Here is a 71,326-nt window from a genome sequence, read left to right as displayed (position 1 = left end):
CCGGCAACGGCGCCAGAAATTCTACTTGCTACTTCTTGAGCTTGCGTTGGTTTTTCCCTTGAAGAGGAAAGGGTGATGCAGCAAAGTGGAAATAAATATTTCCCTCAGTTTGAGAACCAAGGTATCAATCTAGTAGGAGTATCAAGATGAGGCACCAATGAACCTGCGCAAAAACAAACAAACTTGCACCCAACGCGATAAAGGGGTTGTCAATCCCTTCACGATTATTTGCAAGGTGAGATCTGAAGGTGATAAAAGGTAAAACGTGCAACAAAGTATTTTTGCTATTTTTGTAGATCTGAATATATGATGTGTAAAATAGACCCCGGGGCCATTGTGTTCACTAGAGGCTTCTCTCATGATAGCAAGTATTACGGTGGGTGAACGAATTACTGTCGAGCAATTGATAGAATCGCGCAAAGTCATGACGATATCTAAGGCAATGATCATACATATAGGCATCACGTCCGAGACAAGTAGACCGATACTTTCTGCATCTACTACTATTACTCCACACATCGACCGCTATCCAGCATGCATCTAGTGTATTGAGTTCATAACAAATAGAGTAACGCCTTAAGCAAGATGACATGATGTAGAGGGATTCGTCAATCATGGAAATCGCTCCGGGACCCAAGAAAGTGAGTAATAATCCATGAAACGGGCCAGAATCGGCCAAAATTGCAAGTGTTGATGACCAACACGTAAACAGACCTCGAGGTTCGTCAATCGTGGAAATATCTCTGGTACCCAAAAACTGAGTAGTAGTCCAAGAAACGGGCCAGAATCGGCCCAAACTGCGATTGTTGATGACCGACAGGTAAGCGCACCTTGGGGTTCAACAACCATGGAAATCTCTCTAGGACTCCAAAACGGTGACTAATAGTCCATGAAACGGGCCAGAATCGGCCAAAATTGTGAGTGTTGATGACGGACACGTAAATACACCCTCGGGTTCGTCAATCGTGGAAATCGCCTCGGGACACCAAACGGTGAGTAATAGTCCACGAAACGGTTCAGAACCGGCCAAAACTGCGAGTGTTGATGACCGACACGTAAGGGCAGCTTGGGGTTCAACAACTATGGAAATCGCTTCGGGACCCCAAAACGGTGAGTAGTAGTCCACGAAACGGGTCAGAATTAGCCAAAACTATGAGTGTTGACGACGGACAGGTAAACGCACCTCAGGGATCGTCAATCGTGGAAATCACTCTAGGACCCCAAAACGATGTGTAATAGTGCACGAAACGGACCAAAATCGGCAAAAATTGTGAGTGTTGATGACCGACACGTAAAAGCACCCTAGGGTTCGTCAATCGTGGAAAACCCTTCAGTATCCCAAAACTGAGTAATAATCCAAGAAACGGGCCAGAATCGGCCCAAACTGCGAGTCTTGACGACTAACACGTAAGCACACCTTGGGGTTCGACAACCATGAAAATCTCTTTGGGACCCCAAAACGGTGAGTAATCGTCCATGAAAGAGCCTAGAAGCGGACAAACCTAGGATATTGATGAACGATACATAAACACACCCCGGGGTTCGTCAATCATGAAAATCCCTCAAGGGCCCCAAATTAGTGAGTAATAGTCTATGAAACAGGCCACAATCGGCCAAAACTGCGAGTGTTGATGACCGATACATAAACGCACCACGGTGTTCCTCAATCGTGTAAATCACTCCGGGACCCCAAAACTGAGTAATAGTCCAAGAAAAGGACCAGAATCGGCCAAAACTGCAATTGTTGATGACTGACACCTAATCGCACCTTGAGGTTTGCTGCAGCAACAAAATTCCTTCCTTGGCGCTAGGAATTCTTCTTGTTACTTCTCTGGTTTGCGTCGGTTTTTCCCTTGAAGAGGAAAGGGTGATGCAGCACAGGAGCAGTAAGTATTTCCCTCAGTTTGAGAACCAAGGTATCAATCCAGAAGGAGGGCCTCGTCAAGTCCAGAGTAACTGTGCAAACACAAACAAGCTTGCACCCAACGCTTCAAAGGGGTTGTCAATCCCTTCAAGATTGTTTGCAAAGTGAGATCTGAAGGCGGAAAGTGCGACGAAGTAAAAAGTGTAAGGCTGAAAATATGGTGTGGAGTAGACCTTGGGGGCCATAGTACTGTTCACTAGAGGCTTCTCTCATAATAGCAAATATCACGGTGGGTGAACAAATTACTGTCGAGCAATCGATAGAACCGCGCAAAGTCATGACGATATCTAAGGCAATGATCATACATATAGGCATCACGTCCGAGACAAGTAGACCGATACTTTCTGCATCTACTACTATTACTCCACACATCGACCGTTATCCAGCATGCATCTAGTGTATTGAGTTCATGCCGAACAGAGTAACGCCTTAAGCAAGATGACATGATGTAGAGGGATAATCTCAAACCAATGATGAAAACCCCATCTTTTTACCCTTGATGGTAACAACACGATGCGTGCCTCGCTGCCCCTTCTGTCACTGGGTGAGGTCACTGCACGGAATGAACCCAAAACCAAGCACTTCTCCCATTTCAAGAATCATAGATCTAGTTGTCCAAACAAAACCCACAAGTCGAAGAAAATTACAAGGATATGAAATCATGCATAAGAGAGATCACAAGAAACTCAAAAAAGATTCATAGCTAATCTGATCATAAATCCACAATTCCTCGGATCTCAACAAACACACCGCAAAATAAGATTACATCGGATAGATCTCCATGAAGATCATGGAGAACTTTGTATTGAACATCCAAGAGAGAGAAGAAGCCATCTAGTTACTAGCTATGGACCCATAGGTCTATGGTGAACTACTCACACAACATCGGAGAGGTCATGGTGTTGATGGAGAAGCCCTCCGTGTCCGAATCCCACCTCCGGCAAGGCACCAGAACGTGCCCCAGATGGGATCTTGCGAAGACAGAAGCTTGCGGAAGCGGAAAAGTGATTTCGATGATCTCCTAATTTTTTTGGAATTTTTAGGGAATTTATAGGCGCAACCCCTAGGTCAGGGGGCGCTCAGGGGGCCCACAAGCCTGGGTGGCGCGGCCTACCCCCCTGGCTGCGGGGTGGGGGCTTGTGGGGCCCCTAGGGCTCCCTTGCCTTGGCTCCCAAGCTTCCCGATCTTCTTCCGTTCCGGAAAAAATCTTTTCGGGGATTTTCTGCCGTTTGAACTCCGTTTCAAAATCTCCTCTGAAAGGGGTCAAAAACATGGAAAAAACAGGAACTCGCACTTGGCACTGAGTTAATAAGGTAGTCCCAAAAAATTATAAAAGGAATGCAAAACATCCAAAGTTTGACAAGATAATAGCATGACACCATCAAAAATTATAGATACGTTGGAGACGTATCAAGCATCCCCAAGCTTAACTCCTGCTCGTCCTCGAGTAGGGAAGTGATAAACAATAAATTTTTGATGTGGAATGCTACCTAGCATAGTTGTCCTTTGCAACTTCTTTCACGTGACATGAATGTTCAGATCCGTAATATTCAAAAAAATAGTTTGCTATTGACATGAAAACAATAATACTTCAAGCAAACTAGCAAGGTAATCATGAACTTTAAAAATAACAAGGCCAAAGAAAGTTATCCCTACAAAATCATATAGTCTGGCTATGCTCCATCATCCTCACACAACTAATGTAAATCATGCACAACCCCGGTATTGGCCAAGTAATTGTTTTCGCACTCTTACTTTCTCAAACTTTTTATAACTATCACACAATACATGAGCGCGAGCCATGGATATAGCACTATAGGTGTAATAGAGTGTGGTGGTGGTTGTGAGACAAAAAGGAGGAGATGGTCACATTGACTCGGTGTATCAATAGGCTATGGTGATGCCCATTAATAGATATCAATGTGAATGAGTAGGGATTGTCATACAAAAGATGCACTAGAGCTATAAGTATCTGAAAGCTCAAAAGGAGAACTAGTGGGTGTGCATCCAACTTGCTTGCTCATGAAGACCTAGGGCAATTTTGGGGAAGCCCATCATTGAAATATACAAGCCAAGTTATATAATGAAGATTCCCACTAGCATATGGTGGTGACGAAGCAAGAAGCTCTCAATCATGAACAACATGGTGCTATCATGAAGCACGAGTGTGGAAAAAGATAGTAGCATTGTCCCTTCTCTCTTCTTCTCTCTTTTTTTCATTTGGGCTCTTTGGCCTCTCTTTTTTTTCCTTCTTTTATTTTTGGGATCTTTGGCCTCTCTTTTTTATCTTTTTTTTTATTTCCTTACATTGGACAATGCTCTAATAATGATGGTCATCACACTTTTATTTACTCACAGCTCAAAGATCACAATGATGATGACTCCATAGGAAATGCCTCCGACAGTATACCGGGATGTGCAACGATCTAGCATGGCGTATGACGTTTGAAACATCTCGCTAGCTATCTTACGATCATGCAATGGCAATATGAGAGTGATGGCACAAGTCATGAGACGGAACGGTGGGAGTTGCATGGCAATATATCTCGGAATGGCTATGAAAATGCCATAGTAGCTAGATATGGTGGCTGTTTTGAGGAAGGAATTTGGTGGGTTTGTGCACCGGCGAGACTTGCGCGGCACTAGAGAGGCTAGCAATGGCGGAAGGTGAAAGTGCATCTATACCATGGGCTCACATTAGTCATGAAGAACTCACATACTTGTTGCGAAAGTTTTTATTAGTAATTGAAACAAAGTGCTAAAAGCATACTCCGAGGGGAAGGGTTGGTAGGTGTTAACCATCGCGCGATCCCGACCTCAACACAAAGGATGACAATCAATAGATCAATTATGCTCCGACTTCCTAACATAGCGGTTCACCATACGTGATGCTACGGGAATCACTAACTTCAACACAAGTATCTCTAGATTCACAACACCCTACTAACATAGCTCTCAATATTACCGAATCCACGTCTCAAAACTAATTGAGAGGAATCAAAACTTCTATTTCTACTCAATGCACATGAAGATGGAGGTTTTTGCATCCTCTTTGGGTATCTATCACTTTTGGGACTACTTTCATAGCATAAGCCAACTACCAAATCACGCACCGCCGTGCTCTAAAATATATAAGTGAAGCACATAGAGCAAAAGTATCTATCTCAAAAGATATAAGTGAAGCACTATGAGCATTCTAGCAAAATCACGATGAGTGCATGTCTCTCTCACAAAAAGGTGTGAAGCGAGGATGATTGTGACACAACAAAAAGAAAAGACTCCTACGATACAAGACGCTCCAAGCAAAACACATATCATATGGTGAATAAAAATATAGCTCCAAGTAATGTTACCAATGGATTGAAGACGAAAGAGGGGATGCCTTCCCGGGGCATCCCCAAGCTTAGGCTTTTTGGTGTCCTTGAATTTGGCTTGGGATGCCTTGGGCCTCCCCAAGCTTGAGCTCTTTTCACTCCTTATCTCATCGTCCATGAGAACATCACCCAAAACTTGAAAACTTCACAACACAAAACTTAAACAGAAACTCGTGATAACGTTAGTACAAGAAAACAAACTACCACTTCTTTTGGTACTGTAGCAAACTTTAATTCCATCTATATTGGTGTTGGGATACTGTATTCTCACTTTTCCATGGCTATTACCCCACGATACTAACCATAGTTTCATCAAAACAAGCAACCAACTCGACAAAAAACAGAATCTGTCAAAAACAGATCAGTTTGTAGCAATCTGTATACTTTGTATACTTCTGGTACCTCAAAAAATCTGAAACGTTATGACGGCCTGGAAAAAAGGCATATCAACGAGCATAAAAAAGAATCAACTCAAACGCTCTTTCTGAATAAAAATTAAAAATCATCTTGTGAGCGAAAAGTTTCTGTCTTTTTTCAGCAGGATCAAACAACCATTACCAAGACTAGTCATAAAGGTTTTGCTTGGCTCAAACACAAAAAGAAACACAAAAAACACAATCATAACAGAATTGTGATGGTGTGGATGCAACAAAACAGAAAGAAAAAAGATAAATTCATTGGGTTGCCTCCCAACAAGCGCTATTGTTTAACGCCCTTAGCTAGGCATAAAAGCGATAGAATCACGTATCGTCGTCTTTGGTGCTCAAACCATAAGTGGCCCTCGTCTTGGATTCATAAGGCAATCTTATTTTCTTTCTAGGAAAGTGTTCCATGCCCTTCCTTAAAGGAAATTGAAATCTAATATTCCCGTCCTTCGTATCGATGATAGCATCGATAGTCCTTAGGAAAGGTCTACCAAGAATAATAGGGCAAGTAGGATTGCAATCAATGTCAAGCACAATGAAATCCACGGGTACATAGTTCCCATTTGCAACAGTAAGAACATCATTGATCCTTCCCATGGGTTTCTTGACAGTAGAATCAGCAAGATGCAAATTAAGAGAACACTCTTCAATCTCATTAAAACCCAGAACATCACATAAAGACTTTGGAATCGCAGAAACACTAGCACCCAAATCACACAAAGCATTGCACTCATAGTTTTTGATTTTGATTTTGATGGTAGGTTCCCACTCATCATGAAGCTTTCTAGGGATAGAGACTTCCAATTCAAGTTTCTCTTCAAGAGATTTTATCATAGCTTCGACGATATGATCGGTAAAGGCCTTGTTTTGGCTATAAGCGTGTGGAGAGTTTAACATGGATTGCATCAAAGAGATGCATTCAATCAAGGAGCAACTATCATAATTGAATTCCTTGAAATCCACGGTAGTAATTTCATTACTACTCAAAGTTTTAACATCTTCTACTCCACTTTCAATGCTTTTAGCATCAAGATAGATGGACTCTGAATCATTGGGGCACTTTTCAACCAAAGTGGATTCATATGCATCCCCATAATCATTAGCTTTGACACAAGAAAACAAAGATTCAATGGGAGTCACACCAAGCACTTTAAGATCTTCGTGATTCTCATCACGAGAACACACCTTTTTAAGCCATTCATGCCTAGCATGAATTTTGGCGGTTCTTTCTTGGCTCTCAATCATGGAAACACGCATAGCTTTCAAAGTTACATCCATGCTGATTTTGGTAGGAGCACATCTAAATTTCAAGGCATCAACATCACTAGACATTCTATCAACGCTCTTAGCTAAATCGTCAATTTTGAGTAGCTTTTCCTCTATGGACGCATTGAACATCTTTTGAGAGTTGATGAACTCTTTGATATTACTCTCTAGATCAGAGGGTAATCTATTGTAATTTCCATGGGTATTGTTGTAGGAGTTGCCAAAGTTATTAGAGGAGTTACCAGGAAAAGGCCTAGGAACATAGTTTCCTCTAAAAGCATTGTTGTTGCCAAAGTTATTCCTACCAACAAAATTAACGTCCAAGCTAGCGTTGCAACTCTCAATCAAAGAAGACAAAGGCATATCATTAGGATCCAAAGGAGAACTTCTACTAGCAACCAAATTCATTAACTCGTCCATCTTAGCACTCAACGAGTTAATTTCTTCTATAGCGTGTACCGTCTTACTAGTAGGTGACCTTTCAGTGTGCCACTGAGAGTAGTTCGCCATGATGTTGTCTAAGAGCTTTGTGGCTTCTCCTAACGTGATTTCCATGAACGTTCCACCTGAGGCAGAGTCTAAGATATTTCTAAAAGCGAAATTCAAACCAACGTAAAAGATTTGAATAATCATCCAAAGGCTCAAGCCATGAGCGGCACAATTTCTAATCATTAATTTTATTCTCTCCCAAGCTTGTGCAACATGTTCATGATCAAGTTGCTTGAAATTCATGATATCATTACGGAGAGAGATGATCTTAGCCGGCAGAAAATACTTGGATATATAAGCATCTTTGCACTTATCCCAAGAATCGATACTATTTTTGGGCAAAGAAGAAAACCAAGTTTTTGCGCGATCTCGCAACGAGAAAGGAAAAGGCTTCAATTTAATCACATCATTATCCACATCTTTTTTCTTTTGCATATCGCAAAGCTCAATGAAGGTATTGAGATGGCATGCGGCATCTTCACTAGGAAGGCCAGAGAATTGCTCTTTCATAACAAGATTCAGCAAAGCGGCATTGATTTCGTATGACTCCGCACTAGTGGCGGTAGCAATCGAAGTACTAATAAAATTATTATTATTAGTATTCGAGAAGTCACAAAGTTTGGTGTTTTCGTTCATGGTGACTTCAGCAAGCAAGCAAGCACACGAACAAACAAAGAGTAGGCGAGAAAAAGGGCGAACGAAAAGGCAAACGAAAAAAGGCAAACGAAAAAGGCAAATTGGTGAAGTGGGGGAGAGGAAAACGAGAGGCAACTAGCAAACAAAGTAAATGCAAGAGATGAGTTTGCGACACCTACTTGGATGAGTTCTTGACTTGATCTTCCTCCCTGGCAATGGCGCCAGAAATTCTTCTGCTGCGGCAACAAAAGTCCTTCCTTGGCGCTAGGAATTCTTCTTGTTACTTCTCTGGTTTGCGTCGGTTTTTCCCTTGAAGAGGAAAGGGTGATGCAGCACAGGAGCAGTAACTATTTCCCTTAGTTTGAGAACCAAGGTATCGATCCAGAAGGAGGGACTCGTCAAGTCCAGAGTACCTGCGCAAACACAAACAAGCTTGCATCCAATGCTTCGAAGGGGTTGCCAATCCCTTCAAGATTGTTTGCAAAGTGATATCTAAAGGCGGAAAGTGCGACGAAGTAAAAAAGTGTAAGGCTGAAAATATGGTGTGGAGTAGACCCTAGGGGCCATAGTGTTCACTAGAGGCTTCTCTCATAATAGAAAATATCACGGTGGATGAACAAATTACTGTCGAGCAATTGATAGAACCGCGCAAAGTCATGACGATATCTAAGGCAATGATCATACATATAGGCATCACATCCGAGACAAGTAGACCGATACTTTCTGCATCTACTACTATTACTCCACACATCGACCGCTATCCAGCATGCATCTAGTGTATTGAGTTCATGACGAACAGAGTAACGCCTTAAGCAAGATGACATGATGTAGAGGGATAATCTCAAACCAATGATGAAAACCCCATCTTTTTACCCTTGATGGCAACAACACGATGTGTGCCTCGCTACCCCTTGTGTCACTGGGTGAGGTCACCGCACGGTATGAACCCAAAACCAAGCACTTCTCCCATTGCAAGAATCATAGATCTAGTTGGCCAAACAAAACCCACAACTCGAAGAGAATTACAAGGATATGAAATCATGCATAAGAGAGATCAGAAGAAACTCAAATAAGATTCATAGATAATATGATCATAAATCCACAATTCATCGGATCTCGACAAACACACCGCAAAAGAAGATTACATCGGATAGATCTCCATGAAGATCATGGAGAACTTTGTATTGAAGATCCAAGAGAGAGAAGAAGCCATCTAGTTACTAGCTATGGACCCGTAGGTCTATGGTGAACAACTCACGCATCGTCGGAGAGGTCATGGTGTTGATGGAGAAGCCCTCCGAGTCCATATCACCCCTCCGGCAGGGCACCAGAACGTGCCCCAGATGGGATCTTGCGGAAACAGAAGCTTGTGGCAGCGGAAAAGTGATTTCGATGATCTCCTGATTGTTTTGGGATTTTTAGGGAATTTATAGGCGCAACCCCTAGGTCAGTGGGCGCTCAGGGGCCCACAAGCCTGAGTGCTGCGGCCTACCCCCCCCCCCCCCCCGGCCGCGGGGTGCGGGCTTGTGGGGCCCCTGGGGCTCCCCTGCCTTGGCTCCCAAGCTTCCCGATCTTCTTCGGACTCGCCAGCTATTGCCGTCGATTCGTCGAGAACTTCTCCAAGATTGCGAAGCCCTTAACCAACCTACTTCACAAAGGTGTTAAATATGAATGGACTGATAAATGCCAGGAAAGTTTCCAAGCGCTCAAGGACAAACTGACGTCCGCTCCAGTACTTGCTCCTCCAGATACGAAAAGGGATTTCGTCATATACTGTGATGCTTCTCATCTAGGAATAGGTTGTGTCCTAATGCAGGATCGCAAGGTGATCGCTTATGCTTCACGTCAACTGCGTGCTCATGAAGAGAACTACCCAGTTCATGATCTCGAGCTTGCCGCAGTCATTCATGCATTGAAGGAATGGCGACAATACCTTGTCGGTAATCGCTGTGAAATCTACACCGACCATCAAAGTTTGAAGTACTTGTTCACTCAACCGGAGCTGAACCTGCGTCAACAAAGATGGATGGAGCGTATAGCAGATTTTGACTGTAGTATATCATATACCCCTGGCAAGGCTAACGTAATGGCTGATGCCTTAAGTCGCAAGTCATACTGCAACCACCTCCAGGTTCATCAGGTTCACGATCGTCTGCAAGAGGAATTCCGTAAGCTGAACCTCCACATTGTTCCTCAGGGTTACCTTGTTCCCCCTCCTGAAGAGTATCAAAAGATGAACCTTCGTGTTGTTAATCAGGGTTCCCTCAGTAACCTAGTGGTTGAACCAGATCTTGTGAGCTCCATAAAGAATATACAAAACTTTGACGATGATGTCGACAGGATTAAGAGCTATATTGCAAAGGGTAAACCCTCCTTTTTCACTGTTGATGAAGGTGGCGCCTTGTATTTCAAGGGTCGCCTATTCGTCCCGAATAAGAAGGAAAATCTCAGGATGACTGGGAAGGTGATGGAAGAAGCTCATGACACACCATTGTCTATTCACCCGGGTAGTACCAAGATGTACCAAGACATCCGACAAAGATTCTGGTGGCCCAATATGAAACAAGACATTGCACGCTATGTGGCAGAATGTGATATATGCCGGCGTATCAAAGCAGAACACCAAAAGCCTGCTGGAACTCTGCAACCTATCTCTATTCCCGAGTGGAAATGGGACCATGTTGAAATGGACTTTGTCACTGGTTTTCCCAGGTCTCAGAAAGGTAATGATGCTATTCTTGTCGTCATTGATCGACTGTCCAAAGTTGCACATTTCCTGGCCGTCAAAGAGACGATTAATGCTAGTCAGCTGGCAGATCTTTATATGTCAAGAGTTGTTTCACTTCACGGTATTCCGTTGGTAATCAGTTCGGACCGTGGCAGCTTGTTCACTTCAAAATTCTGGGAAAGTTTTCAGAAGGCTATGGGGACTCATCTGTCCTTCAGCACTGCATTTCATCCTCAATCCCAGGGACAAGTTGAACGAGTCAACCAAATTCTCGAGGACATGCTTCGAGCTTGTGTCATTTCTTTCGGTAAGAAATGGGAGGAATCTCTCCCGTATGCCGAGTTCTCTTACAACAATAGCTATCAAGCTAGTCTGAAGATGGCCCCTTTCGAAGTATTGTATGGGCGAAGGTGTCGAACTCCTCTGAATTGGTCAGAAACTGGGGAACGATCACTCTTCGGTCCGGATATAATTCAACATGCCGAAGATCAAGTCCGCATTATTCATGAGAATCTGAAGGCTGCTCAGTCTCGTCAGAACAGCCAGTATGACCGTCATCATCAAGATATGGTCTATCAACCTGGCGAAAAGGCTTATCTTCGTGTCACACCAATGAGAGGTGCACACCGTTTCGGAATCAAGGGCAAGTTAGCTCCTCGTTATATTGGTCCTTTCACTGTTCTCGAAAGGCGTGGAAGAGTGGCTTATCAATTGGAACTGCCGGCGAACCTTTCTCAGGTTCACGATGTCTTCCATGTTTTCTCAGCTCCGTCGCTGCTTCAAGGACCCTATTCGAGGAGTGCATCACGATATGCTTGAGCTACAACAAGACCTCTCTTATAAAGAGCATCCGGTCCGCATTCTCGACCAAGTTGAACGTAAGACTCGTCGCAAGGTCACCAAGTTCCTTAAGGTGCAGTGGTCAAATCATTCTGAAGATGAAGCCACTTGGGAACGCGAGGATCATCTTCGTGATGAATACCCCGGGCTTTTTCCCTCTACCTCTTAATTCTCGGGACGAGAATTCTTGTTAGTAGGGGAGAATTGTGACATCCTCGACTTTTGCAACAGTAATTATTGTAATTAAGCTACAGTGATCAACCGCTAATGATGCCACGTCATCGAATTTCCATCTCAGACCCGCGTTGATTCAAGCCTATCCGGATTCAAAATTTGAAAAAAAAAACAAAAGAAAAGTACTTTATAAGTTCATTATAAATATTAAAAGGATATGTATATGAAAGAGAGAATTAAAAGTATGTATAATAAATTGTAAAAGAAAGTATAATAAAAGAAAGTATTTAAAAATAAAAATCAGTTAGTAAAATAAATAGGAAAGAAAGAAAAAGAAATAAAAACAAATGATGTATTAGATGCGTATGTATGTATGTATGTATGTATGAGATGTGATGTATGTATTTGCGTATATGGATATTTAGAGGAATACGGTATTTGCACGGTTAGGTATCTATAAATAAAAAGATGAGTAAATAGCCTTAGGTCACTTACCGGTGGGGCCAATGCACCCGCTGTCTATGACAGGGAGGCCCCACGCGATAGTTAATATAAATAATAAAAATAATGTTTTATTAAATAAAAAAATAGATATATTAGTTAAAATAATTAATTAACCTAATGAGAGAATGCCACGTAGGTCCCCCACAAAATTTAATCTGATTAACTAATATTTAATTTTAAATAAAATTGTGCCTATGACGTTCGGGACCCGCTGGTCAGTTGACCGGTCAAATGTTGATGTCAGCCTGACATCGCGATGATGTCATAATGGGATTTTATTAAATCATTTAAATCTGTTTTTAATTCCTAAATAATTAATAAAACTTTGAAAATTAATATTAAATAATCCGTAAGTCAGATCAAAATAATTTCAACATGAAAGTTGAACAGCAAAGCGAGACGAACCCGGATACACGGCCCGTTCGTCTGTCACGCGTCCCTAGCATAGTAAACATGGAACTTTTCCATCGTTTCCAGTATAACCGGTAGTAGCCCGAGACCCGGAAAATATCGTCAGATATTCTTCCGACCCGTCTATGACGGATGTTGCTGCGTTAGCTCATGTCTAGCCTGCATATTTCCATGTCATGCTTTGTGTTGCATCGGTGCTATTATTTATTGTTTCTTCCCCCTCTTCTTACCGGTAGACCCCGAGACTGACGCTGCTGCCGGGTACATCTACGACCCTGCCGATCAGTCCTTTGCCGCAGAGCAGCAAGGCAAGCAAATTCCCCTTGATCATTCCTATATCGCCTATGTCTTTCTTCCTACTGCTTGCATTAGTATTTTGCTACTGTTGTAGTTAGCTCCTATATCTGATGCATAGCCTGTTTTTGATGAACTGCTACTTTCAGTCCTGTACTTTTAACCTGCTCAGTATAGGTGGAGCAGTCATCCCCTCTGACCCCGTAGTTCAGTTGCCCCGCTTGATTTCAAATCTCGATCTCTGATCGACGAGCCAGACCCGACACAGCATGTTCACCCCCCTTCGTTGTACGACGCTACAGGGATACTGTCGGGTACCAAGGGTGACACCTCGCTAAGTACTCCTGATGATATCTCTGTAGTATAGCTAGTCGGTCGTGGTTATCGAGGGTGATTCCTCTTTCACCATTCCCGATGACGTCTCTGTCGTGCCACCCCGCGAGTGTGGGACCCCCGAGGGTGATTCCTCTAAGCCCACCTTGACGGGCACATCGTTCGGGATCCAACGAGGGTGATTCCTCGGATTCCCCTGATGTTACAACCACACAGTTACTCGACCATGTTACTGGGTTCATTGGTGATTAGTTGTAAGCCGGGTGGATTCCCGTGAGACTGTGTTGTTGGCCTTTTTAAAATGCTAATGGATTTGGGTATTTGATCTGGGTTGGTCGGAGACCTTTTCGCACTAACCGGCTACGCGGGAAGAATTATGGGTACTCGACGTCGCGGTATCAGCCGAAGCTTTTCAGATGCCAGCAGTGTAGCGGCGCGCGCCCGAGTGGTCCCGAGATGCATCGCGCTTGTGATTAAGGGATGCTAGGACTGACGTCGGCCGCCCACGCCACGTGCAGGAGCGTGAAGGGGAACTGGGCCCATGAACCCTTTGTGCTTAGGATTTAGACCGGCGGGCTGGCCTCTCTGATTAGTCTTAGGTGGGGCTGCGACGTGTCGATATTCCGAGGCCGGGCCGGACCCAGAAAAGTATGTCCGGCCAGAGTGTTATCGAGCGTGACGGGACATGTGGTGCACCCCTGCAGGGATGAAAATTAACTATTCGGATAGCCGTGTCCACGGTTACAGGACGACTTGGAGTTGTGCCTCGATCTTATACAACTACAATTGTTACTTAACTGGAATTAGTTTGCCTCGGGATTGCTTCCTCGCAGGGAGTCGAGGGAGGATCTTTAGGCGTGACCTCACTTTAATATTGCTGCAACAATATGACTATTAATGTGTTACCCCCTGTTCTACTCTCGTCTATTGCTGCAAGACCCTGAAGATGCTAGTCTTCGATAGGACTAGGCCTTCTCTCTCTATTCTCGCATTGCTGCAGTCAGTCCACATATACACCACCCCCCTTCTTTGATACTGAGGCATAATTAGAATAGTTCTGATGTAAGACTTGCGAGTACTTTGGATGAGTACTCACCGCTGCTTTGCTCCCCCCTTGTCCCCTTGATCCGTTTGCTGCGACTAGATGATGAAGCCCAGGAGATGGAGGTCCCCGCCGCCGACGACTGCTACCCCGATGGTGCCTACTACTACGTGGAGGCCGCTGATGATCAGGAGTAGTTAGGAGGTTCCCAGGCAGGAGGCCTCGCCTCGTTCGATCGTTGTATCTTTTGTGCTAGCCTTCTCTAAGGCACCCCATGTTTTATGTCTGTACTCAGATATTTGTTGCTTCCGCTGACTCGTGTGTTTATCGAGCTTTCGTATTCTAGCCCTCGAGGCCCCTGGCTTGTAATATGAAGCTGATGTTATTTTATTTGTGTCTAGAGTTGTGTTGTGATATCTCCCTGTGAGTCCTTGGGTTTGATCGTACGCATTTGTGTGTATGATTAGCGTACGATTAAGACGAGGGCGTCACATGTTTGGACTCCGTTTCAAAATCTCCTCTAAAAGGGTCAAAAACATGGAAAAAACAGAAACTCGCACATGGCACTGAGTTAATAAGTTAGTCCCAAAAAAAAATATAAAAGGCATGCAAAACATCCAAAGTTTGACAAGATAATAGCATGAAACCATCAAAAGTTATAGATACGTTGGAGACGTATCAAGGTTCAACAACCATGGAAATCGCTTTGGAATCCCAAAACGGTGAGTAATAGTCCACGAAACAAGCTAGAATCGGCCATAATTGTGAGTGTTGACGACGAACACGTAAATGCACCCAGGGCTCGCTAACCGTGGAAATCGTTTGCGTATGATTAATGGTGTATTAGTGTCTTATTTTTTGGTTAGAGAGGAAGAATTAGGACATGTCAATGGATTGGGCCAAATAGACAATATATCATCCATTTTTTAGGCATACATTACAGATTTTTTTTATTATTTTACAGAAAAATATGATGATCAAGCCCAATATTTTCTTAATTGGCATACGTACATGTGCAAGTATACACTGTAACCAAAACCAAAAGAAAGAAAAGAAAGATGTAACAAAAGAGAAGAATGAAGAAGATGTTATATGGTCTCCTCCTACTTTTTCCCAGCCATATTTAATTACAATGAACAAATAATAATGTACAATAATAAAATGTAAAAAAATAAGCATACAACTTGTGTCATGCAATAATGAATCCTATTACATATATTACACTGACATATTTAAGTATATTTATTTATACTGAACAAAAACCATAATTTTGTAAACAAATAATACTTCATCAAACTTGTCAAATTGCATGCAGTACATATGGCAGGGGGGCTTTTATTTTTTCACTAGTAGTCTGCATCCCACACAGAGAAAGCACTAGAGGACTTCATCCAGTTGGTAGTAATTTCAGGGTAGTGCCGGTTGATCACATCTCGGAGGCCTTCAGTTGTTTTGACCCATTGCATCCCCTTCTTGGTGTATGTTTTCTCATTGAAATTGCTTGTAAGAAATCGATCTGCTTCGAGCCTCCTGTTTATAGAGATGTGTTAAATTAATATTCATATCTCAACTGAGTAGTTATCATCTCAAATTTGGTACTTTGTCTAGCATTCAATATCAGTTAAAACTAAATATCACCTTGATGCCATTAAAATGAAAATGTTGAATGCTGTTTCGCTTATGGCAAATCCCTTGATTTTTTTCTCTGCGAGAAGACCAACAAGAAGATCCAATTTCTCTACATCATCTCCATATATTTCTCTTATGGCTTCAATTGCATCATTGTCACTTGTCAGATCCTCCCAACATTTTATTGGAATCAGAAATAGTCTCCTCCTGAACTCATTGTACCTCGGTACACTTCTCTCCCTGTCTCGGTATACTTTAATTTGGAGGAAAATAAATGACATTAGTCTAAGTGTAATCATTATCAAAGGCATTAGACACAGTAATCCTCTTTATTTAACTTGAAGGGTACATTTCTTGCTTAACATTGTTGTTTATACTAGTATGCAGCAATGTCCTAGTTTTTTAAATAAATGGTAGTTGTGATTGATTAGAGAGTGGTGCTAAGGTTACAAGATACAAACATGATATATGTCTTGGTAAGAGAATCTTGTATTTTCAATCTGGTTAGTACAATAATAGTTTGGGAATTCTTGAAAATTGAGAAGTATGTCGTGATAAATTTCAACATAGTAGTTTAAGGTTACAAAATACTTGTTCTAGTACTTAACTTGTTGCCAGTATGAGTTATTTTAAATATTTTTATGCATTGGATTATTCTTGGTGGAGCCTTGTACCAATTTGACATGGTGCAAAATCATGATTCTCTACAGATAGTGGTATAAATTGGGTCCAAATTTCATACCTTCTAGGGCAGCAAGGTCGATTCTATCAGATCGATTGGTACCATCCAAATTTTGTGGTATAAGGTCCCTGAAGAAACTTGGGTAGTTCCATAGTTCAAGTGCACCACAAGCTTGATATCCCATTGATAATGTTTGTTTTTCAAATCCTATTTTTGATAGCTGATCTTCCCCCTTCAAACCAACCAACTCTCCAATATCGATGCTACATTTTGACACAAGAAAGAAATGGTGTCGGTGCTTATGTCAATTATACTAAAAATATGCTAACCAAGCAGAAAACTTATTGTGGTCAAGATTATACATTCTACTTTTTATTGTATAGTTAAGAAGCTAAAAAACATAATAAATCTAGTTGTTTGTGTCGAGTTCAGTGTCTAAAGTCAGGTTCAGTAATCCATGATGTAAGAGTCGATATCTAATAGGAGAATGTCTTAACTTTTTTTCCTCATTTCTTTATAATCTGTATCACTCTTTTTCTGTCTGATCTAATGAAAGTTGTTAGTTTGCATTCCATCTTCTACATAAAAACTAAGAGGAATGGATGCCAAACATAAATTGTGTACTCACTCTTCCAGGTACGGTGGGGAATTATCTGCAGCGGGTTGCCCCGTCGGATCCCTAAGCTTGAGAGTGCTTGGTATTAAGGGATGCATTCTGTAAACACTCGTAAACTCTTCAGTCAAAGAATAAGGTACGCCATGGTTGATCGGCTTCTTCAATCCCACAAGCCCACCTAATGCCGTTCCTCCTATGTGACCAAATGTATCTTTTATTTTCTTACCCAGTAATCCATACCTTCACAAAAGAATCAGAATATCAGGTAAATTGTACACATTCTCACTAATTTAATTAATTTGAATTTTTAGATGTAAATAAAATTTCCACTTGGAAAAGTAATACCATCATCAATGGTTAATTTTTTGCTTTCGGCAAATATGATAAAATGAGATAAATATATCCTCACCAATTTGCGCGCATTCCAGCTCTCAAGGTTTTAGTCTTGAGAAGCTCGACAGTCCAATCAATAGTGTGAATCTTTGCAATGACAGCGGAAGTGACCAATTTGGCATACCGATATAATTCTTCATCTGATAGGTTGGGATGTTCTTCCTGAAATTTAAAAAAAATTGTAATTTTTTCTTCATATTTTTAGCATAAAGAAAACAAATTAATATCTTTGTAAATAACAGCTTTATCGGTACGATGGCAAGAAGTCAAGAACAGCAAATTCCTCCAAAAAACTAAACAAATAGATGATAGTGATGCTTCTCTTACCTTTATTGCATCACAAACTGCATTGTGTTCCTTAACAAAAAGAGCTTGTAAGATCGAAATCCCAACCCAACCGTTACGAACGTCGCCCGATAATGGCACACCATTCTCCTCATGCAAAAGAAGACCGTCATCTCCGATCACTAGTTTTCCATCAGCATAAGTCCTTATCTTTTTTTCCTGTTTCTCATTATTACCATATACTGCACTCCCATCCCTTGGTACATACAAACATAGAAATTGCAAAACATTACGACATTTTATGTGCAAATGTGCATTGATTTATATATATTCATCGATCGTCTCTATTTTTTATGTTCATTCTTTGTGCTTAAGAGAAATTTCTGATAAAGATCTTAACTTGAGAAAATCTTAAGCATTACTCACCACCAAGCTGTGCGGATATTGTGGTAACCAGTCTTTATTCCATCAGAATTCGTAGGCTGTTCTTTTGTGGCGTAGAACTTGAACGATTTGAGGGGGCACTCATTGGCCACTTCTTTTGGAGCTGTGATTTCAATCTGGAAGAAACCAAGAAAATTGAATTATATATCAACTAATAATTAGAGGTGGCAGAACCTGACCCAGCCCAAGAAACCTGCTCGACTCGACTCGAATCCGACCCGACATTTTCCAAAAAGTCAAACTGACCTAACCTGAACCAACCCGACCAGATCCAAAACTGACCCGCTCCAAGATCAAATAGCATCCATCCAACTCAAATCAACATACGATCAAAAAAAGTTGATATTGAAATTGCTCCGACCTGACCCGTCCATCACCCAACCCGACCCGACTCGACCCGAGATATTCTAGAAGGCCAAACTAACCCAACAAGTCCAACTCGAACCCGAACTCGACCCGCCTGCCCAATTTACCACATGTAAGTACAATATATATTTCAAATTTTCAATGGAAGATGAATTTCTATTTTTAAGACTTCAACAAATTAAGGCTATCAAATTAAGGAATTAAATCAAGCATGCACCTGTTTGGTATCCTCCATATGATCCATCCAGTCATGAACCATGAATTGTATCCATGCAGCTGCTAGTATATTGAACTGTTTCCCGGTGTCCTTGTATTCTCTCCTAGCTAACAGCTTTGTCGCCACAACAAATGGATCTGGGCTCATCAACTACATTGATAAATAACAGTTAATTATTTTATGCATAATCTCATGATTCAAAAGTAACCTCCAATTTCCGTCTGTTAACAGTATGATATAATTAAAAGAAAATGGTTGTATTTTTAAATTAACAAGCACACATTAGTTCTTATTTTTAATACTGACAAAACTCGCATATTTTTTTGTGTGTTTTATTAGTTTGAAGTCAAAGTGTCAAACTAAATATTAAATAAGAAATAAAAATAAAACACTTTTTTGGTGATCTTTACTCCTTTAATTGGCTTCTTAGACTTTAATTTCAGGTTTATTCTTCATTAACTAAATTCAATATGTATAGTATCTAATTTTATAGTGAACAAAATAATAGGGATGCAAATTGAAATAAGCAGAAAAGAAGAGCACATGCATATATATACAACAAGAATTACCAAAATAAAAGGGAAATAAGTGCTCAACTAATTTACATTAAGTTATTAACTTGTATTGTAAGAACTTAATTAGAAATTTGGAATTTTGTAAGAAAATTACTAGATTTTTTGTAAATAGTGTATAATTAAGTACCTCATCCTGTTGATCAACTGGCTTCATGTTTCTCCCAAAAAAGGTGTATTGGCTACCAGCCTCGGCATTATGGGGGTCGTTGTACTTGCCATCTCCGGTGCGGTACGGGAACTCCTTGGGGTCAAACGGAGCACCATGAGAACTCCCAACAGCTAGCAGGTTGTATTTTTCCAGGAGTGTCCGGCGGGTGTTCAGGTAGAGTAAACCGATCGGAACAGGCATTTTGTGCCACAAGTTTCTCTTGTCAAATGCATGAATGAACTATATGAAATTAAGAAAAATTAATACATTGGAAACTTAATTAGGTATGCATATGTAAATTAAATACTTCAACTAATGAGGAATATCAATTGAATAGTTAATAAGGTGGTACACAAGCATGATAAAGCTTATGTATATATGCGTGCTTCTAATGGCCATATTTATGAACATGATTTGTTAGTTACCACCATATGCATGGAAATATAATACATATTGGCACGCATACTCATTTGAAAATATACTTTGTTATAACTGATTTCCCTAATTAAATCGTGCATCAAACTTAATTTGGCCCAATTTTTGAGATATGAAAATGAATAGATACTAATTTAGAAAAGATCAAACAATGAAAATGCGGCATCAATAGCTCAAAATATAATTCAACCTTTAGTTGCGTTAGAATTGATACACACACACACACACACACACACGTGTATATATAAGATCAAATAAAGAAAGTTTTACAAATTTTATTTATGATAAATTATTCTAGTATAAAAATAACTTCATAAATGCCAAGATGTAATTACTCCCTCCGTTTCAGTTTATAAGTCCCGGCACGTGTATCTAGGTCGTCAATTTAACTAACTTAATGAGAGACATATATTACAAAAAAAAAAATATTAGAAACTTTAGATGTTCTATTTTCTAATGATATAATTTTTATGTTAAACAATATATTTTATATAAGTCAAATTGACGACCTAGGTACACGTGCATGCCTTATAAACCGTGACGGAGAGAGTAATTATGTGATCATCTATATATGTATGCATCCTCTCTAATTAACACCCTTATCTTGCTATAAAATAAAACGATGAACACATCAATAACATGCATACTAATTAATTTCGTACATAACATAATATTTATGATCATACACTAATATATAACCACTACCTGATATTCTGAAGGAATATGTATGTATGTATGTAACTGTATGTAGTATGTACATCAAATAAATACTTGATATATAAATTACTCTTAAACATTAATTAATTAAAACGTACTAGAAAGCCAATCTTGTCACCGAAAGACATCTTAGAGAAAACATCACGGAGGTCCGGATGAACACGAGGCTTGAAGAGACCTGAACCCATGGCTACATGCAAACAAATTAAATGAATGTATGATCTTGAATATGAGGACTTACGAAGAAGTAACAATAATATATTCTTTGAAAGTTACAACAATCAGTAAGGTTTAGTACTATATTTATAATAGAAAAGGCATGCAGATAAACCCGTTCTCAGTATGTTCTGATATTCAGGCCCTGTTTAGTTCGCAAAGTTTTACCATCGCTACAGTGACTTCGAATGTTTGGACACTAGTTAGGAGTATTAAATGTGGATTACTGACAAAACCCATTCCATAAGCCCCGGATGCTTTTGCGAGACCTTTCTAATGAGCCTAACTAGGCCTTGGTTAGACAATGTGATGCTACAGAAAACAGTCTCTATTGACGAATTAATTAGGCTTGATAGAAAGGTCTCGCAATTTGCAGTCGATCCATGTAATTTGTTTTATAATTAGATCATGTTTAGTCCTCCTAAATAGCATCCGAAAAGTGCTACAGTGAACTTTGCAAATAAAGTTTGCAATCTAAACACAGCCTCAAAGACAAGTGCATGATTGATTTGTTGCGTACTATATAGGCGTTTAAATAAAAAAAATAAGATATGATGTGTAGGTATAGCTGCTCAGAACCGATAATTTTATTTGAGCTGATACAGTGATACTGTTGTACTCCCTCTGTCCCTAAATGATTGGTTTTCGTGCCACAAGTTTGACCGATATTTGTATCTCCGGATAAATTTATTAAAAACCTAGATTCAAATATCTATCTAGTGATGTTAATTTTCGAAAATGCACTTGGCGAAAATCATGTTTTTAAGTTTTAAAAAATTCTGAAAAAAATCACACACGTCCATACGGATGTATAATACATGTGTGTGAAATCTGACGATGAAATACATTATAGTTAGAGCTAAAAAATACAAAATCATGTTTTTTGGAAGGGTGAATAGTACATTCACTGTTCACTAAAAAAATGAAGGAATTTGTCTTTTTTGTGTAGTTGGCGCCATAATGTATTTCATTGTCAGATTTACACACATGTAAAACACATGCATATGAACGTGTATGATTGTTTTCAGAATGTTTTGAAACTTAAAAAGATGATTTTTGAATTTTTCAATAAAACAAGCTCCATGGAGCTCGTCCTCCAAAACGCCCCACCCTGTTTATTATGCAGCGAAAATTGTATATTATGCATGTAAAACCAATTTGTCGAGCTTAATTAAGAACATTAAACAACTTGCATACTAAGCATTTTTGCCTGCATAAAAAGACATCTAGTAACATGCACTTTACAACTAATACAGTGCATACTAAATAAATTTGGGTGCATAATAAATAGTTTGACCAAGTAAAAAAAAAGGTCGGTGGGTACAGCTTTCCTGATTATTTTGACCAAGTAAATATTTTGAGCTCAAAACCAATGGCGAAAGTAAAACCATGGGAGAGCAACGTTGCAACCTGCTGTTTAATTATGTCGCTCTCTGGGTTTGCTCTTTCTCTTGGTCCCAACGCAAAAAAAGATGCTATCCCAAAAGGAATCTAAGGCAGAAATGACAACAAAGGGCCACTAGGTTTGGCGGGCCGGACGCACCCACCTGTGTGTTTCTTTATACCTTAGAGCAACTCTAGCAGACCTCACATCCGTCCAGCCCGCAAAACGTGTTTGCAGTTCGCGGAAAAACGTCTTTGTAAGCTGGCGCGCACGGCCGCGGATGCAGATCCTGCATAACGGATCCGTAAAAAAACATATTCGTGGAATGTGCTTTTTCAGACCCCGCGCGGGCTGAAATGTCTCTCCCACCAACCGTTTTCGCTTATATGCAGTCCACCGCAACGGCGAGGGGGGAACCCGCAAATACGCGAGTTGGGACCGAGATTTTGCCACGCCCCAAAAAAATATTTGCGGGCGGGGGCGGGATGCGGGGTCTGATCGGGCAGGTTTTTCCGCCCCGACCCGCATTTTGGCGGTTATTTTCTGGATCGGGACCGGATGCGGGGTCTGCTATAGTTGCTCTTAGCTTATCCTACATGTGGGCATGGGCAGCCCGGCCCGGCGACCCGGCCTAAAAAACCTGGGTCAGGCCGGGTCGGGCTTTGTGTTTGTGTCGGGCTCGGCTTCAAAATCAGGCCCGGAAAGTAGTCTGGACCGGGCTCGGACTTACAAAAAATGGCGATATACACGGAGGCCCCTCCCGGCCCGGTAGTCATGTTTTAAGTCCATTCGGACCGGGCTCGGGCCTGCATTTGCGATTTTTTGGTCGGGCTGGACCGGGCTAGGTCTTGTGATTTTCAGTTCGGGCTTTATAAAGCCCGGCCCAACGGGGGATATGGCCAGGTTTAGTCCTTCATCCTATCCTTATCCTCAACTCTCTCTCTCTCTCATCACTCGTCCGTCCTTCATCCTATCCTTATCCTCAACTCTCTCTCTCTCTATGGTCGAGCACCTCCAGTCCCTGGCCAAGCTCATCCGGAGCATGGAGGATGCCATGACCACCTCCCTCTCCCTTGCGCGCAGAGCTGCGGTAATTGATGTGGTTGCCATCAATGTGGTGCGTCATAGATGTGGTTGCCATGCATGCATGCATGCAAGAGGCAATACACACTGGCCTTTGGGAGCCCAAGGAAGAAGTACGGGTAGGTTTGGTTTGCTGTCGCTGCCCTACCATTCTACCAAAGACATATATAGGCCGGCTCAGACCTCAAAAATGAAGGATGGGCAGGCCGGCCAAAGCATGCCGAATTAAAATTGACCCGTATGCAAACACGAACCTTGTGTCTGTTCAACGGCCAAATTTTGGTATGGCTGTCGCAGACACTCATCCAAACACGCCCTACATTAACAGTTCGTCCATCAAAAAGACGAGAAAGTGACTGGAGAATGATGAATGGAATAGCACATATATAATGGAATCGATTGCATGCAAAAATCACAAGAAGAATTGCTGCCTGTTGTTGTCCGTGCATCTCCTCGTTCGCTCTATGGGCACCTATGCACCACGATTGCCCAAGCAAGGAAACAAGAATTCAAGAAACGATGTGAACAGAAGAGCAAGGCTGCTGCTTACCTACCTCTGGTAGAAGGAAAACCAGCTGGAGATGGAGATGTGCCGAGCTCTCAGAACTCCCCGCACGCCTCAAGATAATTAAGATGCTCAACCCATGCTGGGTGCACGCCGCTATATATCGATCGATTCAAGGTTGGCTGGACACGTACGACTCCAATATTAATATTGATGAAAAAGAAGAACAATTAATGTGACACGTGAGAGAGTCGTGTGCAGAACCGAGCTTCACGTGTGACAGGAGGGGCGATGCCATGGCCCCCGCCGCCGGCCCCCTGCCAGAGACGTGTTTGGCGGCCGGTTCTGGGCGTTGGCGAACGACGACGAGGCCGAGGACGACGACATCCACCAACCGGTGGTGGCCTCGCCATCACCATCGGACCTGGTCTGTGAATTCATTCAGTTCGGCTATTCCGAGGATCAGGTTGCAAAATGCAACGACGGATTCGTCCCTTCCATTCAGGTTGGCTGGACACGTACAACTCCAATATTAATATTGGTGAAAAAGAAAAACAATTGATGTGACATGTCTTTACGTTTAATGAAAACCTGCAGTGATTTTCTAGGGTCTTCAACATCCTATCCAAAACTATAATGAAAACCTAAACAGTATATTCATAAAATTTGTAGGATCTAATTTTGTGAGATCTAATCATAATTTTTTTCAATTATACTTCCTTCGTTTCTAAATATAAGACATTTTAGAGATTGCACTATAAACTATATATGAATGTACTTAAACATATTTTAGAGTGTACATTCATTCATTTTTCTTCGTATATAGTCTTCTAGTAAAATCTCTAAAAGGTCTTATATTTTAAAACGAGGGAGTAGCATATTCGTCCGTATTTATCTATCTCTCTGATGAGTTGTGAATGAAAACCTTTTAGACCCTGAGTTGACCTAGAAAAACTGATCAATCGGCTGGAGGGCTCAAGAAACACATAATAATAAAATCTATGCGAGTACAAGAATTGGAGGGCCTAAGAAACACATCTCCGACCAATTAAACAGAGGATGCAAGCTGGCACACGGCTTCAAGGGTCCACAAACCACCATGTACCCACTTGGGGACCCCTATATTTATATTGTATGTACCCACTTGGGGACCCCTATATTTATATTGTATGTACCCACTTGGAGTATCTCTTTGATGAGTTGTGAATGAAATCATTTTAGAGGCTTAGTTGACCTAGGAAAAAATGGCACAATATATAAAAGAAATAGATTAGGAAGGAGGCAGCACATGCAACCTCTAGTCTCTGTACATGTATAGTAGTAGGACTGTAGGAGGAAGGAGGCAGGAAGCACACATATAATGCAACATGCACATATATGACTACCCCCTGAGACATCGACGTATACCTATAAGGAAAGAGGCAGGAAGCACACATATAATGCAACACCCACATGTATGATTACCTCATCGAGACTTCGACATATACCTATAAATTAATAGGAGCATGCAAAACGCACGGAGGCTGATTGATTCAGCACCGATCATTGGTTAGACTAGGACATTCAGCAATCGCGCCCTCACAGCTTTATAATAATATAAACAAATATGCATTTCAAAAGAGATAGGGACAAACAGTTATGTGATGGACAAACAGTTATGTGATTGGATAAACAGTTATGTGATTGTACAATCTAAAGTTAACGGTACTGCTGGCTGCAGCAGCAAGCCGCCAGCCAGCACAATATCCATTTTCCAATAAATTATGATTACCTCCTCGAGACTTCGACATATACCTATAAATTAATAGGAGCATGCAAAACACACGGAGGCTGCTGATTGATTCAGCACCGATCATTGAGTAGACTAGAAACATTCAGCAACCGCGCCCTCTCACAACTTCAATAATATAAACAAATATGCATTTTAAAAGAGATACTAGGGCCAAATGGTTATGCGATTGTACAATCTAAAATTAACGGTAGTGCTGGCTGCAGCAGCAAGCCGGCAGCCAGTACAATATCCATTGTCCAATAGATGTTGTTAGAATAAATCTTGGTGTCGTGCTGGTATGATTGCTTGGTCCTCAGATGATCGACGGTGTGCCTCGGATTTATTCTAACAAGTGGTATCATGAGCTAGGTTGTTCGGGGATCGTGGATTGTTGATCCCGAGGAGGAAAATAAGCGATCAAGGCAGACGGGCATCAGATCGGTCTGAAGCGGAGCTTTGTCGCGAAAGCGCAAGGCGCGTGCGTGCGCCGACGGTCTAGACGGATAGACTATGGAGGCAGGAGGCCAGGTCGGGCGCGTGCCGCTGGAGATCATGGTTGTGGGCCACCGTAGCGAGGTTCAGGATGGGCCGTGCGGCTGAGGCGCTGGAGTACGTCAGACGAGCGGCAACATGTGTTGTATGAAGCGACCGAATCAAGAGATTTGTTTTGGAAGCAAAACGGGTCCGAGTCCCAGGAGGAGTCATGTTCTCCTCGTCTCTATAGCGGAGACCTCCACGCTGGTTAAGCAGCGGCAGCAGCCGGCAAGGGAGACAAAAGGCACGAAGGGCAGGCAAATCAATCAAGCAAAGACGAGGAAGTTGTTTTGGTTGGAAATTGCTATTAGTACGCGAAGGCTAGTCGTGTACTCGGGGCATTGCGTGGAAAGCTCAGTTAATTTTTCGCAGGGTCAGCTGTACAAAGAACCATGACGCCAACGGGTATCAGGTTTGAGGTGGAGAAGTTCGATGGAACTAAAAACCTTGGGTTATGGCAGACATGGGTGAAAGATTGTAGGCACAAAAAGATGCTTGAAGGCGTTGCGGGAAGTCCTGCCGGCTAAGATGGAATTATCATGTGATGGATGGAAATTCGCGGATGATGATTTGCAAGCCTAGAGTGTGTCGTGCAGTCGGACGATTTCGATTGGGTCGAACTGGACAGTGTGTCGGACCGACGCGAGTCGGTTGGTACAGAAGACGGTGGTAGGATCGGCGACGACGACATAGGAGCGTGATGCTGATGGTGACCGACTTCTGGGCGTGGAAACACGCGGCACAGGCTCTAGGGCTTGTGTGGCTTCGACAAGACTATGACGCAGGGTTGATTCAAGACGGTGCACATGTGACCTTGAAGTTGATGGGGCGCAAGGGGTGGACTGATTATCTACCATGGAGTCATGTTGAAGGTGGAGCTGAAGTATGAAGGACTTCACTCGGGGAAAAGCGAGTGAGACGTGGTTCGGACTGGAGCTCGTTGGTCTGATGGAAACGTGATACTCGTCATCGGTCGGTGATGATCGGTGGTACTCTGCAGTGTGGGTTGAGTGGTGTGGGTTCGCGACCCTTGCGACTCAACCGGGACAGCGGAGGCTCGACACGTTAATAGCGGCGAGGTGTGCGGTATGCAAGGGACATGGAGACGGGTCGGGGCTCTCGTGGTCATATATGTGGTGAGACAAACTGCGAATTTAACTCGGGATGACTACAAGCAATGGCGAAATTCTTTCAAGTTTCAGACAGACGGTCAAGGAAGAGCGGGTGATGTTGAGTTCAGGTAACTCTTATGTGCGACACCCAATATGAGTTGTTCACTTTCACGCAGGTCAGCGATCGGTGTGTGATGGTGTTGGATACTCTGGAAGTTGGGAGCATAACCACTAGTGGAAAACGGGCCTTTGGCCGGGACCCTTTAGTCCCGGCCTGCCTCTGGGCCGGGACCCTTTAGTCCCGGCCTGCCTCTGGGCCGGGACTAAAGGCCCGGCCACGTCGCCCCAATGCCTCCCTCGAGGCTTTAGCACCGGCCCGTAAGGAGCCTTTAGTCCCGGTTCGTGTCCCAAACCGGGACTAAAGGGCTACGCGGTGGGCAGCCCACATGTGCGCCACCTTTAGTCCCGGTTTGTGTCTCAAACCGGGACTAAAGTCCTCTGCCTATATATAGCACATCCCCCCTCTCCCCTCTTCCTTGCATTTTTCTTGGATGGAGGATTGTGGGTGTGTGCTAGCTCTCCACTTTTTTTTATGCAGTAGAGGTGTTTGTTGAAATGTGTGTTAGAGCGATGCCGCTTCAGTTCACCGAACACAACTACGATATGAGATGCCTGAGCCACGCTTAAACCTCTTCCTCTTTATTTCTACTTATTCTAAAAGGTTAGCAACTATATTTCCTCGTTTAGACCGTGCGGTACTAATTTTTAGGATCGTGATTGTATTTGATATACTGTCGTATAACACAGATGAGCCATCCATGGATGTACGATGATCGATGCACAGCCGCTTACAGAGAAGGCGTGCATTCTTTTCGAGATGCAGCCGATGCGAGCAAGCATGGTGGTGGCTTTATGTTTTGTCCATGTGTTGAATGTCGGAATGAGAAGGATTACACTTCCTCAAGAGTCATTCAGAGCCACCTGCTTCGGTCCGGTTTTATGTCGGGCTATAATGTTTGGACCAAGCACGGAGAAAGAGGGGTTATGATGGAAGACGACGATGAAGAAGAAGAGAACGATGATGACAACTACCGATCTATGTTTCCTGAGTATGCTGATACCGCAATGGAAGACAATGAAGAAGAAGATCAGGATGAAGAACGGGAACCAGATGAGCCCGCTGATGATCTTGGCCGGGTCATTTCTGATGCACGGCGAGGTTGCGACACAGAAAAGGAGAGGTTGCAGTTCGAGCAGATGTTACAGGACCACAACAAATTGTTGTACCCAACTTGTGAAGATGGCCAGAAGAAGCTGGGTAGCACACTGGAATTGCTGAAGTGGAAGGCAGAGACCGGTGTGACTGACTCGTCATTCGAAAAGTTGATGGTACTGATGAAGAAGATGCTTCCAAGAAAGAACGAATTGCCCGCCAGCACGTACGAAGCAAAGAAGCTTGTCTGCCCTCTAGGATTAGATGTGCAGAAGATACATGCATGCCCTAATGACTGCATCCTCTATCGCGGTGAGAAGTACGAGAATATGGATAAATGCCCGGTATGCACTGCATTGCGGTATAAGATCAGAAAAGATGACCCTGGTGATATTGAGGGCGAGCCACCCAGGAAGAGGGTTCCTGCCAAGGTGATGTGGTATGCTCCTATAATACCACGGTTGAAACGTCCATTCAGAAATAAAGATCATGCGAAGTTGTTGCGGTGGCACATGGAAGATCGTATGAAAGATGATAAGTTGAGGCACACCGCTGATGGTCGGCAGTGGAGAAAAATCGAGAGAGAGTTCCCGAGATTTGCAGCTGACGCAAGGAACTTATGGTTAGGTCTGAGTACAGATGGCATGAATCCTTTTGGGGAGCAGAGTTGCAGTCACAGCATCTGGCCCGTTACTCTATGTATCTACAACCTTCCTCCTTGGTTGTGCATGAAGCAGAAGTTCATTATGATGCCAGTGCTTATCCAAGGTCCAAAGCAACCCGGCAACGATATTGATGTGTACCTAAGGCCATTAGTTGATGAAATTTTACAGCTGTGGGCCGAACCAGGTGTACGTGTGTGGGACGAGCACAAACAAGAGGAATTTGACCTTCGAGCGTTGCTTTTCGTAACCATCAATGATTGGCCTGCTCTTAGTAACATTTCAGGACAGTCAAACAAGGGATACAATGCATGCACACACTGTTTGGATCAGACAGAAAGCATATATCTGGACAAATGTAGGAAGAATGTGTACCCGTACAATCGTCGTTTTCTTCCGCCCAAGCATCCCTTAAAGAAAAAAGGCAAGCATTTCAATGGCAAGGCAGAACCCCGGGGGAAGCCTGTCATCCGTACTGGTGCTGAAGTATTTGATATGGTCAAAGATTTAAAAGTAATATTTCGAAAGGGTCCTGGCAGCCAACCTGTTCCTAACGGCCCTGATAAGCGCGTACCCATGTGGAAGAAGAAATCTATATTTTGGGAGCTACCCTACTGGGAAGTCCATGAGGTCCGCTCGGCAATCGACGCGATGCACCTGACGAAGAATCTCCGCGTGAATATTCTAGGCTTCCTAGGCTTGTATGGGAAGTCAAAAGATACACCGGAAGCACGGGAGGACCAGGAACGTCATAAAGGAAGAGATGGCATGCATCCAAGGCAGTTTCAAGGGCGTGCCAGCTACGCTCTTACTAAGGAAGAGAAGGAAATATTCTTTGAAGTCTTTTTCAGTATCAAGGTCCCCACTGGCTTCTCGTCGAATATAAAGGGAATCGTAAATATGAAAGACAAAAAATTCCAAAACCTAAAGTCTCATGACTGCCACGTGCTTATGACGCAATTGCTTCCGGTTGCATTGAGGGGAATTCTACCGGAAAATGTTCGCCTGGAAATTGTGAAGGTATGTGCATTCCTCAATGCAATTTCTCAGAAGGTAATCCATCGAGAAAGTCTATCAGGGTTACAGATTGATGTGGTCCAATGTCTGGTCAGCTTTGAGTTGTTGTTCCCGCCATCCTTCTTCAATATAATGACACACCTCCTAGTTCACCTAGTCGAAGAGATTAGAATTCTCGGTCCTGTGTTTCAACACAATATGTTCCCCTTCAAGAGGTTCATGGGAGTCTTAAAGAAATATGTTCGTAACCATGCTAGGCCAGAAGAAAGCATCTCCAAGGGCTATGGAACAGACGAGGTCATTGAGTTTTGTGTGGACTTTCTTCCTGACCTTAAGCCGATTGGTGTTCCTGAATCTCGGTATGAGGGTAGGCTGACAGGAAAAGGCACACTAGGAAGGAAAGCAAAAGTATGTATGGACGGGCATTCTTTCTCTCAAGCACACTACACAGTTCTACACAATTCCACCGTGGTGGCTCCGTATATCGTGAGACACAAGAATATTCTACGCTCTGAAAACCCGGGGAAGGCTGACTCTTGGATTAAAGGGGAACACGAGAAGACTTTCGGCAGTTGGTTGCAGACACATCTCATGCATGACGACACCGTTGGAGATCAGCTGTACTGTTTGGCCAGGCCACCATCTTCGACTATATGTACTTTCCAAGGATATGAGATAAATGGGAATACATTTTACACGGTTGCCCAAGATAAAAAGAGCACCAACCAAAATAGTGGTGTCCGCTTTGATGCAACAGACCAGAATGGGCACTGTTTGGAAACATATTACGGGTACATAGAGGAGATATGGGAACCAAAAAATAAGTTAATGAAGTGCTACCAAATGAAGTCAGAAATTGTTGAAATTTTGTGATGTGCCTTTGAATGGTGCATTTTGAACACACAAAAAGCATGGAGTTCAAATAAGTTCAAAAAAATGAAATCCCTTTGTAAGAGATGAGTTCTCGTTCGAAACCCTCATACTTTGAGAGAGATTATCCGTTTTGTACACGAAGTGCATCCAGTTTTTGTCGTAGCCCTCTCAACTTTTTAACACATGCTATGTGGGTGAAATGATAATAGCATGCCAACTTTCAACATTTTCAGAATTCATTTGTAGTGCTTTTCAATTTCAGGGTCAACTAGCTCAAAAAAAAAAAGTAAATGCACGAAGAATACCAAATGAAGTCAGAAATTGTTGAAATGTTGTGATGTGCCTTTGAATGGTGCATTTTGAACTCACAAAAAGTATGGAGTTCAAATAAGTTCAAAAAAAATGAAACCCCTTAGTAAGAGATCAGTTCTCGTTCGAAACCCTCATACTTCGAGAGAGATTGTCCGTTTTGTAGACGAAGTGCATCCAGTTTTTGTCGTAGCCCTCTCAACTTTTTAAACACATGCTATGTGGGTGAAATGATGATAGCATGCCAACTTTCAACATTTTTAGAGTTCATTTGTAGTGCTTTTTAATTCCAGGGTCAACTAGCTCAAAAAAAATAAGTAAATGCACGAAGAATACCAAATGAAGTCAGAAATTGTTGAAATTTTGTGATGTGCCTTTGAATGGTGCATTTTGGACACACAAAAAGTATCGTGTTCAAATAAGTTCAAAAAAATGAAATCCCTTTGTAAGAGATGAGTTCTCGTTCGAAACCCTCATACTTCGAGAGAGATTGTCCGTTTTGTACACGAAGTGCATCATGTTTTTGTTGTAGCCCTCTCAACTTCTTAACACATGCTATGTGGGTGAAATGATGATAGCATGCCAACTTTCAACATTTTCAGAGTTCATTTGTAGTGCTTTTCAATTTCAGGGTCAACTAGCTCAAAAAAAAATAAGTTTATAGTTTGGGTAGTCAAAATAATTACTTTTGAAAATAGAAAATAGTTTTGCATTATTTATTCAATTTCAAACACTTTTCATTATCATAATTTTGTCAAATTCTCAAATATGTAAAAAGAATTTTAATAAATATAGTTTTTAGTTGAAAATAACAAAATAGTTAATAGTTTGGATGGTCAAAATAATCGTGCAGGATAGGAGAGGCTTTTAGTCCCGGGTGGAGCCACGACCCGGGACAAAAGCCCCTCGCCTGCCGCCTACCGAGGAGGGGCTTTAGTCCCGGTGCGTGGCTCCATCCGGGACTAAAGGCCCCTGCTTCCCGCCTTCTCGTCTGCCCGAAAAGAGGCCTTTAGTCCCGGGTCGTGGCTCCACCCGGGACTAAAGGGGGTCTTTAGTCCCTGTTGGAGCCACGCACCGGGGCTAAAGATCCACCTATATAAGCGGGACTTAGAAAAATTCCAACCCAAATCGTCCATTTCTCTTCTTCTTCCTCTCGTTCTCCTACCCGGCGCGGCACACCGACGACCTCGACGACGCCGTCAGGCTGCCCGCCGTCCTCCTCGTCGCTGCCTGCCGTCCTCCTCGCCGTCGCCACCGTCCTCCTCGCCGCGCGCCGCCCTCCTCGCCGCGCGCCGCCATCCTCCTCGCCGCGCGTCCGTCGACACCTCCGGCCGGTAAGCCCCCCGCCCCCTCCTCCCCAACTCTCCGGCAGTAGAAGAAAAGAAGAAAAAGGAGAAGAAAAGAAGGAAAAGGAGAAGAAAAGAAGAAAAAGGAGAAGAAAGGAAGAAAAAGGAGAAGAAAGGAAGAAAAAGGAGAAGAAAAGAAGAAAAAGGGAAGGAGAAGAAAAGAAGAAAAATGAGAAGAAAAGAAGAAAAAGGGAAGAAAGGAAGAAAAAGGAGAAGAAAGGAAGAAAAAGGAGAAGAAAAGAAGAAAAAGAAAAAGATTTTTTTTGTCATTTAATTCCTATTGTTATTAGGTTCGTGCTAGATTATTAGGGTTAGTAATATTTAGAATTAGGTTAGGGTTACAAAAAGAAGAAATATGAACAAAAATAAGAAAATAAGATTAGGAAAAAGGAAAAAAGAAGAGGAGGGGAAGAAAAAGGAGAATAAGAAGAGGAGGAGAGGAGAAGAAGAGGAAAAATAGAAGAAGAGGAGAAGTAGAAGAAGAGAAAAAATTAGAAGAGGAGGAGAGGAGAAGTAGAAGAAGAGAAGAGGAGAAGTAGTAGAAGAAGAGGAGAAGTAGAAGTAGAAGAAGAAGTAGATTATTGCTTAATTGTTATTAGTGTAGTGTATATGCTTAAGTGTTAATAGTGTTTCTTAGATTATTTCTTAATTTTGCTATTGTATATGCTTAAGTGTTAATAGTTTAATTTTGCTATTGTATATGCTTAAGTGTTAATAGTTTATTTTTAGCAAGAAAATTAATAGAACTAGTTTATTTTTTTTAGTTCATTTTACGATGCCTATCCCGCATCCTCGTCGTCGACTCGGCGGAGGACACCTGCTTGATCAGAGGGGCCCTGTCCGAGACTGGGCTCCGCCCGGCTGGTATTGGGAGGTGCTACCTTTCGGGGGTCGTAGGTTGGTGAGGAGCCAGCCCGTCGTTGACCCGATTCTTGTTTGGTGGCGGTCGCGTGGGCCAGTGAGGGTGCCGAGGCTTCCGGACACCGCGGAGGTGGTACGTCACCGTGTCAGCGAGGAGGATGAGCACGTCCGTCGCTACATGGTTGCGTTGGAGGGCAGGTTCGAGCATACCTGGTAGGTTCTTCGGGGATCTCACTGGAGCTATGATCCTGTGATGGTTCCTTCTCTTTGGGTGTCCACCGCCCGCGCCGATACCCGTCGGGCGCTACGGTTCTAGATATATCAGTGATGCTATATGTATGATAGTATTCGAGGAGTATTAGTGATAATATTCGACGATGTACGGACACAAGAGATGATGTATTTGCTAATAATTGAATGCATGCTAATTTGAATACTACTTTATTTTACGAGTTGGTTTTGCTTATTGAATGCTCAATTTGGAAAAGTAATCCTACTTTGAATACTATGTAGAAATCTAGGAGTCCCGGGTGGAGCCACGACCCGGGACTAAAGTTGTTTTGGAACGGAGTTCCTGATAGAATAATTCTTTTTTGGTACAATGGTTAAGAGAATCCGTTAGACATATTTTAGAGTTTAGGTTCTAGCCAAGACCTGGGACTAAAGGTCCTCCTATATAAAACGACACTTCGAAGTTTCCAACCCCTCTTATATAGTTTGTTAGTTTATTAGTTAATCAAATGTCCGTTTTTTGCAGAACTATGGATCCACATATCAGGAACCTCGAAGAGGAAGAACTTCTCGAAGATATAATCAAAGACGGCCCCGACGTTGAACCAGCTGAATCTCCGTCGTCATATCTAAACCCCTCCGGATATGGAATGGAGGTCGAGCGACACGAAGATGAAGCCGATGGGGCAGGAGATAGGTCCAATGACGGAGAAGGTGATAGCTCCACTGATGGAGAAGCCGGTGGAGAAGCCGGTGAAGAAATAATAAAGTCCGACGAGGTATACATATGAAGTTCGACAATCACTTGTAATATGTGAAAAATATTGGAGATAGCTCTATATTGTATACATATACATTCATTTGACGAATGTTTCTCCCTCTTAGGCCTCCACATCGAGCAAAGCTACGAAACGAGGCCCGACTAGAAAGTTGGATGCACGGACGCATTACACCTTTGAGGTGATATTGCCTACGGGCGAACCCAAGCTTCCTAAGAATGCTGCTGACACATTCAAGAAGCAATGCGGAGTTCTCGTTAGGGATCACGTCCCGATCAGCGTTCGGGAGTGAAACAAGCGCAAAGGGGCAGCCGATAGTGACTATGTCACCGAAAGGTACAAAGATAATCTTTGGAATGATCTCATGTCACATTTCAACCTGCCAGAATGTGAGAATGAAGACGCCGCAGACAAACTGAGGGCCAAAGTCAAGCAGTGGACTCTAAAGAAGATGGCCGAACTGTTCCGTAGCTGGAAGAAGAAGCTATGGAAAAACTATCTGAAGACAAAGAAAGTGCCAGTGTTCGAGGGGTACCTAGCCAAGCAGGCGAATCACTGGAAGGCATTTCAAGAGTACAAGGAGTCAGAAGATGCCCAGGCATTATCAGAAAAGAACAAGATAAATGCCGACAAGAAGAAATATCACCACAAGCTGGGGCCAGGGGGCTATGAGACTGCCATCCCAAAGTGGGATAAGAAAGAGCAAGATCTGCTAGATAAAGGCATCGTACCTGAACCACTCCGTGATGAGTGGGAATTGAGAGCAAGAAATTGGTTCCTTGCGCATGGTGGTTCGTACGACGAAGAAACAGGGGACCTCATCTGTAGTGACGGTCTTAGGATACCCAGGGAGAATTGGAAAAGGATAGTGAAAGAAATTAAGGAGGGAAAAAGAAAGTTCACTGCAGATAGAGAGAAAGATTTGCTCACACTCGTCCTCGGCAATGACGAACATGGAGGACGAACGCGAGGCTTCGGTCCTTCTTACCCGTGGTGGCTTGGGTTTGCCAGAGACCAAGACACTTACAGAAGCCGAGAGAGAGCAAAGAAGCGGCAACAAGATGAGGAGAATGACAAGTTCAACCAGTTGCTTGCCAGGATTAATGAGCAACAGAAGCAGATTGATGAGCTTAGAGGAGTAGCGCGCCAGGAAGATTCTGCACTTGATATTACCGGCGCCCCATCTAAGCGGAAAAGCAGTGTGGCTGAATCTGAGGCCCCGCCCCACGATGCACGAAGAATGATAGAGGGCGGCCCCGGCTACCCCGTGGATGGAATCAAGGAGTCAACATCATGTGAACTCCATCAGAAATTCAAGAACATATCCATGAAGGTGGCCGTCAGACAAGCTTTACCTTCTGGCCCTGATGCACGCTGGCATGGCCGTGAGATTCCAACTGGCTTTGCTAAAGTCGGGGTGGATGAAATCATGGCGGGGTTTCATGATATGGAGCTCGACATAGCTGGACCCGAAGATGAGAGGACACTCGGAGAAGTACTGGGTGGAGTCATCCTATGGGACAAGAACTACATCAAGCTTCCAGGCTCGGCCCCAAGGACAACACCGCCTCCGAGTCGTCGCAGGTCACCTACACCTCCATTACCTCCAAGCCCTCCACATGACGTCGGCCAGCACAACACGAGCCCATCCCGATCACCGCCGCCGGACTTGGGTCGTTCGTCTCCGCCGCCGCCCGCTCCGTATACTAAGCGGAAGCGTGCCACCAAGAACGCTCCGCCAACGATTTCTAAGCGACGGAGCCCCCCAAAGCGCAAACGGTCGCCCCTCCCAAAGGTACCTCATGCTAATCTTCCTATCAGACCTTATGATCGTACCCCCGAGGAAAACGCCAGGATAGCAAAGGAACATCATGATGCGCAGATGAAAAAGAAGGAACCCGAGCCCCGCCCGGAATACACCGAGAAGCAAATAGCATTTGCAAAATACTTCACGAACCTTCCATCACAGTATGACTTACACCATAAGCCTGATGACTATACACGCACATTGCAAAAGGAAGTGAAAAAGAGCAGATCACGTGCAAGTGCAAGTGGGAGCAAATCAAGTTCAACTACAAGCAAGAAAAAATCAGACGTTCCTCAGCTTGGACAATAGGCCAAACAGTCGATCCCACCCCTCAGGGTGTTAACCGAGAATGTCTCCCCTCCGGTGCAGGGGCAAGATTTCGAATTAGCAAAGAAGTGGGCGGCTGAATGGGGTATCTCGGTTGAAGACATTTTGGCTTCCCAAGACGACAGGTTACCCAAGGCTGTGGTAGCCCCTAAGCCACAGTTTGTCATGGGAGCGCCTTTGGTCAACAAAGATGATCTCCCAACAAATATGGGTTACTTGCATACATGGTACTTAAGTCAATCAAAGAATGGGAGAACGATGATCGTGGTGAGTGTCCCACGGGAGTACTACGGCCGCCCCGAAGACATCCATATCGACTTTGATGAACTCTTCCAGATGTACAATGGTGACGCCCTCGACAAATCGCTTATGAGTTGCTATTGTCTGTAAGTTTTTCAATTCGTTGTCTACATATAACTTGTTTAGTTATTTCAATTCATTGTCTATATATAACTTGTACTCTATTATGCAGAATGAAGATTCTGGATTGTAAAAAAAAGAACATCCTAAATATTGGGTTTATTGACCCAGATAAAATACATATAGCGACGCTAACTCATAAACCCAAGGAGACGGAGGAAAACCTCCTAAGGTTTCTAACAGATCAAAATTTCTGTGACCACATATTGTTCCCATACAACTTCAGGTGAGGGTCTTTACTCTGTTGTGTCCATTCACTTATAAGTGTAATTGATAAGTTACTGACACACATATATATATATACATGTGCAGCTTTCATTGGATTCTGTTGGACATTCAAATTGATAAGGGAAGAGTTGATGCCTTCGACCCATTATCGAGACCCTTGGAATAGTTCCAAAGCCTGCAGGACATGCTCCAAGGGTAATTTCAATCTTTCTTGCGCTCTATCGGTCTCTTTCGATGATTTTCTGATATATCAATTAATGAAAAACTTAGCAAATCATTATCCTTGTCGGGCAGGGTTTGGAAGCGGTTCAAGTGCGTGACTCCCGGTATCGAGCCTGAGAAGCTGACCTTTAGAGCGGCTCAGGTAAGTAGTAGTATGATATACTTCCATTTTCAATACATTTATGATGCTAGATTATTGTTTTGATTATATATATTCTATTCTCGTAAAGTGCGACCAGCAGCCACGGGGAACGCATCTATGCGGATACTATGTTTGCGAGACCATTCGCACGTTTACCTCTGAGCACAAGGATCACAGATTCGACGTAAGCAATGAACATTCACACCTCTATTTTTACCCGTCATTCTTTGTTATCATGATTGATATTCATATTCATCTCCTCTTCTTATATAGTACACGGCCATGAGGACGAAGGTCCTACCAGAGCAACGCGTGATTGCTGTTGCAGAGGAGCTTGCGACCTTTCTGAGGACGGAAGTTATAGATGACAAAGGACGATTTAGTGTAGCTAGGGGCCATTACTGATGTTCGTCCATGTAATCGAATAGACGGGCTCTAGTCCCGATAATTCAGATCTGCATATAATTGTATATATATGCTCGCTTGTAAGATAAGTTAATCTTATATATATATATATGCATAATTATTTCTATTTAAATTATATGAAAACTAATTTCCGAACACCAAACGAGGCATCACGTTAATCTCCCGAACACCTAAACCCTAAAACCCTAAAACCCAAAAATAATTTCATTCAAAAAAAAACCCAAAAATAAACAAAATCTGAAACTCTTTAGTCCCGGTCCGTGTAACGAACCGGGACTAAAGGGCCTGCCCCTGGGGCGCTACGAGGCGCCCACGTGGAGCACCTTTAGTCCCGGCTTGGAACAGGGCCGAGACTAAAGGTTAGGCCTTTAGTCCCGCCCCTTTAGTCCCGGTTGGTGAACCGGGACTAAAGCCCCTTACGGGCCGGGGCTAAAGGCCCCGTCCCCACTAGTGAACTAGAGTAATGTGAAGCTTAATTTCGTTCGAGCGTTGACTATGGTCAGGAAAAGAAGGAACTACAAGTTGCAGGTGGAGTCACATGGAGTCTTTGGAGTAGCAAAGGTGCTCATGGGATAAGCTCAAGTCCAATGTATATGGAAGTTTGACGCATGGACGAATTCAAGGTGCTGGAGAATATTCGCCAAGGTAGAGTTTGTTAGAGTTGTGTCGAATATTGTGTACAAGGTAGGTTACAATTGGACTTGTAGTTGTATTGTGTTTAGATAGGATATGGAGTCGTGTCCAAGCAGGGCACTTGTATCCTAGGCCTCTCATATATAACAGAGATAAACACACGATGTAACTACAAGTCCAACTGTACCTACCTTGTACAAAATATTTGACACAACTCTAACAGATGTCTCAACATGCACCGAGTGATGCTGAACCTCATGATGAGGATGACACCATAGGTACACAAGATTTATACACATTTGATGAATTTCTAGCCAAGCAAGATTTATTAGAACTACAACATGGAATCACTACCGGTATCGCCCCTAGTCTCGACGGCCCCCGATGGCATAGACGGAGGTATGCCGACGACCCAGGTGAAGCCGTCGGTGCAGAAAAGCCGTCGGCGTAGCTAGAGGTATGCATACAGTAACCGTCAGCGTATCTAGGCTGTCGACATATCGTCTATATGCCTACAGTGGCCATCGGCATAGATGTGGGCCCGGTCATCCTTCCTCTGATGGTAGTTTAACGCCGTCATATCTACGTCGACAGCCCTGATGACGGTCGTCGGCATATCTATGCCGACGGCAAGGCCGTCGACGTAGGAGTTGCCCACGTCAGCGATCCGCGACGCGTGGCACGTCATCGCTCCGAGCCCCACGTCGGTCGTGGGTTGGCAGAGAAATGTCGACGGCCTTACCATCGGCATAGGCATGGCCCATGGCCTCTGCCATGTCATCGATCCGCGTCCTATGCCACGTCATCGATCCAGGGAAACATTTTTTACTTAAAATTTTCTGAAAAAATATTCGAAAATGGAAACAATTTTCTGAAATTGTGTACAAAATTTAAATGTTTGAATTCATGAACAATTTTGAATAACAAGAACATCTTTTGAAAAAATTAGAACATTTTAATTTATGATTTAAACAAGGAATCGTTTTTTTGATGTTTTGAAGAATGATTCGGAACATTTTTAAAAAACTATTCCACGATTTTTTTGAAAGCACACACTTTTTTGAAATTCTAGACGATTATTTAAAATTGCAAACATCAAAAATATATTTTAAAGGGAAATGTAAACATAAAAAAGGATAAAATGAACAATAGGAAAAATAAAAACAAGAGAACTGGACCTAAACCGGCCATGAACCTTCTAAAAAAGTTCCCAAAACCGGGATACGTGGAACACTAAATGGGCCGCTGCAATTAGTAGCTTGCCTCGCTCCATAAATTAGTAGCTCGCCTCTCCGATTGTAAATTTGCAGCAAGCTGGACTGATTTTCCAAGCATTTCTTAATTCGGTTTTCTATAAATCTGAAAAATTGAAATTATGAGAACTATTTATGAAAAAGAGAACATCTCATAAGTTTTTCTAACATTTTTAAAAACAAAATCAAAATTTGAAAATATGAACATGTAAATTTATCGAGCCTTTTCCAAAAAAACGTTTCAAAAAATTGGAACACATTTCAAAAGCACTAACATTGCTTTAATTTTTGAATTTTCTCAAACTCAGACAAAATTTAAAATTAGGAACAAGTCCTTTTTTATATACAATTGTTTTTAAAAACATTCAAGATTTTTAAAATCCGGAACAATTTTTGTAATTTTTGATTTTTTTAAGCACAAACATGTCCTGAAATTCTCAAATATTTAAAAAAAATGTTTTTTAGGAAAAATAAGATTTTTTTTTAAATTTGTGAGCGGCGTTGGGCATTTCAATCCTGTGTTGAGACGATGAACCCCCTGCATGGATGGCGCTGAGGCGCATATGGCAACTTCAATGGGACAATTCAAATTAATGCAAACTGTGTTTGCTATTTATCCGTTTGAGTGTTTGAGTGGCCAGGAGGGCAAGTGTCCGCCCATTGTAAGCTCTTTCCTCACTATGGCATCCGAACGAGTCAACCCATTTGGTTCCCTTGTCTCTTTTTTTTTAATCAATTTGTCGTTTTGGCCATTCATACAATTTTGATAAAGAGAGAAGCCATCCTTATCAATGGCATCATGCTTGCATTTTAGGTAATCGTCATGACCCACCGTGTCCTCCCGGATACGATTGAACAATTTATTTTTGCCATACGGAATTGTCGCCAAAAAAGTTGCACCTTCGGCCATGCTAGCACCCCTGCCAGGGTCGACTCCCCCCCCCTCCCATAGTGTGGCGTCTAGGACAAAGACGCCAGAGTTCCAATGTGAGGCGCCTTGCTCTTAGGCGCCACACTGACTTATTCAACCGCGGGCTGGCCCTTCCCCATCCCCTCCCCATTCCCCTCCCCGTCCAACAAGAAGAGAGAGGGTGGCGGTTGGGGTTCGTCCGTCCTCACCAAATCCCTTTCTCAAACCCCCTTAATCCCGAGGAAAATGTATGGGGATTTCATCACTGCCGTATTTCTCCTTCGATCCTTTACTTTTCATTCGTCAAATCCATCTCATTTATCCTTTTTGTACTCTCTTTGGTTTAATTTAGATCCTATTTGATTTTGAATGTGTTATGGAAAATGACATGATTCTTTGATGTGCAGCATTAGCATACGTATAGTAGTCATTTATGGAAATGTAGATGGTTAATTTCGATAGGAACTAATGTAATATATTTTCTATATTTGTTCATATTAGCGTTCATATATTATTTGTTTTGATATTTGTTTCTATTAGCATTGATATATTATTTGTTTCAATATTTTTCATAGTAGGGACATATTGGTTCATCTTTGGCCATTATGTGTATGAGATACTCACGTGGTCATATATGTCTATTTTCTTGAAATACGTAGGATGGTGTGGATTTTGAATGATGCCTATGACGTTGAACACCGAGCCTATTTAATGTCGGAGAAGGGGATGGTAGTGGGAGCATACTAGTTGATGCTTTATATCTTGGTTTTATTTGAAAAGATCAGACCATAATCATCTCACTTCTATGTTTGTAGAACCTTATGCCCCTGGAGATTCGGTCTCACGAAGCGTCAACTTTCATGTCGTACGATGAGTGGTACGCAACATACATCGAGAAGACATGACTCCTTCCTTTCATTCGTCTTATGAGTCGGTCGACGCCCAACCTGGACGTTGCGGTAATCACCGCACTTACGGATAGGTGAAGGACGGAGACCCATAGTTTTCACCTCTGGACCGGAGAGATGACCGTGACTCTTCAGGATGTTTTCATGATCACCACACTTCCAATCGAGGGGAAGCCTCTTTGTATGAGCATTGATTTTGAGGGATGTCGCTAACAAATGGATGCCCTTATCGGCATGTCACCAGCAACGAAGAGAAGAAAGACAGAGTCCCAGCCGGTGCTCCTTTCACTTGGATCGTAGCCAACTTTGCACATTGTCCTGAGGGCGCCAATGAAGATGTGATCCAGACTTATACTCGCATGTGCATGTGGTATGTTATCTCTAGGACTATCTTTGTTGATGGCAACGACAAGAACACTCAATGTATGTGGCTGAAGGCATTGTCAGTCCTCGACCACAAGTTCAGCTCGGGGTCGGCAGCATTGGCCTACTTGTACTGACAGGTAATAAATTGTTCATAGTTAGTTTTTGTTTGGCTTTCATTCTTCCCCTTAACTGATCCATGTTTGGCTTTACGTGCAGTTGGACGACGCTTGTCGTAGATTCTCGAAAGAGGGCAGAATTGGTGGTTGTATGCTCAGCTCTCGGTATGGAGTTGGAACGCCTTCTAGTTGGACACCCTAGAGAGGTAACGTTCAAAGCCTGGGATGACCATGACAACCCTATACGGCTTTCCACTTGGGTTTACAAAGTGGGACGTGGTATCCGATATTCTCATCATCCTCATGCTCATTATTATCCTCTTGCAATGCTTCATCTTGGATATTCGAAATCGGGGTCAATGTTGGCCTCACTTGTTGGGTCAAAATAGGTTCAATCATGTCATCTTGGTTCGTGCGTGGAGAACTACTATCAACAATCGGAAAGGCAACGTGGTACAAATCCAAGTGCAAGTTAGCATCAACCTTTTTATGGTAAATAACTTTAAAGCCTTGTCTAGTGATCCGGCCAACCTTTCCTTGTATGCAACCCAATGTTGCTCGGAGTTCACAAGCATGGTCTCCCAACGAATGTGCATTCCAAATCCCACATTATGCCTACCATCAAACTCAGTAACATCACTTGGGTCCATCCAATTCAAATCTTTTTCACACTTGTTCCAACAACTCAGCATAGCTAGGACTACATTCAAACGCCATGTCTAGCTCATCCGGGTCCGGATCAATATTGTCTTTCAAAAAGACATCCTTGTCCACGTGATAAAGATAAACACATGTTTTTCCATCCCTAAAAAATTTAAACAACACAACATAGAATATATTCTATAAGCACTCATCCAAAGTTTACAACATTCGCACAATCAAAAGAACATGCCTTACTCAATCAAAAGAAAATTATAAAAAAATGGAATTGAGGTGGTCTCATATTGTTCATCTCTATCACGTCTTCCTTGAAAATGATGAAAAAGGAAAATTGTGCTCAATTGCTAGAGGAAGAATGTATGAAAATGTTCAATGTGAACTCCTTGAATGATGAGCATGATAGTAATATTGTTAGTATGAATTCTCTTAATGCCCATGATGCTAATGATATGCAAAGTCACAAGCTTGGTGATGCTATGTTTGATGAAGTTGATATTTTTAGTCCCACGAACCTAGGAGTAAGGTGCCACACAATCTTTCTATCGGGCGCCACATAAAAGGGTTAGACCAATGAATTTCTTTCGCGTACAGTTCATTTTGTGAATTTGTTGCGTCCTTAGATCAAATTAGCAAAAGGGCCCGTGCGTTGCAACGGAAGAAAAATAACTATAATCTTCAAGGATGCTGATCGTATTACGTCCTTCAAATTTTAGGACATTTCTTGAAATGCATGAACATTTTTTGAATTAGCAAACATTTTTTTCAATTGCACTCAAAAAATAATACACAAACCTTTTTCTCAAAATCATGGACTTTTATTGTTTTCACCAACATTGTTCTCAAAATTATGAACATTTTTCTGAATATGGGAATACTTTTACAAATATCCCGAGCATTTTTTGAATTCACAAACATTTTATGTTTTCTTCAAAACTCTATTTCAAAGTTCTCAGTTTTATAAGTTGCAATTTTTTTTCAAAAGTTGATATTATTTAAATTTTAAAAATGGAACAGAAAATGAAAATAAAAAATGAGACTAAAAACAGAGGCATGAACTGTTTTTAAGATTTTTACACGGACTTTTGTTTAAAATTATTGACTTTTTTCATTTTACAGACATTTTCTAAAAATTTAAACAATTTTTTGTATATGCAAACATTTTTCAAAACTCCTGGGTAGTTTTTGAATTCTTAAAAAAATTATGTTTTTAATATTTTATTTCAAAATTCTCAATTTCTTAAATTTAAGAAAAGTTATTTGAAATTCTAAATTATTTAAAGTAGAAAAAAGTGGAACTAAAAAGTAAAATAAAAAAACTAAACTAAAAGAACAGGTGTGCTGCAGCTTTTTTCAATGCCTAGAGCGTAAATATAGGAGGTGCCTACATGGACCGGCCCAGTCCAGAGATTTTCCTGTTTAAAACGTTTTCTATGACTCATAAATGATAATTGTGGGTAATTTTCATCAACTTTATGGATAATGTTAATGACGGACTACAGAAGCACTAATTGCTTTATCTCCCCTAATAATAAAGCGCGCGTTGTTTCTGTCGACCGTCGTCAGTCATTTTGCAGAAAAGCCCTCGGAGTTTCAGTTAATTAACCCGCAGTCCAACTTTAAGTCAGAACGAACCGTTTTCTGTCGTTTTGCAGAAAAGTCCTCACAGTTTTAGATAATCAACCCCCGGTCCATCTTTTAGTAAGAGCCGAACCGTTTTTTGTATTTTACAGAAAACTCCCTGATGTTTCAGGTATTCAACCCGCCATCCCTATTTATGTCAGCCGAAATGTTTAAAAACCCGACTTTTCAGTTAATCCATATTTTATTTAAAACAAAATTATCCATATCTTTTAAACCGTAACTCCAATTTTAACATGTTATATATGAAATTTGATTGAAAAAATGTGTAGAATCTAAATAGTATGTTATTTTTAGCTGTTGAATACTTCTTAAATATTATTTTTGATGCAAACTTAATCTGTAGTGCACGATCTTTTTTTCTCTCTTTCCGACGACCATACGAATTGCAATAAATATTCATTAAATTAAAACCAAATTGAGAGGAAATAAAACATCGTTAACCACACATGCGCACCTTTGGAAAATCTCGTGGGGAGAAACAACATATTTCTCATCTTATTCCGAGTGATTGTACATTCAAACGCGTTTTCGTTGTGTGAGCACTGAGGCCATCGTCGACAACACAAATGTGATGCCATGTGAAAATATATTACGTTCAAAGCGTGTGTTATTTTCTCTTCCGTTGCAACGCACGGGCTTTTTTGCTAGTTAGTAGGTAAAGAGGTAAAGATTTGTCAATCTTGCCCGGGTCGTCCCTCCAAAGTCTAAAGTTGTGTCCTTGAAAATGAAAATCACGGCGTTGAAAGTTGAAACTTCCAGCAGAAAAAATAAAACAAAATATACTCTATACCTTCGTCTTCTAAACCCTATCCCGCTCCAATTTCACCCGAATCGGGGGTCCTCCTCCCCCTTTTCCCCACTCCACCACCAACGCAACACAACCAGCACGGCGGCGGCGGCGGCGTCCAGCGGAGGTCGGCGGCGGCGGCCGCGCAGGTGAGCTCCCATCCTCCCTCCCCCTCCTCCCCCTCTCCCCGAAGCCCCCACCCCCCTCTCTTCCCTGCGCCGTCACCTCCGCCGCGACGCGCCCGCCACAGGCCCTCCTCCTCTCCCATCTCAGCCGTCCCACCCACCCTCCCATGCGCTACCCAACACCCCCTTCCCCGACGCGGCCTCTCCCGGTCTCCGCGTGTCCTGCCTGCACGCACACTGTCTAATTGTGATTTGTTCTACCACTAGCAAGTACTAGTAGATGTTCGTCAGAAATAACCTCTCCAGGATTCACTGGGCCAGCAAGTGCTTGTCCTTCATGCTGCTTCCCCGCATTGCGAGACCAGCAATGAACCTGCAAAATTCACTTCTCTCACCAGTACTCGCTTACCCTGTTGTTCATGTCCACACACCATTTGTCTTGGTTCCATGTTTAAGCTTCTGCAAACAATTTATGAATTTAATGTGCGTGGCTCTCTCGGCACTTCTAGTTCTAAATAAATCCCCACTGCCTCTGGTGTGCAGCAAGTTGATTTTTCTGTCTGCGTATCATTGTGCAGATTAGCCGAGTGTTCGTCGATCCGCAAGCCGGTTTAAGAAGCGCAATTGGGCAGTCCAGTTCAACACGGAGCCCTCCAATACGGCCGTCCAAACCAAGCCTCAGTGGTACACTGAAACTTTTCGTTCTCACCAGTGCTATTTTGGCTACCCTCTCATTTCGCGTTAGCAGCTGTCGATGAGGAGTTGCTATTCTTCTTCTTCTCTCTGTGGGATTTCTAGAGCGGCGTGGAGGCACGCGGTGGCCGGCACCCTGAGCCTGAGCGGCATCCGCCACCACCACCAGCACAGCCTGCGCTACTTGCCCCTCAGGCCTCCCGTGCCGCCCATTGCCCTTGGCCTTGCCGAGCGCTTCTTCTCTTCCTCCTCATCCAAGCGCTCCGCCAAGAGATCCGCCGCAAAGAAGGCCACGCCACCCCCGATGGACTCTGCCGGCGGCGACCCGTTCTATGTTGTCCGCAAGGGGGATGTCATTGGCATCTATAACAACCTCGCCGACTGCCAAGCTCAAGTCAGCAACTCGGTAAGGAGTTCTATTTTTTTTTTAATCCTTGTTTTACTTTCTCCTTACTTCTCAACTTATTACACTAAGCATTCAGTCAATTGTTTTTGACGATTATCTGCATTCAACGTCTCCCTTGAAGAAAATGTTAGCATCCTAAGAAGATATAACTGCACCGCTAAATGCTTCATGGAATAAGAAATGATGGATAACGTAATACTTCACATAAATCCTGATCTGTATTCATGCATCTCATAAGATGCTAATATCATTGTTGCTCTAGAGACTGCATCTCATAGGATTGCTTAAACCGCTGTGTTCTTTCTTGTGTTGCTGCAAAGTTCATCTCTCTGTTACTGATAATGCGATACTCAATGAAAAAAACTTATTGTTACCATCCCAATAGACATTTATTATTTTAAAGTTATCTTGGTAGGTCTGCGGTCCTTCTGTGACTGTGTACAAAGGCTATTCTCTTCGTAAAGACACCGAGGAGTATCTCGCTGCGCGCGGGTTAAAGAATGCTCTGTATTCCATTAATGCAGCAGATGCAAAAGACGAATTGTTTGATGATCTGGCACCCTGCCCTTTCCAGGTAAAAATTCGTTGTGTAATTGTAGTTTCCAACTATTTTCCCTGATATTATATCTGTAACATGGCAGTGTAGTATAGTTTTATTAATCCCTTTCCGCTTACCTATGGAAGCTACCATATATGCTCTGTTTTGTACTGTACTTTGAAAACGCTTTGCAATGTGTGGCGGCATTGACGCTGCCACCTAAAACCAGACTTATGTTTTATGTGTTTCTTGGTTCTATAGGCATGGTATTAGTATTGATAGAAAGGGGTCACCACTAAAATATAATTTTGTGACCTCCATATACTATATATGCCAATGATATCCCATAATTCCAGGGCATTAGTTTTTCTTACACGTAGTTCCAAAGCTAACTTGACAGTTGGGCTTATCTTTCTGTTGTGTCCTCAGCGGTGGTTGCATTACTAGCGCGTTTGCTCATAAACTCTCATTATTTTTATTGTGTCACCTTTCGTTTCAGCAACCTGATGGAACCTCTACTTTGAAAAGGCCACAGGAGATGGTGAGTAGAGATATTTTTCTCTCTCGAAGTTAAGCGTGAACAAATGTTCTGTTCAAAAAGTTTTCACATCTCATGTGCTCACACCAATAATTATTTGCTGAAGGAAACTGGACCATCAACGAAACATCCCAAAGTCGCTGAACAGGAGCCATTACCTGATAGTCATGTGAGTATGGATACCATGTTCTAGCCTAAACTGCATGAATACAGTGATACAGTTACAGATATGGACACTACGGTACCGTGATACGTTAGTTTTAAAAAAACCGCATATATGGGTATGCGGACACCGCAACATGTGCAGTATAGAACATTCTAGCAATCAAAGCATCAAGCTTGCTGTGAGTTTGCAGATTGAAGCTTGCTTCAATAGACGATGACACCATTCTCTTCCTCCTACTGATGCCATTGTTTGGCAGTGGAATATCGAGAGGCATGTTAGGAGCCATTGCATCAGCCCTGTCTTGTTCACCTTTGAGCTGAATTAGAACGTCAACATTCATTTTCGGACATGGCTTGACACCATAATTTGACCACTACCACTTCAAGAGATGTGCTTTCGCTCTTGAGTACCTCCCATTAATGTCACGGTTACAGATCTACATACGAGCTTTGTATTTCCTCCTTGGCCTCATCTGGTCTTCTCAATCTTCTGAGCATACCTCGACAGTGGTGTCTTTCACATCTTTATTTGGATGAATCACACGAGCATCATTCAGCATTTTGACTGCACTGACCCCTCCACTGCCTGCACATTGAGTTTGAGCTTCAAGTTCCAATGCCAGAACCAGAACCTCTAGCAGAGCTAACCATTGGTGACCTTAAGAGGAGAAGAAGAACTGAGTGGAGTGCAGCACCTCGAAAAGAGGGGGGGGGGGGGGGGGAGGGGAAACAGGCCTGGCCGCCAGAGGGAGCTGCAGTGGCGCACAGATTGGGTGGCGATCAGATAGAATGATGGAGCAACAGCGGCCTGGGGCTCTCCTTCTCCGGTGCGGTGGCACTCAGAACAGGGGCGGGAGCAGTGGCGGACCGGCGGCAGCCAGCCTTCCTCGCATGTGTGCTGTATAGCGGCGGTGCGGAGCTCAGGTCGGATGGGGGCAGAATTAGGCAAGAAAAAGGGAGGGGGTTGTTGTGGGTATAGATGGTTGGGTTAGGATTTTCCTGTGTCCAACTGGTATCAGGGGGTATCCCACTGGTATCCGAATTTGTTTAATTTTTTGGACAACAGGAAATACAGGATAAGTATCAGCTGGTATCCAGATGTACCTAACTCCCAATATGTCGTTCTCCTGCCATATCCGTGCAATTTAGGTTCTAGCTACTAACAATCCCTCTTTCTCTGTTTTATTTTGTCATTATGATTTTGATATTAATATGCATATTTGCAACTTATCTTCACATTAGGAAATGTTGACTTACTCTCATCATTGAACCTCGTCTTTACAGCTATCCTGCATTCTTGAATTTGATGGTGCTTGCAAAGGAAATCCCGGGAAATCAGGGGCTGGTGTAGTAGTAAGGCGGTCAGATGGAGCTATGGTATGTAAACCAACTGTTACTGTGCTGGTTTGTTTTCTTAGTGTTTATTTACCACGAGTAGCTGATGAGGACCATGTTCTTCTACTTTTAACTTAAGATTGCCCAACTACGCGAGGGTTTGGGTATTGCAACAAATAACGCTGCTGAATATCGTGCATTGCTCCTGGGGTTGAGATATGCTGCTAAGAAGGGATTCAAGTATGTTCGTGCTCAAGGCGATTCTAAGCTTGTCTGTAACCAGGTCGGTTGTCGTACCTTCGCTACTTGGCAGCTTAATGTGCAGTTTGTGGTTACTCTTTGCAGTCCACCAAAACAATAGACTTGTGGTCAAATTAAAATGATCGAATGGCTTCTGTTTTTAGTTTGTGCGTTGTTTCTCCTTTAGTTTAACACGTTCATTATTTTATTTGGGCAAGGAATAATTGGATTAAGGTCTTGATTGTTAGGGCATACAATATCTGGTGAAACTAATCAGAGTTGTTTCATGAGTTTCTACAGTAGCTGCAAGCTTTTATTAGCATTGCTTTTTTTTCTTAACATAAGTAACACACTGAACTTTTTGGAGCAGGTCCAAGACCTCTGGCGTGTTAGGAATGATAATATGGCGGACTTGTGCAAGAAAGTCAAGGACCTGAAGGGAAGTTTCCTTCAGTTTCAAATCAACCATGTTTTGAGGGTAGGTATCATATCTTTTCGTTACCTTGTGTTCCGGTTCAAACTTACTTGTATCAGCCAGCCTGGGGATCTATCATATGAATGCTAGCTGGTTGCTCCGAAGTCGAACAGCTGCCAGCTAAAGCTTCTGACGCTTTCACTTATTTGGTTCTCTGCTACACAGGAGTTTAATGCAGATGCGGATGCCCAAGCTAACTTTGCTGTTGAACTTCCTGGTATGCAATCATATTCTCTGAATCTATCGCGTGAACTGTTCTAGTGTCTATCTACGTACGTGTAAATAACACCTGATGCCTTGTTGCTCTCTACAGTTGGTGAAATTCAAGAGCAGTCAAACTTCCCATGCTAGTGGTTGCGCTTCAGAGTTTTTTTTTTTTTGCCGCGACTGAACAAGTTAAAGCTCATTTCACATTGACCGAAGCAAGAGTTCGCTGTTGAGCAGTGGGAAAATGCGTAATTGGCAGTTGATCTGTGAGGTTACGAGCTGGAGTCGAGATGTTAGGAGGAAATTGTGTCTAGATTTTTGTATGAGCTTGAGTACCCTAGCGCTTGTGTTAGGCTGGTTGTAATGGGTAGTATCATATACTAGTATCATGCATATGATACTAGTGTATGATATCACATTCGTAATGCATAGTATCATATATTAGTATCATAGGGTAGTTCATTTATTGTCATGCATGACACATGCTAGCACAACATTTAATATGATACGGTATCATAATATGATACTCAATCATCTCTTTCTTCATTTAATTCTATGTCACCTCATCAAATACGCCTAGGTGGCATGCATGATACTACTTATGATACTTCCATTACAACCTGCGCCTGGCTGCCCGTAATGGGGAGTATCATATATTAGTATCATGCATATGATACTAGTGTATGATACTACTTCCGTAATGCATAGTATCATAAGTTAGTATCTAGGTTGTCTTATTAATTGTCACTAGTTAGCATGCAAAACCAAATCTCTCCTAATAATAAAGCGCGCAGCGCTTTTGCCGTACGTCGCCGGCATTTTTGCATAAAAGTCCCTCCGCTTCTGGGTATTCAACCCGCAGTCCCTATATAAGTGGATCTTGATAAAAAGGCGACGACCAAGCGGCGGCGTCGATCCATCGCATGCCGTCCGACGCGCTGCACAATGTGCTGCTGCGGCTGCAGCTGCGGGATGCCGTGGCGTGCTGCCCCGTGTCACGCCTCTTCCGAGAGGCCCTCACGACGCCGTTCCTCGCGCTGCTGCCAGCGCTCCGCCTGCTGCTGCTCCGCCACCCGCGCCCGGAGGGCGGGGGATGCCTCCACGCCTTCGACCTCGACCGCCGCTGCTAGCTCCGCCTTCCCTTCACCTCCTTCCCCCCCACCAGGCCTTCTACCCCGTCGCCTCCTCCGGCTCCCTCCTCTACCTCTGGATCGAGACAGGCCCACCCCCGCGCCCCTCCCTTCCTCCTCCTCCTCAACGTCGTCACCCGCAGCCAGCGCAGCCCACCTGCCCAAGGCACTCGCCGTCTGCAACCCGCTGGCGGGCACCGCCTGCTGCCCTTGCTCGGATCCGCCTGGGCGCGCCACGACACCGTCCTCGCGGGGCCCGGCGGCGTCGTGCTCGTCCCCACCGAGCTCGCCGTGCTCTCCTACTCCCCGTCCGAGGGATCTGCCAAGTGGATGAAGCACCCCCTCTCGCTCCCCTCCAAGCCACGGAGCCCCATCCCGGCGTTCGGCGCCCACGCCGTCTTCGCGCTCTGCGACGTCGGCACCCCCTGGCGCAGCCAGTGGAAGCTCTTCTCCTGCCCGCTCGCCAGGCTCACCGGCGGCTGGGCGCCCGTCAGAAGGGGGCGGTGACGCCGATCAAGAACCAGGGGAAATGCAGTAAGGAGACAAGGCAATCTCTGAACAATCCATGATCCATCTCAGGATTTCAGTCAGCGCATTGCGCGCCATGTATCTATCTGAGTTCTGAAATTGTGTTGCAGGAAGCTGCTGGGCCTTCTCGACGGTGGTGGCGGTGGAGGGGATAAACCAGATCGTGACGGGCAGGCTGGAGTCGCTGTCGGAGCAGGAGCTGATGGACTGCGACAGCACCTTCGACCACGGCTGCGGAGGCGGCCTCATGGACTTCGCCTACGCCTACATCGTGGGGAACCAGGGGATCCACACCGACAGCGACTACCCCTACCTCATGGAGGAGGGCAACTGCAAGGAGAAGCAGGTTGGTGGCACAACAAGATGATGAAATTCAGTTTGGAGACGCATCTTGTTGCTCTGGACATTGGACATGAACTGCCTTTGATTGCTTTGATCTCGTGTTGTGCGTGGTTAGCCCCACTCCAAGGTTGTCACCATAAGCGGCTATGAGGACGTGCCGGAGAACAGTGAGCTGAGCCTGCTCAAGGCGCTGGCGCACCAGCCTGTCAGCGTGGGCATCGCCGCGGGGAGCAGGGACTTCCAGTTCTATAAAGGGGTAAAAGAAACGAACAAGTGTCATCTTATCTACTCCATGATACTATCATACTATAACCAACTATGCAGAATGATCAAGTGTCATTCACCACCCTGGTAATTGTGTTATATGCTTGGCTGCAGGGGGTGTTTGAAGGAACGTGTGGCGCTCAGCTGGACCACGCGCTGACGGCCGTCGGATACGGCTCGTCGGACGGCGAGGACTACATCATCATGAAGAACTCGTGGGGCGGGGGCGGGGGCGAGCAAGGTTACTTCAGGATCAAGAGGGGCACCGGGAGGCCCGAGGGCGTGTGTGACATCTACAGGATCGCCTCGTACCCTACCAAGAACAACGGCACGGGCTGGGGGTGGGGGGCCTGATTTTGTCAGCGCCATATATAAATGTCTTTGAAACTCGTTCGTTCATGGTTCGTTCCAAGTGCTAGCACGCGGAAGTCGGATAGGATGCAACATCGCTTTTCTTTTTCTCGAACACGAAGCGACATCGTTCAAACAAGTTGGTGGTGGCCTGTAAAACAACAATTGGCTCCGGTGAGAAGACTCAGTTGTTCTTCGGTGGTATCATAGTTCAGTTCAGTTGTTGTGCTGCTCTTCTTCTGTTTTCGGCTAACACGTTGAGGAAAGTGGAGTGTGGGCAATGTCGATCGAGTCTGCCAGATTTATACGTCGATGTATGATAGACACCAATCTCTCGCGATTCGTAGGTCGCGGGGCCGAGTAGGACATAATATTAGGTAAAGAATAAGAAAGCGAATTTCTCAGAGTACTCAACAAAGGTGTTTATTTAATCTCTGATGGTGCTTTCATGTTTTTTTACTTTGTAGAGATTTTTCTTACAACCAGCTCTCAGGAGCTGTCCCTTCTTGGGCTAAAGATTCACAATTGTAAGTTCCAAGTCCTGAAACTTTCCTTTTTTTTTTTTCTCAATCAAATATAGCCCAACTAAGGGCACGTTTGGTCTAAGTTAGGCCCCTGAGCTTACTTGCTAGGCTTATAGTGTACAGATGAAATAAGCGAGAACCATATTTAATATACGTGAAACACTGTTTTGGTGCATTTATCTTACAAGTATTTATAAAATTGTTTAAGATGCCTATGGATCCTATTGTGAGTGAAGTGAGACATTAATCTTACAGACTAGCTCAAAATTTATGCATAAATTAACTTTTCTTATTTAAGCTATCGCAAAGAAGTCCTGAATATGGTATGAAGTACGATCAATGCCTTCTGATTTTTTGCCCATTGTTCCTTCTACTTAGGAATCTGAATCTGGTGACAAATAATTTCGTGGTTCATAGTTCCAGCAAAAGGTTCGTCCATATTTCAATATCTCCTCAACATCTTAAGTATATTTAGTAGGTTCTCTCGGCTTTCATTTTGGGTTCAAAATGTCACTGTTATGTTTTTAGTCTCTTGCCTAAGGGGTGGGGGTGCCTTCAGCGTAATACACCATGTTTTCTTGGTTCGCCACATTGTAAGACTACTATCTTTTGAAAATTTAAGCATATGCCTACTTTGAAGAACTATAGACCTGCTACTGCAGCTCTACTAAACTAATACCAGTATTAAACAATTTAATCTTCCCGCGGCTTCTTCGTTTGTTGTGGACTCTGGTAGTAGGCTGTCCATATCAGGCTCAGATAATTCTGTGTACGAATCTGATGATGCAAGTCTTGGAGCTACGTCATTTTATGTTACAGGAGCACAAACATGGGGTGTTAGCAATGTTGGAAGGTTCATGGATGCACCGGATGGCAATTATATAATCTACAGTTCACACCAGTTTTCGAATACATCTGATACAGATCTGCTTCGAAATGCAAGGATGTCACCATCATCCTTAAAATACTTTGGTATTGGACTTGAAAATGGAAACTGTGCAGTTACACTACAATTTGCAGAATTTGACTTCCCAGATGGTCAGACTTGGAAGAGCAACAGGGAGAAGGGTTTTCGATATATATGTTCAGGTAGGCTCCTGCCCCCCTTATAAGTGATAACCAATACCGTTAGATTATAACCTGCTCAATATTATTTGATTCTTGGTTTTGTTGGCATAGGGTGTGCGTAAAGAACAGAGCTTTGACATAATTTTGCCCGCAGGCAGGAATTCTCACACTGTTGTTAGGAAGCAGTACATTGTTCCTGTCACGAAGAACTTTCTTGAGATTCATCTCTTCTTGGCTGGCAAGGGCACTTGCTGCATTCCTACTCAAGGCTACTACGGGCCTGCGATCTCAGCTTTGAGTGCAACACCAAGTACTTCTTTTGACTTGAAATAATGGTTTTAATACCACCATCATATATTCTCCAGATTAACTTGGTAGAAATACATACTAAGTTATGCTGAATGTAATCCTATGCAGCTTGAAATAATAGCAAAGGGAAATACTTAAGAAAATGATGGTCGGCCTATACATGTTTCATTTAGTCCTTGATGTACTCATAACTGTCATAGAAATTCTAATTATTCTACTTTAATTACCATGGAATGTGGAAACATTGAGCCTTAGACATGCAACAATCAGATCTAATAGCATTGTTTTGTTGACTATTTAAACCAAAATCATTCGTTAACTTTGATTGGAAATCTTATCCCAATACTTTTGATATTGTACTTCGATTTTGACAACAAAAAGTGTTTCAACTTGCCATGTGGAAAATCAAGGAAGAGCATATCCATGTTTACTTATTAGTTTGTTTTCTGATAATGATATTGGATTTAGAAACTGAAAAATTATATTAAACCAAAATTATTTGAAAAAATTATTTTTATATGGCTGTTTGACTGATTGCAATGTTGTTTTAGTGGTAGTTTTTTCCAATGTCTAAGCATATTCTTTTACACCCGGTGCAACGCACAGGCCCTTTTACTAGTAATTTATAAATTACTTTTAATATAAAAAATTTAGTATATATATATAGCTGCAAAAATATTGAAACACACACAATATACTAAATCGAGCTGCAAATTTTTTTTTGTGTCGCGAAACTTATCCGCTGATTTCTTAAGCAGCGCAAGAACCTCCTCCCAGTAGTTCACACATGAATGAATCTTCCTTTCAGTTCTTACTTGTATACTAAATCGATCATGAGGGAGACAGTGGAATAGAAAAGACAAGAAAAGGAGAAGATCGACCAACGTCCAACCAAAAACAGGAATCTCACAAAGAACGACGGACAAGCCGTAATGATTGAAGAGGCATCAATCACCAGCGGCGTAATTTGCTCTACCAAATTACACGCATTTTTTACAGTCAAGGTCTGCGCCGCAGTTTCGGTGGCGGTGTGGAGTTCATCATGGCCGCGCCACCGCCGACGAAGCGGCCCCCTTTTTGCTCGACTCGGGATCGTCCCTTCCCCTCCGCGTGGACCCGTCCCACCCCTTCCGCACCGACCCGTTGCCTCCCCCTCGGGCCCACGACATCGTCCTCGCTAGGAACGCCTGCCACCGCCGCCCGCCGCCGGCGTTGCCGAAGCTGCCTCCCCCCCCGCGGGCCGGCCTCCGCGCACGCTCCCCTCGGGGCTCGCTCCGGCGAGGTCGATCAGGCTGGTGGCCTGGCGCAGGTGGTGCGACCTGAGCACCTGCTCCCTCACGTGGTGCGGCGGCCGCAGCGTGAACCTCTCGTGGTCGCTCCGCTCGGCGGCCGTCGCCGACGCCGCGAAGAGCGAGTGCCCCGTCGAGTGCGACCTCGGCAGCCTCGCCGCGCGCCGCTCGCTGCGCAGCATCTCCAGCTCCATCGCCTCCTCCTTCCTGTCGTCCTCGTCGCTCTCCTCCTCTTCCCGCACCGGTATCGCCACGGCGTGCGGCGGCGACGACGAAAGCGAGGGTTGACGCCGCGCCACCTGCTCCGGCGACAGGGGCGCCACGGCGGGCGGCGGCGGAGGCGACGGCTTCTCGAGGTTGGCGCGGCAGAGCGGGCACGTGATCCGCACCTCCAGCCAGGGGTCGATGCACTCCGGGTGGAAGGCGTGCGAGCAGTGCGGCAGCAGCCGGAGGAGGAGGTGGAGCACGGTTTTTTTTTGCGGGAAGGTGCAACAGTTGGATCTATTTTTGTTTGCTCGCTGTAGGAGGAGGTGGAGCACGGTCAACCTTTGGTGATTTGGTAACTGCACACCGTCGTGGTGCATGGATGGTGGAAGGCCGTTAGATTGCTATTTGTTGACTAATTGTGTGGTGGTGATTGATGTTTGTTTTTTTGGGTGTAATAGCTGTGTGTACTTAGAGAAGTTCTCGTTTGATCTTTTATTAGTACTCCCTCCGTTCCTAAATATAAGACCTTTTAGAGATTGCATTATAAACTACATACAGATGTATATAGACATATTTTAGAGTGTACATTCACTCATTTTGCTCCGTATGCAGTCTTCTAGTGAAATCTCTAAAATGTCTTATATTTTGGAACGGAGGGAGTAGTATAGATGCATGACACAAAGTAGTACGACATTTAATATGATACCACATCCTCTCTTTCCTCATTCAATGATGTGCCACATCATTAAATAAGCCTAGTTGGCATGCATGATACTGCTTATGATACTCCCGATCAGTCTAATTCACTGATATTATCTGGACTACATACAACGTCAGATACTATTTAGTAGTAGCATATAGTTAATTGATATTTCCACAAAGGGAACGATTCTACTGCTGCAATTTTTCTGTCTTTTAGCCTTGAGTCATGGCGATAAAACAGTGCCACACTCGCAAGTTTGTTCTGATTATTCTTGCAGAGAGCAAAAGAGAAAATAGTTTATTCACAACAGAAGCAGAAGAAATATAATATTGATGTAAGTTTTAACAAGCAGAATAGTTGCCAAGGTATTTGTTTTTTGGGTTGACAGTGGGTTTGAACCAATTGCAATCAAGGGGTGCAAGTTGTTCTAAACCCACTTTTTAATATGGGAGGAAGCGTTTCTTTACAAGAAAAATAAAAGAAAAAGATCAATAAGTGGTATATTATACGACTTTAATTATACTCCCTTCGTCCGGAAATACTTGTCCTAGAAATGGATATAATAGATGTATCTGTAACTAAAGTAAGTCTAGATACATTCATCTCTAGGACAATTACTTCCGGACGGAGGAAGTACGAGGTAAAAGAAATACTTAGCCATATCAACTTGATATACGGAATCATTTCCATGCGAATCATTTGCATAATAATGTATATATACTTAGAGCGATAATCCACTTCTGAGCAGGTTCATGTAGATTTTTTTTTAAACAAATACTAAAAAAATTCAGAAAATTCCAATTTTTTTGCACGGTAGATAATTTGATGCATGAGGTCCGTTGCAATTTTCAAATCATTTGAAGATCTGAGCGGCTCTCGGTAAAAAGGACAAATTCGGGGTATGTAAAAATGTTTATTGTTCATGCATTGTTCTGTCCGATTTGTCTTTTTATCGAGGGCTACTAAATTGGAATAGACCGCACGCAATAAATTTTCTACCATGCAACAATGAGTCCAAGGGGATTGACAACACTCTTGCTTGCATTGGATGCAAGTGTTTTTTTGTGCACTTGCTGAAGACGGGGTTGGTTGTTACTTTTATTCGTTCCATAAATCTTGGTTCTCTACCAAGAAAAATACTTACTTATATATCAATTCCTCTTAACGGAAAATCTAACGCAAATCATAAGCATCACCCATGCCGCCCTAACCGCCAACAAGTCGATTTGAGCCTGCCCCACTGACGACCGCGCGGCCGATTCAAAGGTTCGCTGGAGCATGGATGTAGCAGCTCTTAGTTGCCTTTCTTGGTAGCCGCTGCCCGTTGCCGAAGCTAATAGGGGCAGCCGCGCGACCACCACAACCCACCGAACCGGCAACTTCTCGGTCGTTGCCGCCGTCGATGCATCAGCGCGAGTGAACTCATCCGACAGCCGCATGGCCGTCCAAAGGTCGTTGAAGCAGTCACCGCCCACCCCCAAACTGACATTGTGCCACCCATGAACGCTTCGATCCGTTGTCGGTCGGTTTCTTCCATCTTGCACGTGTTTGACATAATTCCAAGGTAAAAAAAACATGCATACTAGGAGTTTTCCCTTGATGATAAATAATTTTCTTTAGAAAAAATACTGTTTAGAATGAGAGCAGCGTGTTGAAGACGAGAAAAGTGTTTGTCAGTTCACTAGTAACTCTTACCTTGATATTTTATCATCGAGGTGATGACATAAAAACACTGTTAAGTAGAGATACTTCAACACGAGCAAAACCTAAAACAACGACAACACTATAGTTATGCAAGCACCAGATTAGTCTTAGATCTACAACGACAACACTATATTTGTACAATCTAAATAAAAATGCTCACTGTAATCAGTGCGGCTGGGATTGATAATATAAAAAGATGGTTGCTGACATTGTGCCGAACAGTTGTCAGACACATGGCATCCTATCGTGGCTGGCGGGATCAACACGTGTGGCCGAGTTGTCACCTAACCCCCGAGCCCCATGCATCATCTTTGTTATGCGCAAGCACCAGAGCACCCACATTTGACAACACCAATATAGTGAGCAAAAGGATAAAACAAGGGTCAACTAGTGGCCAGACACAGTTAACATGCCGTTCATCGCTTTGTCGTCCCTTGATTTGTTGCTGGTTGTGGTTAGCCATCGGTGTCGACATGTAGGCTAGGAGGATGAGTGTGTTGGCATGCACGGTCGAGAAGTCGAGGACCATGTTGTTACCTGTTGGTTGATGGACGCTTGGGCTGCTACGTGTTGTGTGCCATGATACGGATAACAATGACAAAAATTAAAGGTAACACGTGTCATTCTTTGATGCTCGTCGAGGCATCCATGCAGTGCCAGCATGACACGATGGGTTAATCAAACTATCTATCCTGAGCCCGACATGGACCAAAACACGAGAGATGTGCCGGTCCTGGCCCAATCTGACCAAGCTGTTGCATTAAATAACACTCAATAATCACATATTTATACTAAATATTTTTACTTTGTTACACCTTGTTATCATGAAATTTGACTAGTATTTACATTATATTTAACAATACTTACCACATATCTGTATTGGTAATATTTTAAAATTTAAACATTACTGACATACACAAACTGCTATCATTATAAATGCAACAAGAAGACTAAGATAGTATTTTATCTGGAAATTATGTTAATTTTTTGTATTATAGTTCATGATGTTTTATTAAATACATCAGGTTGATCCAAATCTAAATAAAGCACAAGAAATGACAAAATCACATGCATCCATCACTTGAGTAATTTTTTCAATTTATTTAGAGATACCAAAAGATGTAGTTTGCATGGCTTGCACACGCGGTGTACTAGACATTGTACATGTTTTATACTGTGTTTAGATGTGTTTGTGGCTGTTCTATCTATAATATCTTCCCAGAGGATTCTACGATGCACGAGTCTAAGAAGTGTATTGTAATTATTTCATCTCTTATTTTAGTACTAGCCCAGTTAATAGTTTGGTCCACGCATTTCCATGTAACAAAGTTATTTTTATATTAACAGATGAGGTAACAAACACATGGTGGAATAAAAATTGTCCCCTTTCAAAATGAAAACCCCCTCAAGAAAGCAGATATTAGTGGACGAATTATTGTACACAAGAGAACCAAAATTGCATGTCTTGGTAGGTATGCGGCAACCATATCATCAGTGTTTAGACTTAGATTTAGCATAGATGATAAATTAATGTAATCCGGTCGAATCAAAATGCATTTCCAAGAAGGCATTAATGCATAAAATATCTACTAAACTGCAAACATGAATTATTTCCATACCCCTAAGAAGTACTCCATCCATAAGGAAATATAAGAGCGTTTAGATTACTAAAATAGTGATCTGAACACTTATATATTTCTTATGAAGGGAGTACTATAAAAGATGAAAAAAAAATGATATTGCTAAGATCTTAGCAAGACGGAAGGGGCGTGCTACGCGTCCGTCGACTGATCTTTTTAAAAGATCAGCCGGGTCACGAGCCGTCAGATCATGTGTCATCGAGCGGCTGAGCGACATTCTTCACTTTTACAACAGAGGTATTGTTGCAGAAACAATTGGATCAGAGGTCGTGTTGCAGAAATCTTTTCAACAAAGGTCATGATGCGGAAAACTTTTACAAAACATAGGTCAGGTTATAGATTTTTTTTGCCTTTTTACAACATAGGTATTGTCGCGGAAGAAACTTTTGCAATATAAGTGATATTGCAGAATTTTTTACAATGGAGACAATGCTCCAGAAATGTCGCCTGCCACTGTCGACGCATGTCATAGGAACATCACCATCGTTCGCCATTGTCGTTTGCAACAGAGGTAATGTTGCAGAAACAAATGCATGGAGGAGGTTGGCGGGGTCGTGCCATGCTCGAGCGCTCCGCTGCAGCCAATGGCCCTGCGGTGGCCGATGGTCATGGTGGAGCGGCGCTGGCTTTGCAACACTCGGGGTGCCCGTCGTAGCATGGGCGGGCCATACAGTGTTGGGGAACGTTGCATGGGAAACAAAAAAATTTCTACGCACACGCAATTCCTATCATGGTGATGTTCATCTACGAGAGGAGATTTAGATCTACGTACCCTTGTAGACCGCATAGCGGTAAGCGTTAAGAAACGCGGACGATGTAGTGGAACAACATGCGTGAGTCAAATCACCGTAGTCGTACACTCAGTCCCACGATTCGATTGTTCTTTCATTTAAATCTCTAACCCAAGTGATTGTTCTTTCATGCTTATGTTGCTTACAATGTTGGGGAACGTCGCATGGGAAACAAAAAAATTCCTACGCGCACGAAGACCTATCATGGTGATGTCCATCTACGAGAGGGGATGTGTGATCTACGTACCCTTGTAGACCGTACAGCAGAAGCGTTAGTGAACGCGGTTGATGTAGTGGAATGTCCTCACGTCCCTCGATCCGCCCCGCGAACTATCCCGCGATCAATCCCACGATCTAGTGCCGAACGGACGGCACCTCCGCGTTCAGCACACGTACAGCTCGACGATGATCTCGGCCTTCTTGATCCAGCAAGAGAGACGGAGAGGTAGAAGAGTTCTCCGGCAGCGTGACGGTGCTCCGGAGGTTGGTGATGATCTCGTCTCAGCAGGGCTCCGCCCGAGCTCCGCAGAAACGCGATCTAGAGGTAAAACCGTGGAGATATGTGGTCGGGCTGTCGTGGCAAAGTTGTCTCAAATCAGCCCTAAAACCCCACTATATATAGGAGGGAGAGGGGGGAGCCTTGCCTTGGGGTCCAAGAACTCCCAAGGGGTCGGCCGAGCCAAGGGGGGAAGGTCTCCCCCCCCCAAACCGAGTCCTACTTGGTTTGGAAGGTGGAGTCCTTCTTCCCTTTCCCACCTCCTCCTTTTTTTTTCTCTTTGATTTTCTTCCCAATGCGCATAGGCCCCTTTTGGGCTGTCCCACCAGCCCACTAAGGGCTGGTGCGGCACCCCCAATACCTATGGGCTTCCCCGGGAGGGTGCCCCCCCGGTGAACTCCCGGAACCCATTCGTCATTCCCGGTACATTCCCGGTAACTCCGAAAACCTTCCGGTAATCAAATGAGGTCATCCTATATATCAATCTTCGTTTCCGGACCATTCCGGAAACCCTCGTGATGTTCGTGATCACATCCGGGACTCCGAACAACATTCGGTAACCAACCATATAACTCAAATACGCATAAAACAACGTCGAACCTTAAGTGTGCAGACCCTGCGGGTTCGAGAACTATGTAGACATGACCCGAGAGACTCCTCAGTCAATATCCAAGAGCGGGACCTGGATGCCTATATTGGATCCTACATATTCTACGAAGATCTTATCGTTTGAACCTCAGTGCCAAGGATTCATATAATCCCGTATGTCATTCCCTTTGTCCTTCGGTATGTTACTTGCCCGAGATTCGATCGTCAGTATCCGCATACCTATTTCAATCTCGTTTACCGGCAAGTCTCTTTACTCGTTCCGTAATACAAGATCCCGCAACTTACACTAAGTCACATTGCTTGCAAGGCTTGTGTGTGATGTTGTATTACCGAGTGGGCCCCGAGATACCTCTCCGTCACACGGAGTGACAAATCCCAGTCTTGATCCATACTAACTCAACGAACACCTTCGGAGATACCTGTAGAGCATCTTTATAATCACCCAGTTACGTTGCGACGTTTGATACACACAAAGTATTCCTCCGGTGTTAGTGAGTTATATGATCTCATGGTCATAGGAACAAATACTTGACACGCAGAAAACAGTAGCAATAAAATGACACGATCAACATGCTACGTCTATTAGTTTGGGTCTAGTCCATCACGTGATTCTCCTAATGACGTGATCCAGTTATCAAGCAACAACACCTTGTTCATAATCAGAAGACACTGACTATCGTTGATCAACTGGCTAGCCAACTAGAGGCTTGCTAGGGACAGTGTTTTGTCTATGTATCCACACATGTATATAAGTCTTCATTCAATACAATTATAGCATGGATAATAAACGATTATCTTGATAAAGGAATTATAATAATAACTATATTTATTATTGCCTCTAGGGCATAATTCCAACATACAATACTTCTCTTCTTCAATCATAGGCCTTTCACGAGGTCTATCCACCCCACAAAAATTAACATGCTTATATAAAACTTCATTTTGAGGAATTGGATCATGCATGTTGCAATTATCATTAACAATTTCATTTTCTTTGCAAATCTCTTTAAAAGGTTCATGATGCTTGATCCAATTCTCCTTAGGCATATTAAGATGTGAAGCAAAAGATTTGAGGAAATCAACAAGGAGTTGAGAATCAAGCCCAAACTTAGCACTAAACTTATTAAAACTTGCAGTTTCAGTAAAGGCCTTAATGCAATCATACTCATAATTTATACCTGACTCTTTACCTTTGTCGATCTCCCAATCTTCATTATTGCGTTGAATTCTTTCAAGGAGTTCCCATTTAGCATCAATCCTTTCGTTTGTGAAAGAACCCATAGAGGAAGCATCGAGCAAGTCTTTATCCTGTCGAGAGAGCCTCGTATAGAAATTAGTAATAATCATATCTTTGGGGAGCCCATGGTTAGGACATTTTAGCATTAAAGTTTCCGGTCTCCCCCAAGCTTGAGCTATGCTCTCTCCATCATGAGGATAGAAATTGTAAACATAATTCCTATTCTCATGGACTTCATGAAGAGGATAAAACTTGGAGTAAAAGAGAGACTGAATCTCTTCCCAATCCCGTAGGTGAGAATCTTCTACTAGTCTATACCATTTCAATGCTTTTCCTTTCAATGACAAGGCAAATAATTTCCTCATGACCCCATCGCTTATCAAACCTGAAATCTTAAACAACTCACAAAGTTTCGTAAGTTTCAACAAATGAATACTAGGGTTGATTGTTCCATCATAACAATCATTCCTAATTATTTCAATTATCCCAAGTGGTATTTTGAATGGGATACATTCAATAGGTGGAGGAGACTTCTCTACCACGGGTGTGGTAAAGCGGCCTTCCCCAAGCAGCGAACTAAGAGTGCAGCTTTCCATAAGCCTCACTAATGAAAATAAAAACAAGAAACGAAAATATTTAATTGCAAGATCTAAAGATATACCTTCAAGCACTCACCTCCCCGGCAACAGCGTCAGAAATAGCTTGTTGTCTACGCACACTTCTATTCTTGTAGACTATGTTGGGCCTCCAAACGCAGAGGTCTGTAGGACAACAACGATTTTCCTCAAGTGGATGACCTAAGGTTTATCAAACTCAGGGAAGTAGAGGTTGAAGATGGTCTCTCTCAAGCAACCCTGCAATTAAGAAACAAGAAGTCTCTTGTGTCCCCAACACACCTAATACAATGGTAAATTGTATAGGTGCACTAGTTCAACGGAAAGATGGTAAAATATGGGTGATAGATGTTGCAAAACAAGGTAATATAAATCTGTAATAAAAAATTACAGCAAGGTAGCAAGTGACAAAAGTAGCACAAACGGTGTAACAATGGTGAGGAACAAGGTCTAGGCTTCATACTTTCACTAGTGGCAACTCCCAACAACATTAACATAGTCTAATCACATGATATTTCCACTAAAACATGCAATGAAGACGTACTCGGAGGTCATTCGTTTGTGATCAAGGGAGGACGAGAATTATGTAGGGCTACAAAAGCACACCTCAGAGTTCGTAGTTCTCATCTATGGATTTCCCAATGTCACCGCGTCCATCCAAAGAGAGTACCACAATCACCACAACATATCTCAAGGATAGTCAAAGACAAGCACCAAGAGACTCTCAATCTTCAGTCAATTCACAAAAGAGGAGATCACTCATGAAAATATTCTTCTAATCCATGTCCAATAGACCGCTGTCACCATAGTCTCGGAGATTATACTAGATAAGATCAAGTGAGTACATCAATCCAATACATAGAAGAAGGGGAAACATCATGGGATCACCGTAGAGTAACGTAGCCTATGATCACAATCAAGATCACATCAAGAGAGAGAGAATTAACCAAAACTTTCTAACAAGAATTTGAAAAAAAATCCAATTTTTTCATGCATTTGAAATGCTTAAAGTATTTTTTTAAATTCCTTTTTGTATATTTAGGTCAAACCAAAAAATCTGAAAGTTTTTTCACACATTCTTGTTAGAACGTTTGTTTGATCTGCAAATTTTGAAGTCCATATGTTATTTAGTTTGAGAGAAAGAAAAAAGAGATTTGTTTTATAGCAAGTTAGATGAAGAGCACATACGCCAAAGCAAATGTTGAAGGGTGAGGATAAGGGCTTCGTATAGGACGAGCTACAAAGGAACTTTACCCTCGAGACAATGCTCGTAGCGGTATAGCTCCCGGGCGGCGGCGGTGGTCGGCGATGGAGAAGGCAATTGGGGGGGGGGGGGGGGGGTCAAAGCTGAGCTTGGCGCCTGCTAGCCGGAGCAGCCAGGAGGAGAGGCGGCGGAGTCGGGCGAGCAGGAAGAGGAGGCTCAACAGAAACCTGGGCACCTCTTACTCACAGAACACTGGCGCCGGGAACCCCATTGTCTAGTTGATCTCGATCGTCGGAGAAGAAGAAGAAGGGTGGTCTCACATGGCACACAGTGCTACTTCCGGGCTCCGGCCGGCCTTTATAAGGAGGAGCAGCAGCAAGGGAGCTACAGGATTGGGGGTTGCAAGATGACGACGTGGACAGACACCGGCTGAGTGTAGTGCATGCTTAATTAGTTATCTGTTGGAAAATACATGGCATGATTGTGAGTCCACGACCGAGATTAATGCATGGTTAATGGTTAGTTGGGTTAATTATTAGGTGGGGTGTCAGGACAGGCATGCCAGTTGTGCCTTTCGACTCTCCGGTCCGGCCGGCTCAGCTGAGCTGAGCTACATGCAGACCGAGCAAAATAATTAAATGGCTTCAAAAAATAATTTGATGGTTCCGACAAAGATATAGATTTAGAAAAAAAATTCAAAATACCGGAGTCATAACAAAAATCAAAGACATTGGTAACAAAAATCAAAGCATGAGGCAGGTGGAGGGCATACGCTAGCCAGACTAACACAGTGCAGGTGGAGGGTAGCGCTCGATGGAGCAGCATGGACACGTGAAGCAGCATGGGGCAAGTGGTGACCTGACACCGTAAAACTCAACGACGGCCTACCATGTTGCGTGACGTGCTTCAACGCTTAGCGAGGCAAGCATGATGGGCTAGTCGGAGTATATGCTCCGAGCCCGACATGACCCAAAACACGAGAGCTGTGCTGGGGTAGCCTGACCCGGCCAAGCGTTTGCATGAGATAGGACTCCAATCACGTATTTATACTAAATATTTTTATTTTTACATTATTATTATGAAATTTAACTATTTGAATTGTATTTAACAATACATATGATATATCTGCATTGGCAGTATTTCAAATTCAAATATTACTGGCACATACAAACTTGTATATTTATAAATGCAACAATAAGAATAAGATACTATTTTTATTGGAAATTATGTTAGTTTTTTGTATTATAGTTTAGGATGTTTTATGAAAAAAATCTGGTTATAGACAAAATCACATGCATCCATCAGTGGAGTAATTTGTTTAATTTATTTAGAGATAACAAAAGATGTAGTTTGCATAGCTTGCACACGGGTGTGCTAGACATCAAACACAATAAGCTACGCAGAAGGGGTGAACGCTGGCGCTATCCATGTCGGCAAGGCTTTACTGTACGCAGCGATGAAAAAAAGGAAAGAAATCTTATGAAGGGAGTAAAAGGCCTCTGTACGCACGTACGCAGCCCAACCCAAACACTCCACGTTCTCTACCACCACACTCAACCTATCATCTCTCTATCTCTCGTCCGCATCTTCTTTCGGCGGCATCTTCTCTGAGCGAGGCGGCAGCCTGGGAGACACGGTGCTCCCGCCGTCCAGATCGAACCGAGCGGGAGGGGAGAACAACCACCGCCTTCTCATGTTGCTCGTCTCCACCGCGCCTCGTCTGCGCCGCATGGTGATGACTGGCGTCTTAGCCGGCGTTGGTGGCCGTGGTCAACCCCTCGACTTTCGTAGCTTCAGGAAGGCCGGCACTAACGAGGTCCCCAGCCTCCGCGAGTTCCACGGTTCGTCTCTTTAATCCCCAGCCTCCGTGGTTTCCGCGAGATCCCAATGCCGGTTGGTTTGCCCGGTCTTAGATGCGCTACAATAGGGGACCCATGTGTTGGGTAGACTGCTAGCTTCAAAATCGAGCATGGATTATTTGACTTTTGCAACTGATCGTTTAACTGTTGAAACTGGAACTTCCCAGGGGCATGTTCTTCACTGGCGTCATGAGAGAGTGGGGGCGAGGATGAGGCCCCTTCATTTGGCAAGGTAAGATCCACACTTCTCTTTCGGTTTTCCATCGAAATGTTGATTCTTAATCCTAGATTAGCAACTTCCTTACAAGAGCAAGAGGATATCCAATATATTATTGTCTACAAGTAGTTGGCTAATTTCTTTCATACCCTTTATATGATTGACGTCTCCTATTTCTGTTCTGATTTCTTCTTCTTGCTTTTGCTGCTCCGTTGGATTTTTGTTGGGGTATTTTAGCTGTTTGTTTAGTGTTTGGTCCTTTGATGTTAGCTGTTCACTTTCTTTTTCTTCTCCTTCTTTGTTTTTTTCTTTTTCGATGATCTTCTCCTGATCTACACTGTACGGTTCATGCGTTGTTTCGTCTCATGATATTTAATCATACATTCATGTCACATGTTGTTCGGAGAAGTTGAGGAACATATCGCTGCTGATGAAAATAAGTGAATCTGTGAATTGGAGGATATGTTCTCACCTTCTTAATGCTCACATCCTCTTCCCTTTAATTTGAATGCTACTTGACCAGCTTCCATTGCCAGCAAATGAAAAGTCTCTGGAGCATTAGACTATTCTGGGTCATTTTATAGTGTTAAATTGATTTAAAGGCAAACCTGACCAAGCAAAACTAAACCATCCGACTATTATGTTAAAAGGTTTTGCACTTCCGATGAGAAATGGTAGAATTTTAGCTTAGTTACTTAGCTTGATGTTTTTTTTCATAGGATAGGTTTGGAGCCTGCGTTTACTTTTCTCTAAGTTGGAGACTTAGATCCAAACAATTTATAATATTCATCTCAGTTATTTATAAATTTAGCATATAATTCTTCTCATTCAATGATATTTAAGCCTCTTCCATATGCCAATTCATTTGGTTATCAGCTGATCCGGTTAAAGGTTTCATTTTTCATTACGCTTTTATGCTTGGAGCCCTTTTTATTTTCTGCTGAAGGCATTTGAATTAACCCGATTACTGTCCCAAACTGTGCAGATGTTCCACAGATGGTCCAACGGTGGATTATGAGAAGAGAATTGCATTAGGAGATCTTGTACATTGTGATAGCTTCCAGGTTAAGCTCTACTTATTCTGTCGAGTTTGTTGTTTTTAGATGATATACATGGCTAAAGCACATGCTAAAATCCTCTTGGTGAGCTCAGCGACAGCCCAAGCATTGCTGCTTCCATCTAGGGTTATGCATTTAGTTCAACGTCTGTGACATGCAAATCGAACCAAGTTAACATGACGTAGCTTTAGGACACGAGAAATGAACGTGCAAAGTAGATCCTGACTGTTAGTGCCTAAACACTACACAGGAAGAGTAACTATACTCTTTGCATCTGCCAGTTTTATGATGATATTCAACCTTGCTGTAATTTATCTTGCGTCTGGTATGTGCTGAATTTTTTGTAGAACTTAGGCAGAGGCACATTGCAGCAGTACTTTCTGACGGTTGGGTTGTGTACTCATTTGGTCTGTTGCAAAAACGGACTATTGTCTTAGACCCTGCAGTCTGACCCTTAGGATTAAGTATTCGCCGAGTCAGCATGCATGAGTTTGTGTGCGACAAAATTCATGATGCTATTTTTAATTGCCTGAACAAATTATTCAGTTCTTGGCATTGCCATTCCAGTGACTCGGCCATGACTTTTCCGATTATAATGTTGGAGAAAATTGCAAAGTTTCCTTTCTCATTGCATCAACTATAGATACGATTGGATCTGGACCGTTTTGTTCAGTGTCCAGTTAGTTATATACGCTCATGGTATTTTCAGGATTGCGACCTTGATTTTGCCATAGATATAGTAGGATCAGATAGAGTGCGAGAAGTCGATGGTCTTGCCATGAGCTCTCAAAATGTATGCCTAGCGTCTGAGGAAAGGAATAAGGTTGGTCTTCTGGACAAGCTGTTTTCACACACTTATATTCTGTCTTTTCAAGGATACATTTATAGAAGACAAAATTATTTTATCGCAATGTCTTATCATTTATGGACATTTTTGTTATTGGGATCTTCATCTTAAAGGCTTGTATAATCATTTAATAATTATTCTGCACCAAGACGTGGATCTAAGTGGCTTTTTAACATCCTAATTTTACCCTTTTACTTTATATCTAGGTGACTGTAGGTTTGTTGAACACTAGATGGGAACGTACTCGACACGCGAAGTGCTTAATGCTACCGCGGCTCGGGTCCATCATCCAGCACTCCGTTTGCACGAGCTGGACCTGAAAGATTCTTTGTCGGGGGAGGAGCTACCAATGATGTGAGGCCCGGAGGAATGGGCACCAGGAACCATTTGTTTTTACTCGATGGGTTCTGTTCTTTCTGTTTGGTAGCAGAAATTCAGTGAATTGTAGTCACCGACATGGTACAACCTTTCTACACCAAATGCACCTCACCCATCATATGATGACAACAAACCTTTTTTGCTTTCTTCAAGTTAAAATACTGTTTGCAAAATTATCTTCAATCAGCTATGCAATCAGTGTATAATTGTTATTACACAGGTTTTGTGTATTACAACTCTGATTACGCTTCTTATGATAATTGGACAATCCAGTTTTTCTCGATAAAGACACTAATAGTTTATTTCTCCTGTTTTATATGTGTGTGGTTTTATTAACTATGCAATCAATTTTTTATCAACATCCTTTGCTATAATTTTATTGTAATCATATGATGGGTAAAATCTCTCAAGCAATAAGAATTTTGACCTCAAATATCACAAGTCATTTTATTATGGACTATCTAACGAGGAATCATTCTGTGTTCATGATTATAACTTTGATCATCTAGGTACAGCGCATGTTTCATGAGAACCTGATGTGTTTTTGTGCTATTGGCAAGAGATGTGGACTCGCTTTGTTATTGATGCTGCTCCTGTCCTAATTGCAGATGCATTTGGTACGGATTTACTACTCTCTTGTATGGAAACACTAAAACATGGTAAAGTTGTTGAAATTCCGAGTTACGACTTCAAAACACATAAGAGCGTCTCCTGTGCAAGAAAGGTAACACTATACAAAGGTGTGGTCAGGACCAACAACAATTTGATAAGATGCAAAAATCAAATTTCTGGTCACGACATTCTTCTAATGGATCTGTATCTGCTATATAATATTAGTCCTCTCCAACAATTTGATAAGATGTTGAAATCAAAGGTGTCGTCGGGACTAACAAGAAAAATGATTGTCATAATCGAAAAAAGATTGATGCCATCAAATGTTTCCTGTCAGGAACATAATTGTTTAAGGGTAAAGCATTTCATGATATTTACCAACCTTTTGTTATGTCAATGTCAAATGAAAATAAAATAGTATTTTACCTCCTTGTCAGCAAGAACTTTCTTGCTGAAAACATTTGGCGACTGATTTATAACATTGGAAGCCATGGCACTCTAACCATGTTGTGAACAATACAACATTTCTCTTGCCATTTGTATCTATAGATATTTTGTCGAAAAGAATTGTGCAGCTAAGCCTTATAAAACATAACTCTTGCATACAACTTTTTGCACATTTTTTTGTTAGGATGCATTACTACTTTGATGAAATTTACTTGTTTATTTTTGTTTTCTTTGCATTTCAGATCTGACAGATAAAGGTACGGTGCCTTGTATCATGCATTTCCATCTTGGTATCTGTTTGCGACATCAAGATACCACAAACACTTACCCGTTTGTATCACCTTTTGCTTGCTACTGGACTCCCACTGTCAGGCCAAGAAAGAGGGCGACAGAGACAACATCCTTGCAGGAATGAGCTTCCAACGGAGAAATCGGAGTGGGAGGAGCAGATAATCTGGGCGTGGTGATGAGGTTCAGGGGCTCATCC

General features: G+C 42.9%; 4 protein-coding genes and 2 pseudogenes across 8 annotated transcripts; 4 read left to right on the top strand and 2 right to left on the bottom strand.

The window, feature by feature from the left end:
* Positions 1 to 15,414: 15,414 nt before the first annotated feature.
* LOC123412509 (alpha-dioxygenase 1-like) lies at positions 15,415 to 24,297 on the bottom strand. 3 transcript variants are annotated; one of them, XM_045105463.1, is made up of 11 exons: positions 24,181 to 24,297; positions 21,046 to 21,137; positions 19,775 to 20,035; positions 19,073 to 19,222; positions 18,472 to 18,605; positions 18,088 to 18,301; positions 17,777 to 17,922; positions 17,380 to 17,607; positions 16,812 to 17,014; positions 16,079 to 16,322; positions 15,415 to 15,970 (listed from the first exon to the last, which is right to left on the bottom strand). In XM_045105463.1, the coding sequence occupies exons 2-11, from the start codon at positions 21,133 to 21,135 to the stop codon at positions 15,787 to 15,789; spliced, it is 1,854 nt and encodes a 617-aa protein (XP_044961398.1). In that variant the 5' UTR covers positions 21,136 to 21,137; positions 24,181 to 24,297; the 3' UTR covers positions 15,415 to 15,786. The 3 variants fall into 3 exon arrangements, with proteins under 3 accessions (XP_044961398.1, XP_044961395.1, XP_044961396.1); XM_045105460.1 differs by having other exon boundaries at positions 24,185 to 24,284; XM_045105461.1 differs by lacking the exon at positions 24,181 to 24,297 and adding an exon at positions 23,885 to 23,907.
* Positions 24,298 to 45,740: 21,443 nt separating this feature from the next.
* Positions 45,741 to 50,751, top strand: LOC123411324. 3 transcript variants are annotated; one of them, XM_045104260.1, is made up of 11 exons: positions 45,741 to 45,838; positions 46,393 to 46,498; positions 46,613 to 46,913; positions 47,329 to 47,487; positions 47,951 to 47,992; positions 48,096 to 48,158; positions 49,439 to 49,531; positions 49,629 to 49,772; positions 50,100 to 50,207; positions 50,370 to 50,421; positions 50,518 to 50,751. In XM_045104260.1, exons 3-11 carry the CDS (start codon positions 46,812 to 46,814, stop codon positions 50,553 to 50,555), a joined length of 801 nt encoding a protein of 266 aa, XP_044960195.1. In that variant the 5' UTR covers positions 45,741 to 45,838; positions 46,393 to 46,498; positions 46,613 to 46,811; the 3' UTR covers positions 50,556 to 50,751. The 3 variants fall into 3 exon arrangements, with proteins under 3 accessions (XP_044960195.1, XP_044960193.1, XP_044960194.1); XM_045104258.1 differs by having other exon boundaries at positions 46,563 to 46,913; XM_045104259.1 differs by lacking the exon at positions 49,629 to 49,772 and having other exon boundaries at positions 46,563 to 46,913.
* Positions 50,752 to 51,050: 299 nt separating this feature from the next.
* On the top strand, positions 51,051 to 52,064 carry LOC123407945 (annotated as a pseudogene).
* A 6-nt stretch (positions 52,065 to 52,070) lies between these two features.
* Positions 52,071 to 53,233, top strand: LOC123407944 (cysteine protease XCP1-like). The gene is made up of 4 exons (XM_045101192.1): positions 52,071 to 52,075; positions 52,184 to 52,415; positions 52,527 to 52,667; positions 52,790 to 53,233. The coding sequence occupies exons 1-4, from the start codon at positions 52,071 to 52,073 to the stop codon at positions 53,027 to 53,029; spliced, it is 618 nt and encodes a 205-aa protein (XP_044957127.1). The 3' UTR covers positions 53,030 to 53,233.
* An 801-nt stretch (positions 53,234 to 54,034) lies between these two features.
* On the top strand, positions 54,035 to 55,086 carry LOC123413194 (probable LRR receptor-like serine/threonine-protein kinase At1g56140). Its single transcript, XM_045106144.1, has 2 exons — positions 54,035 to 54,639; positions 54,773 to 55,086. The coding sequence occupies exons 1-2, from the start codon at positions 54,408 to 54,410 to the stop codon at positions 54,949 to 54,951; spliced, it is 411 nt and encodes a 136-aa protein (XP_044962079.1). The 5' UTR covers positions 54,035 to 54,407; the 3' UTR covers positions 54,952 to 55,086.
* Positions 55,087 to 55,967: 881 nt separating this feature from the next.
* LOC123407943 lies at positions 55,968 to 56,800 on the bottom strand (annotated as a pseudogene).
* Positions 56,801 to 71,326: the final 14,526 nt, after the last annotated feature.

The sequence above is a fragment of the Hordeum vulgare genome, chromosome 7H (genome assembly GCF_904849725.1).
Source record: "Hordeum vulgare subsp. vulgare chromosome 7H, MorexV3_pseudomolecules_assembly, whole genome shotgun sequence".
NCBI lineage: Eukaryota > Viridiplantae > Streptophyta > Magnoliopsida > Poales > Poaceae > Hordeum > Hordeum vulgare.
This window is presented reverse-complemented; position numbering and strand designations above follow the sequence as displayed.

Coding starts and splice junctions, on each gene's coding strand:
- LOC123413194 (XM_045106144.1), top strand. CDS start 54,408: ATGGATGCACCGGATGGCAATTATATAATCTACAGTTCACACCAGTTT. Junction 54,640..54,772: donor TTTTCGATATATATGTTCAG/GTAGGCTCCTGC, acceptor TTTTGCCCGCAG/GCAGGAATTCTCACACTGTT.
- LOC123411324 (XM_045104258.1), top strand. CDS start 46,569: ATGAGGAGTTGCTATTCTTCTTCTTCTCTCTGTGGGATTTCTAGAGCG. Junction 48,159..49,438: donor AGCCATTACCTGATAGTCAT/GTGAGTATGGAT, acceptor TCGTCTTTACAG/CTATCCTGCATTCTTGAATT. Junction 49,773..50,099: donor CTAAGCTTGTCTGTAACCAG/GTCGGTTGTCGT, acceptor TTTTTGGAGCAG/GTCCAAGACCTCTGGCGTGT.
- LOC123407944 (XM_045101192.1), top strand. Junction 52,416..52,526: donor GCAACTGCAAGGAGAAGCAG/GTTGGTGGCACA, acceptor GTGCGTGGTTAG/CCCCACTCCAAGGTTGTCAC. Junction 52,668..52,789: donor ACTTCCAGTTCTATAAAGGG/GTAAAAGAAACG, acceptor GCTTGGCTGCAG/GGGGTGTTTGAAGGAACGTG.
- LOC123412509 (XM_045105463.1), bottom strand. CDS start 21,135: ATGGGTTCAGGTCTCTTCAAGCCTCGTGTTCATCCGGACCTCCGTGAT. Junction 20,036..21,045: donor GTGACAAGATTGGCTTTCTA/GTACGTTTTAAT, acceptor AATTTCATATAG/TTCATTCATGCATTTGACAA. Junction 16,323..16,811: donor CGACCTTGCTGCCCTAGAAG/GTATGAAATTTG, acceptor TCCAAATTAAAG/TATACCGAGACAGGGAGAGA.